The sequence below is a fragment of the Glycine soja genome, chromosome 18 (genome assembly GCF_004193775.1).
Source record: "Glycine soja cultivar W05 chromosome 18, ASM419377v2, whole genome shotgun sequence".
Taxonomy (NCBI): Eukaryota; Viridiplantae; Streptophyta; class Magnoliopsida; order Fabales; family Fabaceae; genus Glycine; species Glycine soja.
The window spans coordinates 13959274-14031362 of record NC_041019.1 but is presented as its reverse complement, the minus strand read 5'-3'; the positions used below and the strand labels follow the sequence as shown (position 1 = coordinate 14031362).

Here is a 72089-nt window from a genome sequence, read left to right as displayed (position 1 = left end):
TCCATAAATGAGAAAATGGCGAACTTAGCTGTATTATCTACTAGTATATCAATGTGTGGTAAGGGAAAATTGTCTTTAGGACTGGCTCGGTTTAAATCCCGATAGTCTATGCACATTTGCACTTTGCCATCCTTTTTTGGGACAGGGACAATGTTGGCTACCCACTCTGGGTATCAAGCCACAGCCAAGAAACCTGCATCGAACTGCTTTCTCACTTCTTCTTTAATTTTCAAGGACATTTCGGGTCTCATCCTTCGTAATTTTTGCTTAACCGGGGAAGACCCAGGATTCAATGGCAACCTATGTTGCACAATGTCGAGGTCCAGACCTGGCATGTCTTGGTACGACCATGCAAATATGTCTTGATATTCTTCAAGAAAGGTTACCAAACCTTGGCGGATTATGTTTATCAGTTCGGTTTCCTCTTGGTGAGGCTTCATTTTGCATTCTTCCTGAGCGATCAATCTCTCCAACTCTGGTGAAAGGACGTCCTCTTCCTCTTCTTCGTTTATTGTTTGACTTACTTCTCGATCAAAATCGATTATCAAACCCTCGTTGTTAGGATCCTCAAAGGATCGATCCTCACATCTATACCATTCAAGACAAAAAATAAAAACATGCAAAATGATATGAGAAAAGATGGAATCGCAAGAACAGATGAAACAAGATCTCTTTGTTATTTAATAAGGTAGGTTTTACAAAACAAAAGAGAAAGGAATCTATAGCCTCCAATTACATTGAATCAGCGGTATAGACTTCCGACTGGCTCGTCACGTGCCAGTTCCCCAGTTGGAAATTGGGATGGCCCGGTCGCACGAAACCTGGCGGATCTTGTGGAGCCTCTTCTCCTATTGCCGCCACCTCTTCCTCGAACATCATCCCGACACTTGTGAAACACTGGCTAACATGACCGAGCCTCTTCTCTTATTCCCGTTTGCTCATGCTCTGAAGTTGGTTCCGATCGGGAGCCATATCTGTGTTGTATTGGTATTGCCTAATGAAAGCAGTTGCCAAGTCTTTCCACGACCGAACCTGAGAGGCTTCCAGATTTGTGTACCACACCACTGCTGCTCCGGCTAAGCTGTCTTGAAAGAAGTGCATTAACAACTTTTCATCCATGGAATATGCCCTCATCCTTCGGCAATACATCCGAAGATGACTCTTTGGACACGTCGTCCCTTTATACTTGTCGAAGTCTGGTACCTTAAACTTGGGAGGAATGATGATGTCAAGTACCAGACACAGATCGGCTAAATCCGAGAAAGGATAGTTGTCAAGGCCTTCCACCGCTCTCAACCTCTCTTCAAGCAGATCGATCTTTCCCTTGTCTTTTGAAAAGGGAATAAGTTCCTTAACGGGTGCGGATTGAGACGAGGCATGGCGGATTATGTTTGGTTGGGGCAACTCATGGGGGGCTGGTTCCCTTGGGGGAAGTAGAGGGCCTAAATGGGCATCTTCTTCATCATCTTCCTACAGAGGATAGTCGACATGAGGAGGGAGTTGCCCCTCGAAGGTAGGGGCTTGACACAAATCATCTGGAGCGGTACGGGGAGTGAAGTCTAGAGGCAAACCATATGGGTAGGCTTGAGGACTATACCTCCGATTGAAACCCGTCGCGTTTTTGTCCCGGCCCAAGTTCATTGCGGGCTGTAGCACCGGTTCCGCTTCCCTAGTTGTATTGGAAGCGGCCGCCGTAGCATTGTCTTCTATTGATTTTTGAATTATTAGCATGGCTTCCGGGATAGAAGCCATCTGATCTTTTAAAGCCGACATGTCGGCCTTCATCTATTCTTGCACTCCCTCTTCGTTATCCATCTTGTTTTTTGGATCGGGTGTTATAGGGGTGTCTTTGCACTTTTTTAGTTATGGTGAGTTTCCTAAAGAAACAAACAGTGGTGAGCATGCCACCAAATCATGAATATGCTAATGAATGATCAGAGCACTTAGATCCACCTCAAGGCCTTTTTAGACAACGTGATGAGTTTTAGAACTTCTCTTTTTATAAAAAGGAACAAAAGCTTTCATCTAGCCAAGATTTTACAAAAGTGTTACAACAAAACCTAACGGTTGCTAATTATATGGGTCATTAAATCTATAATGTGTTGACAGTAATTGATTATCCCGTGAATTTCCTCTGGGGCTGAACACACTTCGGCCATGGCCCTTGCTTTGGCTAGTAGTTGCGGGAGGTCTTGACTTCCATTTAAGGTCAAGGCTAACTTATCCATCCACATGGTCGCTTCTTGATGCAATGCATCAATCACCCTCCCTCTTGCTTCCTTCTCGGCATATGCTTGTGCGAAGTCCTCTACTAGCTTTTGCTCATGGGTCAAAGACTGGTTTAACTCCTCTTTGTACTGCCCTATTATAGCTAGCATGCTTTGCTTCGTGGCTTCTAAGTGTTGGGCCAAACTCTTCTTGGATCTTGAGCAAGCAGCTAACTCCTCCTTTAAGACCATGCTATGTACTCGTGATTGGTCTCTCTCTTCCCTTCGAAGCTTGAGCTCATTGTTGCTACCCCACAAAGCTCCTCGGAATTTATCTCGGCCATACTCTTCCTTGCGAGCCCTCTTGGTTTCTGGTTCAAGGGTTCTTGCGGTAGCTATATTTATATCTCTTAGTTCGGCATTCTCCTTTCAGATTTTAAGAGCTGTTGATTTGAACCTTTCTTTGACTGTTTGGGCTTGCTCGAGTTCTGCCCTAAGGGCCTGCACCTCTTCATCTTCCTCCGGTGCCTCAACTTCCTTCCATTTAGCGGTCCTCAAACTCGGGAGCCAATCCAAACCTTGCACGTGGACTTTCAACCACCTTCGGTAGCCACCGATGGGCCCATTGTTACTGCCCCTGAGTTCTTTATCCTTCTTTTGCACCACCTCCCATGCCTTGCAGACCTTCTGAAGTGTCTCCATGTTGGTCTTATTGAAACCTCGTGATATGACAGGCGCGAGCTCTTCCTCTAGCGGTGCCCCTCTCATAGGGTAGCCAAGTTGCCTTATAGCAAGAACGGGATTGTAACTGATGCAACCCCTTGTCCCCATCAAGGGAACATTCGGAAATCCTCTGCACGAAATAAGAACCCCGATTCTTCCTTCTTTCCATCGAGCGAACCACTTGACAGACGCTCCTTCTTTGTTTGCTAAGAGTAGGTCCCAATTTGCCCCTCTTTTCTCTGTGCATGAACGGTGGCTTTCTAGCGGGTAAGCATGCCTCACCTCTTGGCGAAAAAAATGTGAAACCAACCATACATAAAGAGCTGGAGTATAGCAAACAATCCTCGTACTGCTTTTCTCACATCTTCGGTCGAAGGTGTCATATAGGTCGGCTAGCATAGCGACAACCGGGCTTTCCTTGTGGTCATGATAGGCAAGAAAAGCGTCGATCGCTGCTAGATCCACCAACCCATCCACATTTGGAAAGAGGACTCCTCCGAAGATCAACAGGGCGAGAATGTCTATGAACGGGGCCCATTCGCCTCTACCTGCCAAGGTTCTTGCTTTTGCCTCCACACATTTTCTTGGTATTCCAACCACTCCATTTCTGACTTGCTTTCCATGGTCTACTTCCTGCGTCGAGATTTGGACTATCTTTGAAATTCTAGCTAATGAGGGATAGAACCCTGAGAAGAGGTATGGTCTCCTTCCCCCTAGAGGACATCCTAGGATCTCTTCAAATTCTTCCACCATGGGTGACAGCTGGAAGTCCCCAAAGGTAAAGCATCTCAACGGCTGATCATAATACTGGGCGAGGGAGGTAATGTCCTCTGTGGAGACTTCTACCATGGCTAGGTCCCAGATTTTACCGTAAGCTTTACGAAAAGCTTGCCGCTGGAGCTGACCCATCAACTGCCCTAACTCCTTAAGGCTGGTGACATCAAGGCCCTTAACCTTGACTTGATAGAATCTTTTTCCGATTTGATTTGTCCCCATCATTTACCTAAAAAGGGGTGAATCAAGGCTATGATATGAATGATGCAATGCACATGCGTGAAACGAAAAGAAGAAAAACAAGTGGTAATTTACATATACGAGACCGAAAAAGATCCATCTTTTTAATACTACGCTCTAGGCATTGCGGCGCCCCAACGTATGCATTAAAAAGTGACGCGTTACTCTAAAGAGACAAGACATCACTAGATATACAACAAAACTATAATTTATGTGCTATTCGCAGAAGAATGCATGAGAACAAATGGTACAGAGCGTGCTTGCTCCATGCCCCTATTTGGGGACCTATAGGATAATATCTAGGGGTCTCTAATAACTACTCCCAACGATCCATATCTCACATGGCTGTTTTCTAGAGGTATCATCATTCAAGATAATAATATTGCGGCGGTATGGAATACCAGCGACAACACATTATAAAGAGAGAAAGCTCTAGACGAGGTTTCACTATTATCAAGCAAGTCGGAGACCTAGCATGACCATAGATCCACCTTCACTCCTTAGATTTCCATGAACCCGGGTATAGGGCCCCTTTTTACTCAAACCCGTGGGTGCTTAGAATGTGGTGTAAAAATGTGGAAAAGACAGCATTTATTATTTTTACACAGTTCAAGAAAAAATGCACACACAAAGTTTCATAATTCCACACTTTCCTAAAATAGGCCTAACTCACAAAAACAATCCCCAGTGGAGTCGCCAACTGTCGCAACCTACCATTTTGGGGGGCAAGCAAGGCGAGGCTCACGGGTGCGTCTTCCATAGGAGGAAAACGTTAGAAAAACCAAAGGAAACCGGTCATGAAGAATATTCCAGATTCGGGAGTTATCTTTACGTTTGAGGAAGGTATTAGCACCTCTCACGTTTGTCCCAAAGAACAACAGCCTTAGATTAGAATTGTGTGAAATTATGTATCTAAACTTTTATTTCTTTTTTTTTATTTTTGAGGTCGACAAAAGCGGGGTTCTTGCTCCTATGTACCCTCCATCGAAGAAGAAATCAGACCTACGTAGTTCTTTCAAAAGGCAGTGATGTGTTGATTTTACACTTTCGAACGGTCCATGTTAACCGATAAAAAAGCAAAGAGGACCGTTTAAGGCGTTGGACCTTAAAACGTTTTTTCAGTGATTTTTGTGACACCCTCTACCCCGACATATAAATAAATAAAATATATAAAAAAATATCGGTAACCAAATTCACACGGGTAAAAGGTTCGCATTCACTTCACTATTATCAATTAAAACTTATTAAAAATATATTCGGCTCGAAACAAGGCCGTCAGAATTTACAAAAATATTTTGTTAAATTAGTGAGATAAAATAAAATATACTAACATTATGCAATTAATATAAAACTTATGCCCCACTGTCACATCCTATCAGAGCATTGTGTCTCGATGTCCTTCAGCACAAGGTTCCTTTAAGCACTTCACCTAGCCATCTGCTCCCCCGAACACAAGGTTCAAGATCATCACAGGATCCAAACACAAATAGAAAACCAAGAGTGAGTTATCACATTCCTAACTACTAGAGAGAAACAAAACAACATATAGTAACCAAATACAATTTACTTAGCATATCTCACATTATTTCATCACTTTGTCATTCAAAATTCACTTTTCATCTATCAATCACACTTTTCAATCATCAATCACATTACACAAGAATCACACGTTCTGATCAAGACATAATAACACCTCAATTTCATAATAAACAATTAGCAAGCGCATGAGACAATTTATGCTAAGACTCAAGCCTATATGCAATGTGGTACCATGTCAGTGAAAAACCTCGTCGGGGGCCTAGGAGTACATGACAAGACAAACCACACAATAGTAAGTCAAGTCACTCTCACTAGGTAATATCATAGGGAGACCAGTCAGGGTCACAGTGTTTTGCGAGAATGCTCCAACCATATGGGATCAACATAGGCTTAAAGGAGCACTCAAACCGTGTGACCCCCAAGGCCTACACTCCGAAGAGTCCGTCAGGGCCTCTCCCTCCTTATTCAGGTCCAACCCAGAAAACATTTTAGCACACAAACTCTATCTATGAACTGTACAAAACACACGACTCCTCAATTGTTCTCAAAATAATTTTAACTCGTCGCCCTTTCAGGGTCTTATCATTAACTCGTTGCCCTTAAAGGGACTTAACATTAACTCGTCGCCCAAAAAGGGACTTAGCATTAACTCGTCGCCCTAAAAGGGACTTAACATCAACTCGTCGCCCTAAAAGGGACTTAGCATTAACTCGTCACCCTTGAAGGGACTTATGATCGTGTGATTGTACAATTCATAGTTCACAACTCAATGCACATATATATCTCAATCATATGCATACTCAATTTATCACATACACTTAATCCCAATCACAATGGTATAATCTTAATTTAACATGTTATCACACCTCATGAATCATATACACTTTACCTATGAACTATGCAATACACGCATCTACTCAATTGTTTTCAAAATCATTTTAACTCGTCGGGTTCCCACAGTGGATCCCATCACAATACTCGTCGCCCTTAAAGGGTCTTACAAGTGTGTGATTGCATAGTTCATAGTTCACAACTCAATACACACATCTCATCTCAATACACATGTATTTCATCATCTGTCACATGTTCAATTTATCACATACTCACAGTTTGAATCATCATTTCATAACCTCAACATAACAATTTATACAAAAGATTTTATCACAACATGGAATGTAAAACCTCTGAAATAGTTCCTCACAATTGTATCAAAATCAATTAATCAAAATCATGGGTTAACACAAAAACATCAAGAGCACTCAAGTTTATCAATCAATTCTCATCAGGACATCAATTGGTACATAGAACACGATAATATTGTATTCATAATCATAAAGAAAAATTATAATTCAATAAACATCCTAAAATAAACCCAAATTTAGTTCTCTAAGGATCCCTACACATGTTCATTCTAACCCCCAATTGCGATAAACTCATCCCTTACCTCTGAGCGGACTCACGTGTCTTCAGCTAGCGATAGTAACATCTCTAGCGGTTCCCTGAGATTCCTTCAGTTATTCCTCCGACTGCTCCGATAGAATTCCCAAACGTCAGAGAGACGGAGAAGAGATTGAAACCTCCACTTGTACCGTCTTCATGCGATTCCTTTTTCTCCCTCCACGAATATTTTTTTAAAATTCCAAACGGTGGAAGTGTGCGAAATTGAATTTCAAACAACATATCCAAATTTCATGAAAATCCAACGGTGAACGAAAATGGGATCGTAGTTTTACCGAGACAGTATTGGGTTTCTGCGGGAAAATAAAAGGCTACAATGCGAAGGGTATTTCTCTTAGCTCAGAGATAATATCGAAATTCCAAACGGTGAGAATTCTCGGAATTGGGTGGCGAACGTGGTGCTCAAATTTCACGAAGATCCAACGGCGAATGAGTCTGAGATCGTCATTTTTCTGAGACAAGTTAGGTGGCCTGCGGGAAAAAGAGAAGGTTTTGGCAGAAAAGAGAAAAAACGAAATTGTGAGGCAAAGGAAGCTAAGGAATCAGTATGAAAGCTGACCTATCATGTTGCTATTTATAGCTAGGGGCATTTTCGACCTATTACTTACTCTATTTATTTATTTATTATTTTATAAAAACAAACTTTATTTTATTCTCTATCAAATAAATAAATAAAATACCCTTTTTATTTTCTCTCAAATCATTATTTTAATTAATAATTATATCTCCTTATTTATTTATTTATAAAATCTCATCATTATTTTTAAAATTCTATTTATTTGTAAATAACAATTATTTTTAATCTAGTTTACAAAAATTGAGATGTTACAATTTTTGCGGACAAAGCTTGATTTTGTGAGTTGATTTTAGCCTTAGTTTCACTTTAGTTATTAGTCAATTAAATTAAAAAAGAAAAATTCCAAAGAGAAACGTTCGATTGATTTTTTTGTTTTATTTTATTAAAAGATATTTTTTTATTATTATATTATTATTTTACCTCTTTTTTGGTTTTCAACGTGGTTACGACATGACCGAATGATCGGATTTCATTTTAACAGAAATTAATGTTAGACCTTGTGGCCTCAATAATCTTAAGAGGGATAGACTTAGAATACAGAAGAAGCAACAACAATCAATTTAACAATGTTCTTTAAACATACAAGACACAATTGATTGCAACAAAATAAATAAGATAAGGGAAGAGAGAATGCAAACACAGTTTTATACTGGTTCGGCCACAACCCGTGCCTACGTCCAATACTCAAGCAACCCACTTGAGATTTCCACTATCTTTGTAAAATCCTTTACAAAGTCTGAACCACACAGGGACAACCCATCCCTTGTGTTCAGATGCTTTACAACAAGAGACTCACAGTCTCTTAACCAATCTCATTGAATAAGAAGAATGGAAGAAGAATTCTCTGTTCAAGAGAAGAATATTACAATGAAGATCATGTAAGAATCCTTATAGATTTTGTAAGTGTTTGGTCAAGGATTTCTTTTGAGAGAGCATTTGACAATGAAGTTCTTTTGGAATCTCTCTCATTGTCTTTTGAGAGGATAAGACATTTTGGACCAAAGTCACCTATTTATAGGCCTTTGATGGCCATTCACAAATCTAATGAAAAGATGTGACTGTTGGCGATATTCCTTGAAAATCCTCTCTGGTAATCGATTACAGAATTAGTGTAATCGATTACACAGTTGTTTTTCTTGAACAGTTGTGACCCTTCATTTAAAATTTGAATTCTCAACGTTCAGAGTCTCTGGTAATCGATTACATATGATGTGTAATCGATTACACACTTTCAAACCATTGGTAATCGATTACATGTATTGGTAATCGATTACATGTGCCTTGAATGACTTGAAACCTTTCATTGTGAGGCAAGGCTTGATCTTGAAGAAATCTTGAATCAAGGCTTTGTTTGTATTAATCTTGAAACAAAATGAGCTTTGTTAGATTCTTCTTTGACATCATCAAAATCATGTATACATACATTCACAATTAACAGATGTTACAATTCAAATGATCGGTGGAAATTTATTTTATTTTTTTATTAGGTGAGAAAATGACTTAAATAAATGACTAAAGCATGTCAAAAGGGGGTACGGAAAGTAAATGAAATGAAAATAAAAGTACGCAAAACAAGTGGGGACCACCAAGGATACATAGAATGAATTGAAAAGTTCGATTTTGGGAACTTACCGGTTGAAGACCGAAGAACTACGAAGAACGAATGAAAGACGGCAGAAAATCTTCACGAAATCACCCACGGAAACGTTTCGGACGCGTTAGTAAAGCGCCTCGGCTTGGATTTTCTTCACGGAAAGGATTTTTTTCACTAATTTCAAGTGATCCTCAGATACCAAGAGGGTTGAACCTTTTTGTTCTTCCCTCCTCCTCCTATTTATAGGGAAAAGAGGGAGAAGCTTGTCACCCAACTCGCCCAGACGAGCTAGGTTGCTTCCTCCAAAAGGCACCTCCTAGAAGGCCCAAATGGGCCTGGTTTCTATTTGCACCCCCCTATGTACTAAATACACCCCCTTCCTTTTTTTGCTGATTCTTTTTCCGTAACGTTACAGAACTTTACGAATTCCGTAACGATACTTGTTTTCCTTTCGTAATGTCATGGAACCTTACGGATTACGTAATCATCCCTTTTTTGACTTTCGGAATGTTACAGAACCTCACGGATTGTGTAACAATGCTTCCTTTTGATTTCCAACATGTTACAGAACTTCACGGATCGTGCAACAATGCTCTTTTTTGACTTCTGGCACGTTATGGAACTTCACGTATTGTGCAACAATGGGTGCCAAGTACCTCGAAGCGGTCAAGCAAAGGTTGCATGCCATCAAACAATGGTCCCCGGACGAAATTAGGGTATGACAGACAACATAATGTATTTTTGCTTCATGCACAACCAAGGAGGAAGGTTGAAAATCATTAGAAAAACAGACCATGAATTGTAGCTAGTGCTCAAGTTACCAAATGGATTCATGTCGACAGAAGCAAGACCAAGCCGTAGGTTTCTTGGTTCCTCTCCAAATTCTGGATACAAGTGATCAATTGTCTTCCATTGTGTAGAATCAGCGGGATGTTGGAGCAACCCATCATTTATTCTGCCATCTACATGCCATCAAAGGTTATTTGCATTGTCTGCACTATCAAACAATCGCTTAAACCTTGGTATAATTGGAAGATACCAACAAACCTTTGCTAGACGATTTTTGTTTGTTGCTACATCATCATTGCATTCGCCATCATTCACTTTGTAGCGTGATACCCCACATGTCGAGCACTTGCGCATTTCCACAAACTAATTTCTGTATAGAATACAATCATTAGGGCATGCATGAATGTTTTTGGTACTCCACACCTACAAGAGATAATATCTTTTTTGCCTCGTAGTGACTCTTGGGTAACATGTTATCGTTAGGAAGCATATTCTTCACTAACATAAGCAACTCAGTGAAACTTTTGTCACTCCTCCCAAATCTGGCATTCAAGTTCACCAAAGCTAGTACTGCGGATAACCGAGTGAAGGTTGTGCACCCCAAGTACAATGGCTGCTTGGAATCTATTTGTAATGTGTCATAATAAGGTGCATGAGCTTGCAAAAAAACCCTCTTGCCCAAGATCGCGTATCATGTCTTCCATACGATCTCCGGTTTGTACATGTACCGCCTCAGTGTGAGCGACTGTTGACATGTGTGGCAATTCACCATGCCATATCCAATTTGTATAAGTCGGACTGAACTCATCACATATAAGATGTGATCTGATGTTATTCAATGACTGACGTCTTCCATTCACACAGTTAACACATGGACAAAAATAATTTCCACTTAACACCGGTGCATGTTGTTGCACAAATTGCAAGAAATCTTCAGCCCCTTTCTGATAGTCATCACTTATGCGTGGTGCTTGAATCCAACTACGATTCATGTTTTCTGTTCTATGAAATCGGCTATGTTATCTTGTATGCATGAAAATCTCACTTTTTCCATATAAAGGTGAGGTCTTATCCCATTCAGGAACACCCTTTTTTACTTCATTCATAAGTACAAGTTAAGTATGTTAGCATAAATTTGATGAAATTTCGGCAGCATTTCGCATTGGTCTCCAAGTACACGAAATGAAAGTGGTCACATAAATTGACCACGATCAAGTATGCACCTGGAGAACAAAACAATATGCACTAAACTAAAATTTCATAAAATATAACACAACATACTTAACCTATAACCATGAATGAAGTAAAAAAAGAGTTCCCAAACTGTCCAAACGAACAATTCAAGATTTCATACCACGATTAATCCAAACTATCCGTATTAATCAGGGTATGGAATCTCAAACCGGAAACTAAGGTTCACTCAAAAATGCACATAATTTTAATAGTAAATAATAGTCATATATGAACAACAAACCAAATATCCAATTAAGTGTTAGTTTGAGTTACATACCTAGAAAGATGCTTGTAACAATAAGTACGAGTGTGGTAATGGCAGCTTCAAATTGTATGACTTTATCTTCGGTCAAGCAACAACAACATATAAGCAGCTTAACTTCCTATGCTAGTGAAATTGTAGTACCTACAACCAATAAGTATAGGTAATTGAAATTAAGTTGCACATTTTGAATAGAGTTTCAATGTAGATGTTCAACTTATAATGTGTATTGTAATCCTTCTTTGCATTATCCACCTTCTTTAATCAATTCATAGAATTTAATGCATATGTATTCTGCAATACAAATATACATAACAACTGATGCAAGGTATGAATCAAAAACCACACACAAAGTTATCTGAGTAGCCAATGTCCCTAACTCTTGTGTCAACTGCTAAAATATTGTTTCGGCCTATATTACATTGTTTCCAAACTGAGGAAGTTGAAAGTTGTATAAGTTGAATCAACCATACTATTAACCTTTTCATGGTTCGTTGAATTTTTAAAGCGTTGGTTGATCAAATCTGGTTTTACTGTTTCCATTTCATAATCTCTAGTTTTGAGAAAACCAAACACAATCTTAATCAATTCAATAATTGGTGTCACATGCCGTCTACCCTGCTAAAGTGTAAAAACAACAGAATTGACAGTAACTAAATTTACCACATGGTGTACAACTATGATTATAATACTATCACTAACACTAACAAGTTGTGGTGGTCGTTGTGGTTGTTGTTGTCTGATCGCTAGTCATTATACTTAAAGGGTGTGGTTGACATTAGTTGTCTTGAATTCATTGGGCAAGGTTTTAAATTACAATTGTGGTTGCAATTTTGTCACAATTGTTGATATTGTGCAAAATTGCATACAACTACGGATAAAGGGTCACAAGTGTCATTGTGAAGACTATAAAAAGCTACGAATTTTGCATGAAATTATGGTTATGGAGTTTTATTTCAAACCTTGTTATTGGCTTTGTAATTTGGCTGATAAATAATTTTAGTAAACCTAGACTATGATGTTTGTTGGCTGATGTTCATTGGGCTTTAGATTGATGGCACTGTCCTTTAGTTACTCTTTTGGCTTATGAAAAGGTTTAGAGGTTTGGTTCTATGATTATGGATACCCTAGTAATAAAGTAGTTGTAATTTTGAGGTTAATGGTGAAGTTTAATTCTAGAGACAGGCATCCATCAGGTTGTAGAGTAACCATGGAATAAACTGTTTAGTACTTAGAGCCCTTTATTTTAAGAGAATCATTGTGCATAATGATATGGTAAAGTATAAAGATGGAATGAGAGAAGAGGATTAATGTCTACTTTATTCTTAGAATTTGACATATTTTATATACTATATATTATATATTTTCTTTGGACTACAATTCTGTTTGTCAGAGACAATCCATTTATCTGTAGGGTGATATGTACTTCACTTTTTTTATTGAATCAATGACCATTTTGCTTCATCTCTTTTAACTTTTTCCATATTCTTCTATTCTTGGTTGCTTAAAGTTAAGTTGTTGATGTTGGTGTGATTACTTTAATTTGACTGTACTACTTTGGCTTTTAACTTCTTATTTTTGAATTCCCCCTTTCCTTAATGGTAACTTAATTTCTATTATTATATATCTATTCCAATTTCTTGCAAGAGACTCATGTACACATAATAGATTGCAGGTGGCACTAGTGCTCTGGCTTATAGATAAAGACAATAATTTATCCATTCAGCATTGCTTCTTGTGATTCAAGTAGTATGGATTGAAGGAAGACCTAGTTCAAACCATAAGTTGAATATTGTGGAAAAGAAATTTGGTTGCTATCAGTTAGCTTTGAATGGTTTGCGAGATGGAGAGTGACTGTATTGAGGACATGGACATTGAAGTCCTTTCTTCAATGTGGCCTGAAGATGTTGGCACTGATGTTGGAAAACCATTCAATATAGAAAAGTCTGGAACAGACCATGATATTTTGGAGGAAGTCACAATGATAGAGGAGCCAACTAACACCAATTTGCAGCGTCTCATGGAGCTTACAAATTACACAGATAAAGGGTCTTCTCAGCTGACATACAAGCATGATATGCTTTCATGGTAAAGTTTAAATTCTGAGGATAATTAGTTCATGATATGGTATTACACACATTTCACACAAATGTAACAAAAATGACTAAGTTGTTTTTACCTACACAAGTTAGGGTGTGAATCAACTCAGATCGGATTCATTGAACATGAATGCTTTGTGCAGGTAGGATTTCTATGGAAACGCCATAAAACAAACACACTAATAAGCTTTAGGAGTAATTGATTCAAGAAATGGTATTAAAGACTTGTTCTATTCGAAGTATTGATAACGGTGGTCCAAACTCTGTAGGACTAATAGGCCTAGACTGAGAAATGAATTTGCCTTCAAGTGTGAGGGTTAGATACATAGCCTGAACTCCTTGAACCTAGTCTTCATGAGTGGAGGTTAGTGTATATGCAAAGGCACACTGCGATGCCAAGTTAGTCAAAAAGTTTACCCAAAGACTAATTATAATAAATGCGCGTAATGTGAGACACAGGTGACAATAGTACTATTTAACGGAGTAAGGATGGACTGCATTTCTACGCTAGAGGTTCATGATTCAAAGAGAGAAATTATTATACGTTGTTCGTATTAGTTTGCACTCTAAACATTTTAGAGGAGTGGGACTTGGATTCGGGTGGGTCCTAGGCTTCATCCATAACAAAACTCATTAAAGATGAACTACAAGCAAAATTATTGTATTTTATATATTTCCTTATTTGGAATTTATCCGGTTTATCATCTCAGTCGATGTGAATATTTTAAATTTTGAATTCCTTATTTTAGTGACTTTCTAAATTCTGATTGTATGGGATTTGACAGGTCAATCCTCGGTGTGGCCAGCACCTTTTTATGGTACTGTTCTTCCTCAATAATATGATATATCAGAGTCACCATTATACTGGAATACTTTACAAGTTAGAATGTTTCACGCAACCCATTTTGCTTCAAGCAGCAATTGATCCGTGGGTTGCCACTGTTGTTCATATTAATATCTAGGCTTCTCATGGGCCAAGCTTTGCTAATTCCCTGCTCTTTAGGACACTTGGCTGGAGCATCTCCATTGAAGTAAAAGCATTTTTTAAGATATAAAATGAGCATAACTCACAGGAGAGGCAGAACAAAAACATGTAAGAGGCACTTCTACTATCCATCATCATTCATCCCATTTTGACATTTAAGGCACACTTTTTAACTCCTTTAACTACACTCACCTAAATATAAAGCCTACTAGTTGAGAGTTTCAATTTTTAAAAAGATAATCATACAAATAACTTGATGAAAAAGCATATGTACAAATGAAGCATGGGTACTCTATTGTGGCGAATAGGCACGTAGATATCAATTCAAACTTCTTAACATGTTTCCAAGATACAACTCTTTATCTGGTTAGATACAGCTCTGTTAGCATACTTCCACCAAGACCCGGAAGCAACTTTTACTGGCACCAGTGAACGTTGATTAAATGCAGCAAAGTTGTCTGCTAATATGATGATATCCTCATATCCATCCTACAAAAACATGCAAAATTTTTCCCTAAAATTAACGACAAAGTCTGGAAAAAAAAAAACAAAAATAAACAAGCATGAAATGAAACCTTAGATATGATAATTGTAACATCATCCAAATTCACTATAGCCTTCTGTAAAGGTTGTTTGCTATCAGCAACTTCAATTGGCAGCAGCTTGGAGTACTTTGCCTTCCTAGTCACTAGAGTACTTTAGTGCCAAATTTAAATATCTGAATTTTTTAGAAGAAAATTACTAACAAAAACTAAAAGAAAAAGAGGTAAAGTAATAAAATCACGATGAAAACAAAAGAAAATTGCATGCCACCTCCAAAGGAGCTAAGTGAATAATTGTCAGAGAGGCAAAATATCTATAGTGGGAAAAGGCTACTGTTGTTGTAGTAATTTTATCAGACAAAGAAAGAAATGAATCACCATTCAATACCTCCCACCCCCCATTTTTTAAAGGATTGGGATAAAAAAGAACACTGTGACACCTAGCCAATAAGTACAATCCGCAAGCAAAAGCAAAGTTCCACCGAACAGCCTAGACAGGCCATGCACACAACCCCACCATTTCCCCTACCATTCAAGAGAACCAATTAGAAACAACCCCTCTCCTCCAGCACAACAAGACTAGCTATCATCTTTTTTTACCACAAACATAGTATCATGATAACCAAACTAACTAGGATACCCAAACATGGGTACTTTATTATGGAAAATTTGAGGAACATGCTCGCAGATATTAATTCTAACTTATTAACATTGTGATTTGCTTCCTAAACAAGCCCTGCATTTTTTGTCAAAGCCTAGGCATACCCATTGCCTCATCGAACTTCTACAAATTACCACAACATATGGACCCACCATTGTAACAAAGAGCAAAAATCAATTGCTCAAATAACAAATTAGTTGTCCAACACAATAGCATTGCACGATTTGGAGCATGGCTGCTTACCTGGTTGACGATGGCCACACGCAATGCCGGCACGATACACAGGACACAGGTATGACGACCAGTGAGTGGATGAATGGACTGAGGACACAAAGCGAGCAGCGAAGGCAAAATCGATGATGACTCTGGGTGAGGTTTAGCGAGGTGCGCGCTAAATAGCTATAGGGTTAATATTTAGAAGTTTTTGGTAGAAAATCGACGACGGTCCTTTAGATAAAACCGTTGTCGTCTACGTTTCACGTAATTACACAAATGCCACCATCCTACATTCTAAGTCGATTCAACAAACTCGTCTTAGAATGTAAGTGGTGAAAAGAAAAAAAATTCTCCCTAATTACAAAATGGCTAACACGTCACATTCTAAGACAATTTCGCATAATCGTTTTAGAATGTGCGTCGTAAAAAGACATATTTTTAGTAATGATTTGTTTACATTTGGTGTAAGACTTATATCAAATCTCATTTGATAATTTTATCATATCTAATAATTTAGATTATTTTACTCCAAATTTTTTTAAAAAGATAACTAAGTATATCACTTGATCTCTCTTCTCAATCGATATGTTTTTCAAGTAAGATTAGTTGCAATTGAAAGCCCTTCTCCCATGCACACTTTCATATCCTCGTTCAATAATGATAAAAAAATATTCTCGTTCAATTTCCTGTTAACCTTTTTCAGTTTTTTGTTCTTTGTTATATTTTTCCTGTAAAACCTATTGCCCATCTGGAAAAACAATTCCAATTGAAAAAAAAAAAACCATGGCATTGCTATTTGTTAAATAAAATCAATTCTAATTGTGCTATTCGTTGAACAAAAGAAAACTATGCGAGAAATCCAATTGAATAAAACCAATCAAGAGTAAAATTGATACAATTCAACAATAAGTAATGGAAGAAAAAAAATGTGGGATATCAAACTTACAAAATTTTAATTGGCTGAATCGAAAAATATTAATAAATCAATCTTGAATTGCACCGAGAATTTCAATTGGCTGGAAAGAAAAGTATGGAACAAAAACTCGTTCAATCAATGGGTGTGAACATCATCATGGAGAAAGGTTTCTATAACCGGCTAGAAGGACGTACTTAAACGCATAGGAAAAAAAAAAGATTGTTGGTGAGTCAGTGGTGTGTGCATGGTAGAAGGATTTTCAATTGCAATTGATCTTACGTGGAAAACAAAAATATTATTTTAGAGTAAACTAATATAAAAAATTTCATAAAGATAAAATTAATATTTTTTAAATTTTACATAAATCTTCAACATATTTGACCGATATTATGTTTTTCTTATCTTTCTTCCCATTTGTTAATCTTAATCCTTCGATTAATTAATTACATATAATGTCAAGTAAAGTCTGCCACATTTTAGGCTCATTTGAAATTGTTCTGGGCGTATCACATTGTTAATGAATCATCAAGTTATTTATCCATTCATGAGAGAGTAATATATAATTTATTAATTAATTCATTTTTTTTTCTAAAAGCAAGACATCGTAGTAAAAAATTATGAAAGTAACTCTCGAGACGCAGAGATCACGTGAGTTTTATCTCTCCTAATAAAATATTTTCCGTACTACAATCATAAAATTAAACTTTTGTTAGTATGCTTAAAAATTCAATTATCTAACCACTATATTAGACCTTATTGATATAATTTATTAATTTATGAACCATGGTAGTTAAAAATTGTTAATAAAAATATCCATAGAAAATCAACGTAAAGATTCGATGATAGTGATGAATTAGGTGATGATATTGTTTGACTTTATGCCATCCCCAGGAAACAAGTATGGCATCCTATGGCTTAATTCTCCCATGTAAGGTCTTTGACATATCATTTTTTATTATATTTGGGCAGCTAGTTGTATCCTTTGGGATTTTGACTTATATGCTATGAAAACATTAAATGATGAATTTGGAAGTGAGAAGAAAGAAAGAAATAAGCCCAGTGGATCCTAACCTAGTCCCGTCTCTGAATATAGACGATAATAGAGATTTCAGGATATTTGGTTTAAAATAAATAATAAGAAAAGAAAATAATATAAAAAATACAAGACAATTGGTTTTTTTTATAACAACACTATTTACCATACTTTTTCAACACACATTTTACTATTAATTAAAAAATATTCAAAACTATAAAATCATGTATTAGATTCATCAATAAAAAGTGAAAGTCACAAAAAAATTATAATATTCACAAAAATTCAACTGATAGTAAATAATATATTTAAAAAATATGTAAGAAATATATGTTATGAATAATCCTTGGATGTTCATGTCTTTTTATCTTTTATTAATTATTTTTATTTGTATTTATCCTTTTGTAATTACATATTTTCTTGAAATTAATACATACAATTATCACTCTCCTCAATCTCTCTAAACTCTCTTCTTCTCTAATTAATTTCTCTTTATTATTCTTCTTCGAGTCATATTATATTTAACATGTTGTCAGCATAATCATTTTTCCTCCATTGAACATATTTTCTATTCTATTGGCATGTCAACTCGCAAGAAAAACCTTCTAGAGAATTTTATCAAATAAAATCATACTTTTTGAATTCACATTTCTTCAATTTAATTTGGTATTGCTATATTCTTTATGTATATGTGAAAAATTATCCTGAAAACACTATCAAATAAATAAATTCTAAAAAAAATGTAAATGTCTCAAAGATTTTATTAAAGAAAGAAATTTGAAGAATTTATATATTTTACTAGAAGTAAAAAAATAATACAAAACGTAAAAATAAAATATTTTTTCTTTTTCTCACTAGAAGTGAAAAAATAATATAAAATTAAAAATAGAAGAATAATATTTTTCACGGGAAGTGAAAAAATAATACAAAAGTGAAAAAGAATTTTCTTCTTAAGTTTCTTGATTATTTGTTCTCCATGTTACACCTCCTTAAATTAAGGTGTACTGCATGACATTTGATAAAAATATTCTATCTATTTGTTATCATTGTTGATATTCGGTGTCTCTTTGGAAATTCGTATGCACAGTGCATTTTTAACCTTCGATCAAATAAAATTATAACTTATATAGTAAATGGTTGGTTGATTCCTTTTAGGCTTTTGGATGCATATATTATATATGATCATTATTATAATTTGATTTCACATATATATGTCCTTGACCTTGAGATTTACGTACGTTGAATTCTTTTACCACCAGAAGTAATAAGTAATATTGTCTTTCATATTATTTTAAGAAGCAAACTGATATTTGGATTTGAATATCGCGCTGATTCAATATATATAAATTTTACGTTGAATATTCATGAATGCTAGATTATAATTGTTGAATAGTTGAGTTACTCCGTTAAATATTATATTTGGTGGCAATATTTTTTGTTTGAAATTTCTTGAGTGGTGTTCGCAATCCCGTGCGCACGAAATAATTACACTGGAGGTGACCTAAATGGATTTCAGATTCCTTTGAAATTGGCAAACAGATTTATAATTGTAGCATGTATTGAAGTTTTGTATTTTAATCATGATGAGGTATAAATATAGGTAGATTGATACGTGGTTGATGTGCACGTTCAGGTATTGGAGTTTCCTAAATTGCATGGTTATACCTTACATAATTATATTATATATTTATTTTTATATTAACCATATGTGTGTGTATATAGAAGCTTATTTTCTAGTGTTAATTGATGTTCCAATGTTACGGTGTTGTTATGGTATGAAAAAATTATTATTGTGCCAGAGTTTTAGAATAAAAGGAAGATAACTGGAATATTAATATTATTATTGTTGATGTTGTTAATCAGTCATTATTTTTTATATGTAATAATATATATTTTATTTTGAAAATACGATGAGAGATATTATCATTTCTGATGTAAAATCAAATTGCTGAAAGTATTTACATATAAAATAGGATATTAGATACCTCCATCTATGAAGGAAAAGGTAGTAAAACATGTAACAACCCGCCTTGTCGTTATTGTTATTTTAAGATGCATAATTTTAATTTTAAATGAAATCTTTATGAATTTGATTATGAAAATGGGGATAAATTTTTTGCGATATACACTCACCAAAAATGCAAAAATACATGTGTGTGTGTGTATATATATATATATTAAATCATTATACATCATTCACATGGTAGAACAGAATTTAGTTTTTAGATATATCTAAACCTGGGATTTACATGCCCAATAAAAAAATAATCAAGGAACCAACTAAGGGAAAATTGATATAAAAAAATACAACTCTCGCTCAAAATAAATTTCAACGTTATCATGTCGATTTGGCGGCTCCAACATTGCCTATTGTTGCTCATCTGCTCCCACAAACGAAGGTTTGTGGTCATCATAGGTACCAATCACACGATACAAAATTGCAAGGATGATCGAGTTTATTATAAAAGATTAACAAGCATCACATGACAATGATTAGCAAGAAAACAATAACAACAACCAAAGTCATTCTCAAAAATCCATCAGTTCAACATACCCTTGACAAACTAGTCACCAACTTTTTCCACAATTCAAATCAATTATGCTCAAAATGATACATGCACCTAACTCAACTCTCAAATGCAATGTGGTACCATTCGTCTGAAAATAGCCTAATCGTATCCACATGACACTCTCACTTAGGAAAGCTAGGCATCAGGTCACCCTTTCCTGCACAAGCCACTCCCCCCATGGTGATCAGCATGAGTCTCAAGGAAGTTTTAAACTGAGTGATATTCCCCCAAGTACTTGCATTTTTCCTCATGAAAAACCACATGTACTTAGTGAAAAATTTACATTATTTCCATGCAATTATGTAATATGAAACATGGGCACTATCAATGCACTAACCTTGGATAGTTAAAAATTATAAGCAATCCCCTTCCCTCTTCAGGGATGCTTATAATTCTTAAACCCTCCTTCCCTCTCCAGAGATATCCAATATGGTCATTGCACCCCCCATGTATATACACAACATACATCCATCACAATGACATTATCAACATCAACATCATTTCATCTCAATATCATCATCAACATCAATATCATTTCATTTCAATGTCATCATTAACAACAATATCATCTCATCTCAATGTCATCATCAACATCGACAATCAATTGCATTCCACATATATGCATATAGATTCATTTTGATACTCACATTCCCCAAGTCTTTAGACAACACAAATCTCATACAGTAGTAATCCATAATACTACGAGACTAATATTTTAGGGAAAATTTTAAATTAAAGAGGAGAACTATGGTATACAAAACAAACTCTTATGTATGTTTAAAATTTAATAAAGTAAATAGAAGAACATATATAAAATTTTGGGCAGATTCACCTCTATAATTAAGATTTTTCCCGAAAATTCCAATCATTACAACAACAACATCATTCTCAATTTCATTCATCAAACACAAATATATTGTGTTCCATTAGTCAAAAACACAGTTTTTCTTGAAAACCAACATGCATAGGGACAAACATGCAACCCCATAATTGGGTTCCTTGATCCCAACTATGGTATCAAAACCATAAACAAACAATAAACTCCCCTCATCTATCTATATCAAGGTTATCAAACTCGAGAGTTTACGCAGACTCGTGAGAGTTCTATAAACTCGACTCGTAAACTCAACTCGTAGACTCGTAAGAGCCTACTTCATATAAAAATAATAACAAAATATCTATAAATAATATACTAATTAAATATTTCAACAATATAATAAAGCAAAATAATAAATCATAAAGTTCAAAATATTTAAATAACCAAGTCTAGTAATAATACATTACTACTAGACCATAACTTGTAGGGGTTATAGTAGTGGTAGATCATTTTCATCAAGGGTTTGATGTTACTAGAGAACAGGGGTTTGATATTATTAAAGGTGAGAACTTTGTATTTGAGAATAACACACTAAATGAAGGTATGTTGAATGCTAAATAGAAAACAATAAAAAATGACTTACATTTTGGTCTAATTTTTTTAACTTACTAACTCGTTGACTCGGTAGTAAACTCGAGAGTTTACCGAGTTTACTTAGAGTTTATAGAGTTTACCTAGAGTCTACTAAAAAAGAGTTTACTCAAGAGTTAACTCGCAGAGGACAACTGGACTCGTAAGAGTTAACGAGTTAACTAGAGAGTTTGATAACCATGATCTATATTCTCCCATTAACTCCTCGCGACGTTGTTTTGAGATATCTTAGGTTCACGTCCGTTAGTCCGAACACAGAGCTCTATATACCAAATCGAAGAAAATTTAGTGTAGATTTCAAAGACAAGGTCAATATTAACATTCGAGGTCAAATACCCACTCAAATTTAAAAGGGAATAAAATGGTGTGTCTTTTGGAATCCACATAAAAAGACGTCATTTTGAAATTCCGATCACGCCAATGTGATCAGGGTTCAACAATGGTCACAAAAACAAAGTCTATTGTATAAAAAGGCAACTTTTACAATGCCTCATTTTAAAAGGGTTTTTCAAAGGAAGTGTAAAAAATCCAATAATAGTACCCAAATCACAAAAGATACTAAGAGAGGTTCAAACTAACTAGGAGAAGACATAGAAAACACGATTACCTCGAAGAAATAGCAAAGGGAGGGTCGAAGGATTCATTTTCTATCAAATCCTCGAGTTGAGTTTTGGAGATTTCACTTCAATTAAAGTGTTCCTCTCTGTGTGGTGGTTCGGTGGTAAGCAGCAGCGGCTTGTGGCGGTTACCCCTGGTCGTGGGTGGTGGAGAAAGAGGTTCTAGGGTTTAGGTGAGAGTTTTAGAGAGAGAGAGAGAGTGAGTGAGTGAAAAATGCGTTCTTTCTCATTGTTGGTCGTATTTGTAACCTACAAGCATCGCCAGAGTGAAATTTTGCTCACCTAGGTGAGCTAGCCCTACTCAAACACGCCTAGGCGAGTTCTGGGTGAATCCCTGCTCTAACATATTTCACCGCTTCTGTGCAAAGGTCATATCTAACTCTCTAGATGTTATTTCACAAATCCCAACGGTCAAAACGTGAAGATGTGGGCTGCAAGCTGACAAACAAAATTTGAAGGTGATCCAACGATTGAAAAATCCGAGATCACTATTTTACCAAAATAGTTTTTGGGTCAAACTTTAAGTCACACATTTCCAACATAAACTCCACATAACCTAACATCCACACCAAGCAGTTACACAAGGATAATTCACACAACACTTTAACTAATCCAAATTAATCAAGTAATTAAATAATAAAAGAAATGCATCAAACATTTATTTTCAGTTATTAAAATTTCATAGCGTTACAAAACAAATTGCATGAATTTGAATTATAGGTGAATATGAGATCCATAGTGGATTTGGGATCGATCTATACTATTTTTGGAAACCAAAGAGTCGAGTCAAGTGGTTAAGAAATTCATCGTTAATGACTAAAATCATAAGGCTTATCTAGTTGGTTCTACTCCATTCTTAGAAGTGAGTGCAATAATATCTAATTATTATGCTTATAGATAATCATGTGGTCATGATCATGGTTGTGGCCGTGATCATAAAATAATATTTAAGAATACTTTTTTCCATCCAAAGTGGAAAAGTAATGTGAAACATGGATCATCACATTAGTGAAAAGAATTTCAAGAAATAAATTATCTCATACTATCTTCTTGAATTTATAATTTGCAGAATGTTGTTACTTAATGTTTTGATGGTACTGGATCTTATGTAAGTTTTTCTAAGACAATAAATATTTTAATTGTAAGATTGGTACATTTCAAATATATTTTTCAAAAAACAATTCACATTGAATAATAAAATTTTGTCAAATATATTTATAGTCCATGTTACTTAGAAGAATAATAAAAAAATTCCTTTTTTGTAATGCGAGTAGTCAATGCTAGTATTGTTTTTGGTACTAGAAGTATAATTGAAGGTTCCAAGCAAGCTAATGTATTGTGCCTAGAGGAACAAAGTTGGACATCAAAAATACAAATGTGTATTTAAAAAATTATGAACTTTTTCTTATGGTTTGCACTATGTTGGACAAGTGGCCTTAATAACTTAAGAGGGGGGTGAATTAAATCTTACAAAATTTTCCACTAACTAATTTTGACCCCCTTTTAAATGATATATGATAGGCTCAGAATGCAGAAAAAAAAAAGAAGCAATCAATTTAACAATGTTGTACAAGACAAAGTAAAATGTAGTAAAATAATTGAGATAAGGGAAGAGAGAAAAGCAAACTCACTTTATACTGGTTCAGTTACTTCCCGTGCCTACGTCCAGTCATCAAGCAACCCACTTGAGATTTTCTACTATCTCTGTAAATCCTTTACAGACTTTGAACACACCTTGGGATCCCTCACCCTTGTATTCAAGATTCTCACAATCCAAGAGACACACCGTCTCTTGATTACAACTGAGTTCAAGAGATGAACAGAAAGATTTCTCTCCTTTAGAGTAGATGATACAAATTGAAGATCCTAGAAGAATTCTCAATAGATTTGCAAGTGTTTGGCCAATAGTTATTGAGAGAGCATTTGACAATTAAGTTCTCTTAGAATATCTCTCTCTTACTTTTTGAAGTCAGACACACATATATATAGGCCCATCGTGTCTTTTCAAAAATGGTTTGAAGAGATGTGTCTTTTCAAGAAGTTTTTCTTAAGTTTTCTCACTGGTAATCGATTACACAGTTAATCTTGTTTGCTTGACCTTGAATTAATCTTGAAGAAATCTCTGTTTGCTTAACCTTGAATGGTTCTTGAAAAAATCTTGTTTGATTATACTTTTCGCATCATCAAAAACTTGTATTTATACATTTACATTCTCCCCTTTTTTTGATGATGACAATCATTATCAAGTGAATTCTTTTCGGCATCATCAAAACCTGCATGATTTACATTCTCCCCCTTTTTGATGATGACAACCATTATCAAGTAAATTCTTTTGGCATCATCAAAACCTGCATGATTCACACACTACACATATATTAGTACAATGGAAATGCATATTGTCATAAACCAGAAGTTTACGAATCAAAATAAATATGTTGTTTGACATGATTGGTTAGGTCATCCTTAGTCTATTATGATGCGAAAAATATTTAAAAATTCTTGTGGATACACATTGAAGAGACAGAATATTCTTCAATCCAATGATTTTTCATGTACTATTGTACTATTTGTTCCCAAGGAAAGTTGATAGTTAGGCTATCACTAGAAAAAATTGGGAATTAGTCCATTTTATTTTTAAAATGAATACAGGGTGATATTTGTGGACAAATAAACTTACCTTGTGGATCATTTATATATTTCATGATTTTAAATTATGCATCAACTAAATGGTCACATGTTTATTGTTAGCTCAATTAATTTGACTAGGAACACATTTCCCAAATTACACATGCAAGTTTACTTCTTATGTTTATAACAAGTATTGATTTGCATCACAACAACAAATTATAATTAGCTCTCCCCTTTGAAATTGTTTTTTGGTGAGCTGTCTAATATTTCCCATTTGAGAATTTGTAGATGTGTTGTATCACACAAAGATGAGTCCTAAAAGAATGTTGGGAATGAATATCCATTTATAAAGATTTATACATGACTTAGTTTGTCAGTTGTTATTTTGAATCAGTTGTCCCAACATTATGGGGAGAGAATAAGCAATTGGAAAAGAGATATTAGTTGAAAAGAATTATCATCCTGATCCTCAGATGAAACAATGTGAACCAAAAATTCAAAAGATAATTCATCTAAAAGATTTACCAAAAAAATGGTTAAATCATATGTACCAACCGCTAAAGCTCCAATGAAATTTGATGTCCATGTTGGACACTATAATATTGCAAAACGAGTCTCTAACATGCCTAAAGCGTAGTAAACCCCTTGGTTCCAAAGATAAAAAAACCTCAATTAAGAAAATGAGCTAAAAAGTTAGATGGTCAAATTATGGTTACGAGAATGTTGAAAGATTCCTTTAACATAATTATAAATTTTAGTTCCAAAAGAACTCAAGTACCTGAAATTAGTGAAAATAAAGATATTTCAAATTTTTTCATGAATAGAATATGATGGAACCAAGGTTGGCCCTGGCTCTGTGCAGAGGTGCAACGACACAAGGCCCATGGCTAAAAAGGACTTAATTTTTTTAAAAAGATATATAGTTTTGTAATAATTTATTTTATATTATTTAGGTTATTTTAATAACTAAATTAAAATTATTTTTATTTTCGTCAAATTAAGATGTGATGTGTGATTAAAAAGTATTATTATATCGGTTGTTAGTTTATTTTTTATGCATTACCTTCATAAGTCCATACTGAATGCATTTTTAGCTCACTATGATATATCAACATGTAATTGATCTATGATAATAGACTTAAAATATTTCTGTTTTTAACAAAATAAGAAACTAACGATAACTCAAATTATAAATGAAAAAACTAAGTATTAGTGTATTAATGAAAAACAAAAATATGAAACGATATTTTGTTGATGATAAACAATAACGATCAAACTGAAACGTTTTCTTTGAGAGACAAAATATAAAATTAAATTAATTATAAATATATATTTAAATTAAAGTTATAAAGAATGTGATGGGTTCCTCACAGTTTTACCCAAATTTGTAAAACTCAACCGGGATGAAGATGGATTTAAAAATTAAATCATCTTTTTAAATGTGAACCTATCCTCTCTATTACAAGGATTGGAGAGTCAAACTTATCACCGACTTATCCCATTGTCATGCTTATCTTATCTATAGATATTTATGTTATGTAATTATTTTATGAATAAATTGAATGATATAGATGATAACATAAGAATAATTTGAATAAAAAAATGTGATATATCATTTTGAGATTTATTAATGTTATGTTATTTTTTTAATGTAAGAAAGCATATAATTTTTAATGAAATAATGTGCCTACTTTTTTATATAATGTATATTTATATTTTCTAATACTTAAAAGTAAAAGGGCCCAAATTGTTTTTCACCATGAGCCAATTAAATCTCAAGATCGACCTGGGATGGAACCGAAAAAAAGCCAATGTTGACAATGTATTTGCATATAATGTAGCGCTTAATGAAATAAATGATAATGATAATGAGGTTCAAGAGTAAGTCTATAAAGGATGGGAGACAAAGAAATTATTGACAAGAATAAAAAGATTCAATTAAGTCAAAATAAGACACGCTTCCAAAACCGAATGATTTGTAGACTTTTAGTCTATACACTTGAAGATGTAACACATAGTTACATTTTTGGATATGTAGTTCATACACCTGAAAATGAAAATTTGGTTAGATTATTGGGCATGTAGCCCATATACTTGAAGACGTAAAACTAGTTAGGTTTTTGAACCTACAGTCCATATACTTGAATATGTAAAATCAATTACGTTTTTGGACTCATAAGTTATACACTTGAAGATGTAAAACTAGTTAGATACAAATGGGTTTTTGAGCAAAAGAAAAAATGAAAATGGTGAAATTGTTAGATACAAAGTATGACTACTTGCTCATGGATTTCAAAAGGACCCAATATTGATTTTAAAGAGGCATACTTACCTATAGTGGATGCAAGTACTTTTTGATACTTAATTAGTCTAAATGTAGATGAAAGACTAAGTTTACATTTAATGGATGTTGTCACAACTTACTTATATGGGTCTCTTGATAATGACATTTATATGAAACTCCATGAAGGATTTAGTTTGCCCAATAAAGCATGTTCTAGAGAAGAATACTCTATCAAATTGAATAAGTCTCTCTATGGACTAAAGCAATTAGGACGAATGGGGTACAAACATCTTAGTGAGTATTTGCTAAAGGAAGGATATAAGAATGATCTCATTTGTCCATGTATTTTCAAGAAGAAGAAAAAATCTAAAAATGGATTTGCCATAATTGTTCTTTATGTAGATGACATAAATATCATTAGAACTATAGAAGAACTTCCAAAAGCCATAAATTGCTTGAAGAAAGTGTTTGAGATGAAGAACCTAAGAAGGACAAAATTCTACTTGGGATTACAAATAGAATATTTAAAAGGCAGAATTTTTGTGCATCAAGAAGCTTATATAACGAAAGTGCTTAAAAGGTTCTATATGGACAAATCACATCCATTGTGTACTCCAATTGTTGTAAGGTCTTTAGATGTGAACAATATTCCTTTCAAACCTAAATAAAAAGATGAAGAACTATTTGGTCATGACGTACCATATCTTAGTGCTATAGGAGAATTAATATAGCCTGTATACATGACTTGATATATTAGTTGCAGTTAGTTTATTAGTAAGATATAGTTTTTGACCTACACGCACTACTACAAAAGTGCCTTTCCACATCGCGGTATCTACGCCAGTTATCAAAAAACTGATGTAGTATATGATGCGGTGACAATTTTGCAATTAATGCCAACTATATTACGTTGTTAATGATGGTTTTTATAAAGCCGCCTTTGATGTTAACGTTACTAAACCAGTTTTATAAAAATCGTCTTTGATCCAAGTCATTTTTAATTATTTTATTCACTGAAAAATGATTTTTGGATGTGAAATCACACTTGTGTTGTTGTTCCCATCTTCTCATTTTGTAAACCCTAAACCCCGTTTTCAATGACATCGAGATCGATCGAACATGGATGAGGAGTACGATGTGATTGTGTTGGGCATGGGTCTCAAGGAGTGCATTCTTAGCAGTCTTCTCTCCGTCGATGGCCTCAAGGTACTCATCACTTTCCTATTTCTTTCATTTTCTTTTCAATAGATTCGATTCTCGCATGTTAATTCCTATTTCTTGTTCGATTCAGGTTCTGGACATGGACATGAATGACTATTACGGAGGAGAATCCACTTCGCTCAATCTTATTCAGGTCTTTTTTTCATAATTTCTTTCTTATCTTTCATTTCTGCAGAAGAAATAAAATAAAATAAATATTTGTTATTATTGAAGTTTGAACTGCGAAATGATGATTTCTTTGTCCTCTTCTTCAGCTTTGGAAGAGATTCAAGGGAGATGACCAGCCTCCTCCACATTTGGGTGCTAGCAAGGACTATAACATCGATATGAACCCTAAGGTCTTATAATTTATTTCACTATTTTTATTTTAGTATGCTAAATCGTGATGGATATTAGGTATATATACTTACTTGATGTAGCGTATGATATGATTCTTCTCAATTAGTGTGACATTATTTGTTCATTTGTTTTCTTCTAGTTTATTATGGCTAATGGCAATTTGGTGCGGGTTCTCATACATACCGATGTTACTAAGTATCTCTCTTTCAAAGTTATGGATGGGAGCTTTGTGTTTAATAAAGGAAAGGTATGTTTATGTGTTGGTGTTACTCATTTATCTTAACAAGAGGTTTCTTTTGGTTTAGATGTTAGATGTCTTAATTAATTGTTTTGCTTGTGGGTTGGTGCAGGTTCATAAGGTATATATAATATGCCCTAACCGCTCTGCAGAGATACTATTTGAACAAATACTATTTGAAGAAAATTTATAATATGCCCCAATTGCACAGTGTACACTTCTACTATGATCATAATAATGTATTATGGTATATTATGCCTTTGCAGAGATAAGTTCAAGTTTGAGAAAAACGAAGTCCCAGAGTTTTACAAACAACTCTGTAAGTTAGAAGTTAGTATGTTTGATGTACACAGCTGCAGATAACTTTAAATTGCACTTATATTACCTTTATGGTACTTTACTATTATATTCATTTAAATTTTGTTGCCAATCTTCATTATTAACTAAAATTTTCTATTTCCCACCTGATTGTTTGTGTTGTGTCATTATTTCAAGGCTTCTAAATTGAAATTAAGGGATGTTAAAGGAGCATTACTGGATACAGAATTTGCAATGTGTGAGGGAGATGACAATGCTAAAGCTTTGTTCTGCCAAGGACAGGTTGGTATTGGAATTGAAGACCTTTATGTCAAATGTTTGGAGCTTTTGTTATCCTTTATTGTGTTTGTCTATATGTTATTATGGTATTTAATGCTTCCTGCTTTCAACTCTAGTAAGTAAGTTATTTCTAATTTACTAGGCATACATGGCACTCCATGACATTCATGTTGCAGTTGAAAGCTTTAAGAAGGCACTGACCATGGAGCCAAATGATGGTCAGTTACGAACATACAATTTTGGGTCAAGCCTTTGTCATGTACAATTTTCCTTTAACTTATAGCTTAAACCTATAATCTTTTTACACATGTGTCAACATATAGAAGCCAAAACAGTTTATGAAACAATTTATCCTTTTTCAAAATTAACCTCTGAAAGTTTAAAGCGAATAACTTTTAGAACGTCAATAAAAAATTAAAGAGCTACCAACTTTGTACCATTTACCCAGACTTTTTATATTAGTCTAATTTTGAGAAGACTTTCACCCCAAATGTAATGCTTTTGTAGGTTTTCAAACTCTTGCATGTTTGATTCCTTGAAGGATGAAATATTTACTAGCATCATTTCCATCTTCTACTTGTTAGTATTTCAAATCCAAGTTTTGATGCTCCATGCATATATTGTCCAAAATTTCTATTCTATATCTAAATGTTGGTTAGCAGTTACCTGTTTTTTAGATGGATAGTTTTTTTTTTCTTTTTTAAAACAAATTGGAAGACCACATTTAGTTTTTATGTTTGAGTTCAATAATTATTATTTGCTTTGTTTTTTCAAGTGATTGATGCATTAGTGAGCCAGTTGCTTCCTTACGATTAGACAGAATTCAACCGCCATCACCTTGAGAACATACGAGGCTTTTCTAGCAACACCCTTCAGAACTTGATACATTCTCTTATGATTATGTAGGGTGTGTTTGGTAAAGATGATGAAAATAGAGAGGATTAAAATAAATGAAAAATATTTGAATCAAAGCAGAATGTAAGAAGTAAGCAAGGCTCACATTATTTTTCTCTATTTTTCTCATACCAAACATAACACAGTGTTTACAAAAATATCAAAGTGCACATATTTGAAATGATTTTGTTAATGGCAACTAGAGAATGCAATTCTCCTACTAGAGCCGAAGGCTCCTCTAAGATGTTATTATAGTCCTCAAAATTCCCATGACAGAAAATTTCATTATTGTACCTTTGTGGTGTGTGACTCAAAATCACAATTGGCACAAGTGAGAAGGCTTCAAAGTGGTGTTGTCATAACTGTTTTCAGTTATTATAACTAAATTGGTTTTGGCACCAATGTATAGCCCTTGTTCCTAGGACTAGCTTTTAGAAGTGTATATATACTCTTGATCATGTAATGTAGAGAGAGTTTTTTTGAGGCTGCAAAATAGAGGAGTTGTAGAAAATTCAGAGAGTTCAAAAAGGAGGTAGTGAGCTAGGTGACTGAGAGAGGTTTTGAAAAGAGAAACCAAGAGAGATCAAAGCTAGTTGTTGCTTGTATTGAACTTGTAATTTCATGATCAATGTGATGATGATGAGTTGCACTTTCCCGTGGATGTAGGCACATTGCTGAACCACATAAATCTTTGGATCTTGCTCTGTTGTGCTTGCTTTGATGTGTTTTCTTGTTTGTTTTTTTATCTTGTGCATGTTTAAGAGTAGCAAAAACTATACATAGAACCAACAAGTGGCGCCGTCTGTGGGGAGTCAAGATCAAGAAAGATGGGAACATCAAAGTACGATATTGAGAAGTTTTCAGGAAAAAATGACTTCGGGTTATGAAGAATCAAGATGGAAGCAATCTTGATTCAACATGGTTGTGCAGAAGCTCTTAAAGGAGAAGAAAGGATGTCTGAATCTCTAAGCTCAAAGGAGAGATCAGAGATGATTGATAGAGCAAGAAGTGCAATCATTCTATGCCTTGGAGATAAAGCTTTAAGATAAGTTGCAAGAGAAAAGACAGCAGCCTCAATGTGGTTGAAATTGGAGTCATTGTACATGACAAAGTCCCTTGCAAATCGGTTATGCTTGAAGCAACAGCTGTACACTTTCAAGATGACAGAGTCAAGAACAACCACTGAATAATTGGCTTATTTCAACAAGATTCTTGATGATTTGGAAAATATTGAAGTAAAGCTTGAAGAGGAGGATAAAGCTCTCTTGCTTTTGAATTCCTTACCAAAATCCTTTGAACATTTCAAGGATGCAATTCTTTATGGCAAAGATCAAGACATTACCCTAGAAGAAGTCCAGACCTCAATAAGGACCAAGGAGATGCAAAAACAGCAAGACTCTAAATCTGAGGATAATGGTGAAAGCCTGAATATTTCAAGGGGAAGGAATGAAAAGAAGGGAACAAAAGGAAAGAAGTCCAGATCAAGGTCAAGGGATTCAAAGAATGGCTAGAAAGCAAAGTTCAAATGCTTTAATTGTCACAAAACTGGTCATTTCAAGAAAGACTGCCCAGACAAGAACAAGAAAGGATCTTTGGACTCTGTTGACATAGTTGAAGCCTCTGAAGGTTATGAGAGTGCAGGTGTTTTAGTAGCTTCTAATACCAAAACACAAACAAAATGGATTATGGATTCTAGATGCTCATATCACTGTAGCCCGAGAAAGGACTATTTTGAGACCCTGGAATTGAAACCAACAGGAGTTGTACTGCTAGGAGACAACTACCCCTGCAAGGTACAAGGCATTGGAACTGTGAGATTGAAGATGTTTGATAATAGAGAGTATCTACTGAAAAATGTAAGGTACATTCCTGAACTCAAAAGAAATCTTATCTCCATAAACATGTTTGATGATCTAGGATATGCAACTAGAATTTCAAATGGTGTTCTTAAGATTTCAAATGGATCTTTAATCATAGCTAAGGGTAACAAGAATAAAAGTAATGGCTTGTTTATTCTTGAAGGTTCCACTATTATTGGACATGCATTAGTAGCTAGTAATACATTGATTGATAAAACAAAACTTTGGCATTTGAGATTAAGTCATGTTAGTGAAAGAGGATTACATGAACTTGAGAAACAAAATCTGTTAGGTGGTGATAAACTAGATAAACTTGAATTTTGTGATCATTGTGTGCTTGGTAAATCACATAGAATAAGCTTTGGCACGGGTATTCATGTTTCATCTAGGCCTTTTGAGTATGTGCATTCAGATTTATGGGGACCATCTAGAGTGAAAACTCATGGTGGAAGCTCATACTTTCTCACCATCATAGATGATTTCTCAAGAAGAGTATGGTTGTATGTTTTGAAAAATAAGTCAAAAGCTTTTCAAAAATTCAGAGAATGGCATACTCTTGTTGGAAATCAACTTGGTACAAAATTAAAAGTTTTAAGAACTAATAATGGCCTGGAGTTTGTTTCAGAGCAGTTTAATGAGTTTTGCAGGGAAATAGGCATCAAAAGGCATAAAACAGTCCCTCACACTCCACAGCAGAATGGTTTGGCAGAAAGAATGAATAGGACCATTTTGGAAAGAGTAAGGTGCATGCTTCTAAGTGCAGGACTGCCAAAGACCTTTTGGGGAGAAGCTGCAAACACAACAACATATTTGATTAATAAATGTCCTTCATCAGCCTTAGATTTCAAGACACCAATGGAAGCTTGGAGTGGTGAACCACCTAATTACTCAGGATTAAAGGTGTTTGGATCACTGGCCTTTGCTCATGTTAAACAAGGAAAGCTGGATGTAAGGGCTGTAAAGTGTGTGTTCATTGGCTATCCTGAAGGAGTTAAAGGGTACAAGCTGTGGAAATTGGAACCGGGTGAGACAAGATGCATCATCAGCAAGGATGTAACCTTTGATGAGAGCAGAATGACAATGCTAAGTAAGGAGTAGAAGGATAACAGCTCAAGTAGTGAGAATACCAATTTTGAGGTGGAGCATTCTGAGATTTTTGATCATGACAGTGGAAATGTTATTGATCACTCTGATCAAGCAGAAGCTGGAGAAAATGAAGAGTTGGTTACTCAGCATGACTTGTCCAATTATCAATTGACTAGAGATAGAGAAAAAATGGTGATAAAGCCTCCAAAGAGATATGGTCATGCTGATATTATCTGCTATGCCTTGAGTGTTGTTAAGGAGATTCAAAATTCAGAACCAAAGACCTGGAGGGAAGCAATTGAAAGTGAAGACAACTAGTTGTGGCTTCAGGCAATGAGTGATGAAATGGAATCTTTGAGAAAGAACAAGACCTGGATACTTGTGGACCAACCCAAGAAGCAGAAGGTTGTTGGATGTAAGTGGATTTTCAAGAAGAAAGAAGGCATTCCAGGAGTAGAAAGGCCTAGATTCAAGGCAAGATTGGTAGCAAAAGGCTTTACACAGGTTGAAGGAATTGATTGCAATGAGATTTTTTCACCAGTTGTGAAGCATTGCTTAATTAGAATCATACTTGGTCTGGTAAATCAGTATGATTTGGAACTTGAACAGCTGGATGTTAAAACAGCTTTTCTCCATGGAAATCTGAAGGAAACCATTTACATGAACCAGCCTGAAGGTTTTGAAGAAGGGGAGAACAAGGTGTGTTTGCAAGAAAAATATTTGTATGGACTGAAGCAAAGCCCTCGAATATGGTATCTGAAATTTGATGAGTTCTTGATCAGATATGGCTTCATTAGAAACAGATATGATAGCTGTGTATATATCCTGAAAAAGGGGAAAGTGTGTGTTCTTTACCTTCTCTTGTATGTGGATGACATCCTCATAGTGAGTGCTAATAAGGAAGAGATTAGGAAACTCAAAGAAAGTTTGAACACAGAATTTGAGATGAAAGATCTAGGGTCAGCTAGAAGGATACTCGGGATTGATATTCATAGGGACAGGGCAAAGGGTGAACTATTCTTGTCCCAAAGCAACTACCTCAAGAAAGTGGTGGAAAGGTTTAGGATGCATCAAAGCAAACCTGTTAGCACACCACTTGGCCATCATACAAAGCTATCTATCATTCAAGCACCAGAAACAACTGAAGAAAGGTCTAAAATGAATCAAACACCCTATGCCAGTGGTGTTGGAAGCATAATGTATGGAATGGTTTGCAGTAGACCTGACTTGGCTCATGTTGTAAGTATTATAAGCAGATTCATGGGAGATCCTGGCAGTGCACATTAGGAAGCTGTGAAGTGGACACTAAGGTATCTAAATGGATCTTTGAAAGCTAGATTAAGGTACAAGAAGACAGCACATGAGACAGCAATCACAGGCTATGTAGATGCAGATTTTGCAGGAAATGTAGACACAAGGAAGTCCTTAATAGGATATGTGTTTACTTTGTTTGGTACAGCAGTCAGTTGGAAAGCAAATCAACAATCAGTTGTTGCTCTTTCAACAACTAAAGCAGAATACATGGCCCTAGCTGAAGGAGTGAAGGAAGCAATCTGGCTTAAAGGTATGATTAATGAACCTGGAATAGCACAAGCTTGTGTCACGATTCACTGTGACAGTCAAAGTGCCATTCACTTAGCAAATCATCAAATGTACCATGAGAGGACAAAGCACATAGATGTAAAACTACACTTCATCAGAGATGTGATTGAATCTAAGAAGGTGAAGGTGGAAAAGGTTTCAACAGAAGAAAACCCAGCTAATATGTTCACAAAGTCCCTCTCTAGTGTCAAGTTCAAGCACTGTCTGAACTTGATCAATTTCGAAGATGCCTAAAGCTGATTGGTAGAAGTGCAGCCCTGAATCACAAGATAGACACTTGCTAATTTGGAGTCAAGGTGGAGATTTGTGGTGTGTGACTCAAAATCACAATTGGCACAAGTGAGAAGGCTTCAAAGTGGTGTTGTCGTAACTTTTTTCAGTTATTATAACTAAATTGGTTTTGACACCAATGTATAGCCCTTGTTCCTAGGACTAGCTTTTAGAAGTGTATATATACTCTTGATCATGTAATGCAAAGAGAGTTTTTTTGAGGCTGCAAAACAGAGGAGTTGCAGAAAATGCAGAGAGTTCAAAAAGGAGGTAGTGAGCTAAGTGATTGAGAGAAACCAAGAGAGATCAAAGCTAGCTGCTGCTTGTATTGAACTTGTAATTTCATGATCAATGTGATGATGATGAGATGCAATTTCCCATGGATGTAGGCACATTGCCGAACCACGTAAATCTTTGGGTCTTGCTCTGCTGTGTTTTCATGTTTGTTTTTATCTTGTGCAGGTTTAAGAGTAGCAGAAATTATACATAGAACCAACAACCTTCCTTCAAGAGTATACTTTTCGTATGGTCATTTTTTAGTTCAATAATAAATAATAAGTAAAATACATTAATATTTTAGATTCTTTAAGAATTTAATTTTATATATCTTGTATAAAAAAATCTTAGACCTTTATTTTGACGATTCATACACATAGTAAATAAAAATTAAAGCAATAAATATATTAATGATAAAATCATAAAAGAGGATAAAAGAACTAAAATTAATAAAAATTTGTTTTATTACTATTAAGAATAATTTTAGAAAAAAATATAAATTTAAAATAAATTTACTGTTACCAATTAAATTAATATTAATTTCTTAATTCTTAATTGGGTCTTGTAAAAAAAAAATCAGAGTTAATATTATTTTTAAAACTAAGCATCAATTGTTACTTAGATTTAGTTGCTGTTTTAATTTGTGGTAGTACTATTTTCAAAAATCGTAACGGCTGCATTAGCATTATACTTTAATTAATTTTGATTTGTGTTAGTATTATTTCCAAAAGTGGTAACGACTACGTTAATAATACTACTGGTACTTTAATTAGCTTTAATTTGTGTTATATTATTTCCAAGGTCAAAATTGTAACAGTCACATTAATATCATTAAATTTTTTATGGGAAAAAGCTCATATTATTTCCTTCAAAACTTGTTCATCAATCATCAGTACAACTAGTAGTAGCTCATATATACTTTATTTAGTAGTAGCTTTTATTGCTTTTATGTCATGTACTTTTCTGTGTTTTAATTGCCGATAAATATTTAAATTTCTCCATTATTTTAGTTAAGGGCTATTTGGCAAAGAACTGATAATAATGTGTTTGTATATGGGCATTTTCACTAAATTTTATAGTGCAGTTCTGCTACTTCTGTAATCAAAAGTTTCCTGCGGCTTAATTGATATCTCGCTATTTTCAGCTGGAATAAAAAAGGAACTTGCTGCAGCTAGGAAGATGGTGAGTAGGATCTAATTATTACAGTTTTTTTTTTTTAAGAATCACTTCTCATTGAAATGTAATATTTTTTGTTCAATTTTCATACGTTTGTTTCAAGTTTTCAAAATAATCAGAAGCCAAAAAGACTATGAAATCTAATAAAATCAGAAGTTGTTTTAAATAGCTTCTTGTAAAATCAGCTACATCTTTTGAAAAAGTGATTTTTATGATCATAAACAAACAAAAATTTATCCTTTTTTTAAAAAAAAATCTTAAAATTAGTCACTAAGTTGTTTTACATCAAAATCACTTTTTTTTTAATCTGTAACAAACTGCCATATATCTATGTAAATTGAACAAGCATTGAAGCATTATATACTTGTTGGGAATCTAAATATGTTTGTTGCAGATAGCTGATAGGCGTGATCAAGAGAAAAAAGCATATCAAGAGAAAAAAGCATATAGCAAGATGTTCCAATAACACTCTGGTGGGTGTGTCTCCATCTCTCAGCTAAACAGATAAAGTAATGAATGTATAGGCATATTAATCACCGTGAAAGTTGACTTGTAGTTTTGAAAGTCAACGTGCACCATTCATGTTCAGTTTATAGTACATAGTCAACTTCCTGAATACAAAAGCTGATCAACTAACACAACACAAAACTTCTAGTGTTTCAAAAACGCAAAAATGTACACGGTTCAGTTTTGTGCTTTGAAAGGTCCAATTGGGTTAAGTCAAGACATGACTCCTACACCTAAATGTATGTTGATACTTTGTTGAATGAGGTCTTTTGCACATTTAGTAAAGAATGAGCAGGTTCTATGACCCATACACATTATGGACTCCGAAACCAAAAGGTAGGCATATAGAGGAGTGCTACCAATACATTTTTCAATTCATTTTCTCCCTTTGTTAAATTTGTTTGTCTCTATAACAATAGACCATTTTTTAAAAAATATTTCATACTACAAACTATATGGTAGAGAGGATTGTTGGGCATGGATCATTTGGGGTTGTCTTCCAGGTATGAAAACCCAGGAGTTGCAAATAATGCGCCTTCTTGACCACCCAAATGTTGTATGTTTGAAGCATTGTTTCTTTTCAACCACTGAAAAGGATGAACTATACCTTAATTTGATACTTGAGTATGTTCCTAAAACAGTTAATCGTGTGATCAAACATTACAAAAAGTTGAACCAACAGATGCCTCTGATATATGTAAAACTCTATATCAAGCCTCAAACTCTATTAGTACATATTCAATTTTACTTATCTGGTCAAAAATTGCTTAGTTCAAACTCTGGAGATTCATGACTATTAATCAGCAAATACTAATTGAAAGTTTTTCTATGTAGGTTAATCCGCATACTCACCAGGTGCGACTTTGGAAGTGCAAAAGTCTTGGTATGTTTTATGTATGTATGTGTGTGTGTGTGTGTGTATGTGTGTGTGTGTTTCTGTCTTTTCTACCTTCACCCATTCCTCTTGATACTTCATTTGTCTGGGTGGTTTCACCTTGTTTGCTCTAACCTTTGACAGGTGAAAGGCGAACCAAATATATCATAGATATGTTCTAGATATTATAGAGCACCTGAGCTTATATTTGGAGCAACTGAATATACTACAGCTAGGTGTATTGGTTGAGCTTATGCTTGGACAGGTAGGTGATTGTTGAGGGGAGCTCCTTTGATTCTGTGGTTTAGTATATGTAAAAATAAATTTGTTTTTATTTTTATTTTTCCAACCCTTGTTCCCTGGTGAGAGTGGAGTTGATCAACTTGCTGAGATCATCAAGGTAATCTTTATGATTATTTTCTTTGTTGTTACTGTTATGTCTGCCATAGAAATATATCAAATCTGTCCAGCTCCAATGCCTAGTGTTATAGTTCTGTCAGTTTTTCTTTCTTGTTCAGTGGCATTTCAGTCGGTTCAGTTATTTTCTTGAAACAGAGACATTTGTCAATTTTCACAATTGTGAATTTTTTTTATTTCTTAAAAAAGGGATCATTTGAAACAAATTTCATGTTTTCCCACGCGTTAGCACAGATTAGTGTTCTAGTTTCCATTGAATCTATCTATGCTTCAACTTTTTTAATCTTTTAGGCTGAATTAGCTTACTTGGGTGATTCCTTGTTTGAATCACTGATTCTCTAATCAATTTGATGTCACATCTAGTTTTCAAATTATTTTTATAGGAACAAAAAATAGTGTTATGTGCCTTTCTTTTTCAGCCATTGATGGATAGAATTTGCAAATGTTAATTTATAGTTGTCCAATCTTTATCTGTTTTCAGAAAATTTGACAATTCTTTAATCTTCCCTTATGCTTTTTTTGTAGCAAATTCATTAATGATATTGTCATGATTGTATCATCTTCAATGGCTACGAGACAACGAAGTTCTGAAAGTGCTCATTTTGAGATGTTGAATGATCAACATAGGTAATATTGGTTAGTTACTGTATACTCAATTTAAAATAGAATGAAAAGTAGAAGAGTAAAGGCATGAATTGTGCTTGAATTTATTTTCTTAAGATTTATTCATGTATAGATTATCAAATTAAGTTTTAACTGTATAATTATATATAGATTGTTGAATTAGGTTTATTCACATTTGTAACTTGTAAATTTTCAAAAGGTGCAAAAAATTTGGTATAGCCAAGACGGTTTAAGTAAGAAATGTCTTAGAAAGTGTCATTTCTAAGACGTTTCTTAGCTAAAACCGTCTTAGAAAAGATACTTTCTAAGACGGTTGTAAAAAGAGAACCGTCTTAGAATGTTCATTTTCTAAGATAGGTCTTAGTTAAGAAACATCTTAGAAAGGATACTTTCTAAGACAATTATTATCTATGACCGTCCTAAAAAATACTTTTTCTAAGGCGGTTGTTATCGAGGACCGTATTAAAAAGTCTTAGGAAATATACTTGCTAAGACGGTTGTTACCAAACAACCGTCTTAGAAAGTTAGAAATGGTACTTTCTAAGATGGTTGTTAACTAAGAACCGTCTTAGAAAGTATCATTTCTAAGACTTTCTAAGACGGTCTTAGATAATAACCGTCCTAGAAAATTTAATGATGGTTAAAAAACAACTGTTATAGAATAGTCAAATTTTCTAAGACGGTTGTTTGGTAGCAACCATCTTAGAAAGTTTGACTATTCTATGACAGTTGTTTTTTAATCGTCGTTAAATGTCTTAACTTTCAACGATGTTGAATATAAAGGCAGGTTATAACTATCGTTGAATGCCTCTATTAATCGTCGTTAAAGGCCTTTTTTGCAGTAGTGATGGAGACACTGGAATGGAGTAACCACATACTTTGTTGTCTTATAGGCACTATTGACATGGGGTTGTTTTATTCAAATGTTTCAAAATCATATCTAACTGATTATGCAGATGCAAGTTATTTGTCAGATCATCATAATGGTAGATCATAGACAAGATATTTGTTTACATGTGATGACACAACCATTTCATGGTGATCTGTGAAGCAAACCATAACTGCAACATCATCTAATCATGCATATATTTTAGCATTACAAGAGGCAAGTCGCAAATGTGTTTGGTTGAGATTTGTAATTCAACATGTGTGAGAAACTTGTGGTTTATCTTCAATAAAAATGACATTAACGATCATATGTGAAGACAATGATGCATGTATCACTCAATGTGATTAGAACAAAGCATATGCTACCAAAATTATTCTTCATTTATAATCTAAAAAATAATGATGACATAAATGTTCAACGACTTTGTTCGTGTAAAAATCTAGTAGATCTCTTTACAAAGTCATTGCCAAGGAAGATGTTTGAGCAACTAGATCACAAGTTGTTGGACTTCATCGTCTAAAAGATTATTTTCTGCATGAGAGGGAGAAATAAATACGTTTTGCACTCTTTTTTCATTTGTCATGGTTTTGTCCCATTAGGTTTTTCAGGCAAGGTTTTTAATGAGGCAAGTGATAATGTACTCTTTTTTCTTCACTAGACTTTTAACCCACTAGGTTATTCCAAGTAAGATTTTTACAAGGCAATCCTAGAATAATGGACATCCAAGGGGGGGTGTAATAAATAATCTTTGTGGATGTCCATATCTTCCTTTATTTGTTATTATCTATATTTATTTGTATTTATCTTTTATAACTCCTGAGTTACCTTTTGTATCTATAAATAGACTACTCCTTTTGGAATGATACACACACATATCATTCTCTCTAAACTTTTTTCTCCTATACTTTCTCTCTATTATTCTCCTTTGAATCATATTATATTTAACAGTTTGTACTTAGTATCATTTCTCCTAGACATTGATTACATCGTGCACACTTGAACACAACATGGTCCTATGCATACAGGAACACATATTTTAACCATAGTTCTAAAATTTGGACTGACTCGGTTCGTTCAACTGTGAATTAGAGGTTTGATCGGGTTGGGTTGCTCATCATATCAGGCATGCAACTAATCTAGTCTAGCCCAGTGTGACCTAGTCAGTTCTATGGTTAAATCGATGACATGTAAACATGGCAATAGGACCTGCACCTGTGGACACCTGCTTGAACCCACCTCGATTTTGACAGGAAAAAACCGAGTTGACCGAGTTTGGGTTTGGAATCGGGTTTTCCCCGATTCTTAAATTCGAGGGAGGGGGCATTTTTGGTATTGCAGATAACCGCCCCGCCCCCGCCTCTATATATATATATATATATTATAAGAAACCCTAATTTATTTCTCTGATTTCCTCAGATCAGTCGCACTCACTCACGATTAGGAAAGCCTTCTTGCCGCAACATCTTTCATCTCGCTTCCCGCTGCTACGCCACGCCGCCTCTTGTACCGTCTTCTTGCTCGCGTGCCACACATATACTCATCATGCTGCCCCTGCTTGTGCACTACATAGGTACAATTAGTGTTTTGTGAAATGGTTTTCTTATGGAAGCCACAAAATGGAAAAAGTAAGTCTAGTGTGTGATTTTTACTATTTAATCTTTGTTTTTTTTCTTGAAAAGGCCATTTTAATATTTGTTAATAACGTCAGTGTGTGGTTTAATTTAATGGTTCTGTAACTTAATTTAGGAAAAAGTAAGATCAGGTGCCTTTATCCTAACAAGAGTACGCTTCTAAAATCAGTTGAAAATGTGACTGGTCGACCTATAAATTTTTTTAGTTTTTTAACATTTTATTTAGTGTAATATACTTTCATACGGTTTGAGTGTTTGATTTATTCAATGTAATATACTTTGATGAAAATTAGAAAACATGAACTCTATTTTTGAGGTATAAATGTTAATCCACTCGTAGCATCCTAGTTGCAATATTTCTGAAGTATTTATGCAAAGATGTTAACTACTAGTATTAGATTAGAAAACAATATGATTTGAAATGTATTGCTTTTGGATTTACCATTTGAACACTGACTGGGAAAACTAAATTACTGAATGTATAGTTATTCATAGTGAAATTGTTAGGATTTCAAATTAGAATTCAAATTATGAATAGTAATATTATTAACAAACTTTTAAAATATAGGATTGGTCCCTTGGAAGTTGAGAAATAGATGGATTAATTGCATAAAAATTACAAAGAAAATATAGTTTTTAGTTGAACATATTTTTTGAGAAGGCCACACTTGTACATATATGCTTGTTATGCCTTATATCTTAATGGGTTTGTTGGTGGTATTCAATCCCTTCTTTTGTTTCACTAGAATTTAACATAAATAGAATATGCATCTCAAACTATATAGGTTTAAATAATTGTAGTTCTCATGGGTTTGGTTTAAGTCCCATGATTTTTTATATATCTCTTTTTTGGCATGCTGCAAATGATGCTTCGGGTGCCAACCTGACTGGGATCACTCTGCTATTGTGATGCCTCTTCATGTCATCCATTTTCTTAAAAAAACATTAACAAGTGGTAGAAAATCAAAGAAGTCGTGAATATAATGAATGATTTATCAGGGATATCACCGAACTGAACTTGGTATATTTGAAGGTTCAAGCCTATGATGCTTGAAGATTTAAACGACTAAGTGATGGTTTAGTAGCACTCTTTAAGTTAGGGTGTATTTTTGCTTCTTGAATGTGTTGCCATTAGATCTTAACAAAGTAGCGTGTAATTGCTATAGTTGTGTTAAACTAGTTAATTAATTTAACTAGTTAATTAATCAGTTAGTAAATTCTTAGAAAGCCTATGATGCTTGATTTGTTTATAGATAATTCTTAGAAAGTATGTTTGAATTTAACTAGTTAATTAATCATTTAGTAAATTAATTAATTAATTAATTTGTTTGTTGTAGTTGTGTTAAACTAGTTAATTAATTTGTTTATAGATAATTCTTAGAAAGTATGTTTGAATTTAACTAGTTAATTAATCAGTTAGTAAATTAATTAATTATTTAATATGTTTGTTGCAGTTGTGTTAATCTAGTTAATTAATTTGTCTTCTTTTTTTACTGCTTCTAAAGAAATGGCAGATCAAGCAAGTGGACATCAAGATTGGTCCTGACTATACTCCTTCACCTTTTCTTGGTCCTAGCTATACTTCTTTACCTTTTCCTGGTCCTAGTTATACTCCTTCACCTTTTGTTGGTCATGCCCCTTCAACAACACCAAATGAATCCATTCCATCACCCAAAGCAGAAAAAACAATTGATAATTTGGAGGGAACAACACAAACAGGAACAAGTAGGCTTAAAAGTGAGATTTGGAAGCATTTTCAAAAGGTCAAAGTAAATGGACAAGACAAGAACGAATGCAATTATTGCTCAAAACTATTGGGAGGAAAATCAAAGAATGGAATAACACACCTATGGGGGCATAAACAAATTTGTATTCAATACAAGGTTGCCATGAGAGGGAGTACAGGGCACGCATTTCTTGTGCCTAAGGTCGTCCATGGAAAGCAAGAGTTGGGTACAAGAACTTATGGTGCAGATAACACAAGGATAGAGCTTGCAAATGCAATTATTATGCATGAGTATCCACTTTCCATTGTGGATCATGTTGGTTTTAGGAGATACTCAACAGCTTTACAACCTATCTTTCAAGATTCTTGTAGAAACACTATCAAAAGAGAAATATTCAGAATTTATCAAGAAGAGAGATCAATAACTTTGAAGTTATTAGATAGTCTTCAAGGAAGAATTGACATCACATCAGACATGTGGACTACGAGCAATCTGAAAAGGGGTTATATGACTATCACTGCTCATTATTGTGGAAGCAATGTCTTCCAAGATTATTTTGATGATGCCAAAGAATCAAGAGTCAAACAAGTTTCAAGAATCAAGATCAAGATTCAAGAATAATCAAGATCAAGATTCAAGATTCAAGAATAATCAAGATCAAGATTCAAGTAAAGAATCAAGACTCAAGATTCAAGAATCAAGAGAAGACTCAATCAAGATAAGTATTAAAAGAGTTTTTCAAAACATTGAATAGCACAAGAATTTTTCAAAAAGAAAAATATTTTACCAAAGAGTTTTACTCTCTGGTAATCGATTACCAGAAGGCAGTAATCGATTACCAATAGCCAACATTGTTTTCAAAACTGATTTACAAAGTTGTAATTGATTACCATAACCATGTAATCGATTACCAATGTTTTAAAACGTTAGATTTCAAATTTCAAGAGTCATAACTTGTGATAAAACTTTTTTAAATTATTTCAAACTTGTGTAATCAATTACACAATACTTGTAATCGATTACCAGTGTTTCTAAACGTTTTGATTTTCAAATTTAAACATGAAGAGTCACATCTATTGATGTGTAATCGATTACACTATGCTAGTAATCGATTACCAGTGACTGATTTCGAAAAATAAATTACCAAAAGTCACAATTCTTAAAGTGACTTGTTTCTGAAGAATTTTTCAAAAGTCACAACCTTTAAGTGACTAGTTTTCAAAAGAGTCACAACTTTTAAAGTGACTAGTTTTCAAAAGAGTCTTCTTCTTCCCTACACTTTTTAATTTCCGCTGTGTACTTTTATTTCCGCTTTACATTTGTCTAAGTTATTGTTTTTGTTCTTTACTTCCTCATAACTTAGTAGTAAAGCCTAATTGAATCTAGTAATATTAAGAAGGATAATTTTTTAATTAGTCAAGACACATTAATAATTAATTCAATCCCCCCCTTCTTAATTATTCCGAGGCCACTTGATCCAACAATTATATATAGATACCTTTTGGAACTTAAAAGTCAAATTTTGAGGTATATTAAAAATTTTGAATTATTTTTATATTATTGTTGAATTGTTGCATTATAAAATTGTTGTATTATTTATATATTATTTGCACTTTTTGTATGATTGAATTATTTTATATTATTTTAGGTTCATTTATGTTCCCGCTCCTCACTCAAGTAAAAAGCTTTGTAATGTGTTAGTTGGATTGGAACATTGATACAAAGTTGTCCACTATCACTCTGGATAATTATAGCACAAATGACAAAATAATTGACAAAATTAAAGATAAATTGCACTTAGGAAGTTTATTAAGGGATGAGACTTTACTTCATGTGTGTTGTTGTGCACACATATTGAACTTGATTGTAAAAGATAGGTTGGAAATTGTAAAAGATGGGATAGAGAAGATTAGGGATAGTGTAGCATTTTGGATAGCCACACCAAAAAGAAAGGAAAAATTTGAGGAGACAACAAAACAATTAAGGATCTCATGCACTAAGAGTTTGGTTTTAGATTGTCTAACTAGGTGGAACTCAACTTATAAAATGCTTCAAATTGCTATATAATATGAAGTTGTGTTCACTCGGTTGAAGCAGCGGGAGTCCCAATTGTTTACCAAGTTCTTCACAATGGCAATTTGCCAAGGATGTTTGTGGGAGGTTGCAAGTGTTTAATGTTGTAACGAAAATATTTTCTGCTACTAAACAACCAACAACTAACATGTACTTTTCAAAGATTTGTGAGATCAACTTGGCAATCAAACACTAGGTCATTTCTCCTAATTCATAAAATGGCAAAAAAGATGATGATCAAATTTGATAAATATTGGGTTGTGATTCATGATATAATGGGAGTTGCTACTGTTTTGGATCCAAGGTATAAAATGGATTTGTTGCAATATTATTATGAAAAATTGTACGAACATGATTGTTTTGCTCAAGTTAGTAAGATTAGACAGTTGTGTTATGACTTGGTTTCTGATTATCAATTCAAGATGAATGGTGACTCCTTCCATAGATCTCCAATACCTGAAGATGGTAATGTTGAAGGTGATGAGTTGTGTGAATTTGATAAGTAAATTTCGAGGGAAATAAGGGCCAAAAATTCTCATGCTAAGATAGATTTTGATCATTATTTATAAGAGGATGTTTTACCAAGATCCACTGGTTTTAATATTTTGTGGTGATGGAGGTCAAATGGTCTCAAGTATCCAACACTTCAAGCTATTGCAAAGGATGTCTTAGTTATTCCTGTATCAACAGTAGCTTATGAATATGCTTTTAGTATCGGTGGCTAGATTTTAAGTCCTCATTGTAGTCGACTTCATTGGACTACTTTAGAGGCATTGATATGCACTAGAAGTTGGTTATTGAGTATTGAAATTGATTGTAAAATGTCTTGAATACTTAGTTTAATTAACCTATTAAATAACTATTTATTTCTAATTTAATAACTAATTAATTACATTATGTTATATTTGATACAAGTATTTTGAAATCTAAAATTCTTGCACAAAGTGAAACTTTGGTTAATGAGATAGCTTCAGATGATGAAGGTATATGCCATATAAGAATGTAAATTTTTAAATGATTAATTTCTTCTTTATATTAAAATTTTGGTTTATGGTTTATACAGGTGATAATGCAAGTGATATGATGGGAAGTGTCCTTACTATCTAGTTGGAGGAATGAATACATGTACTTCCATTGATTGAAGAATTAGAAGTGTAGCTAGTTTTATTTTAGAGGAATGAACACTACATCTAATGTTGGAATTTTATTCTAGTTACATACATTTGAGACTTGTTTGAATCTTGTGTGGAATATTTGAAACTTATTTTGAATGTTTAAAACTTATGTTAATTTTTTGTTATTGATAATTATATCTTTTATGTTGTGATTGGTATCCACAATTATCACTTTGATTTATGTCATTGTTGTCCAAAATTGTATTTATGCTATGATTGTTGTTTACATATAAATTTTTAACAGGATATTTTAATTGTATTTCGAGGGTGGGACGAGACGAGGAAAAATCGACCCCCAATGGGTGCGAGGGGTAAATTTTTAACCCCGTCGGTTTTAGAAGGCGGGGGTGGTTATGAGATTTGAGGACAAGGACGGGATAAACAAAAACCTCCACTGAGTGTCCTTGTTGCCATGTTTAGTGACCCGATTTGTTGAACCAGTAAAGCGGTTTGGCTAAACTAGTTAAACCAAAATTAGTTATTTTTTAAAAAATGTAAAATTTAATGAAAATTAAAAAAATGTGATACATTCAAAAATTGAGTCAAAGATCTAAAATTTATTTAGGATCAATTTACTACCAAACTATCATGATTAATTATTAGACTTATAACACAATTAATATTTATATTTTATGTTTTTTTATATAGGTTAATGCAATTCAACTATTAAACTAGTGATTCCACTAGTGATCAATTCAACTAGTGACCCATCTCAGTATCAATGGTTAGTTGAATTTTTAAACTATGATTTTAACGGCTCTACAGGATTTAACATTTACATAATTTTTTACATAAAAGAAAAAATGTCCTTTGGACGAAAAAGAGAATACACAGCATGGAGCCACGTGGAGCCAATGAGAACCCCAACTCCCTTATCCCACATCACAAATCCAATCTAATTCTACCACCAATCATTCACCTCCAAATGCAATATCCACAGCCATCCACATTTTCATTGCCACATCACCCACCCCACATCTAAAGCCACTTCCAAGTCCACCACACACAACACTTTGCCTACTTACCTGCTACTTACTACTATAGTGTCTGATTCACAGGCCAGAGGGCAAAGATTTTGAGCACAATGGCCTCGACACAATGCTTTTTGCACCACCACGCCCTCACCACTCCAGCTAGAGCTTCAACACAGCGCCTAGTTGTGAGCACCAAACCAAACCACATTGTTTGCAAGGCAGCACAGAAGCAGGTTACTGTCCAAGAGGGTGAGGACACTACTACTGGCCTTGTCTCTCGCAGGTTGGCCCTCACTGTGCTCATTGGTGCTGCTGCTGTTGGCTCTAAGGTGGCACCTGCTGATGCAGCCTATGGAGAAGCTGGTATTTTACCCTTTTGCCCCTTCTTTAGATGACCAACTGATGATTGTCATGCATGACTCATATTCATTCAGAACCTCAATCGTGCAGAAAATTGAGGTCAAATATGGCTAATATGGCTGCAACTTTTGTTTTGGAATGCAAAATTTGAAAAACCTTGGTATTAACATTTAGAATTGAGATGAAATTTACAGATTTGTTGTAGAGAGAATGTCTTTTAACTGATCTGAATGGTGTTGAATGGTTCTTGTGGGATAAGGCTTTGTTGTTATTGTTGTTCGTTTAAAGAGAGAATGCACAACTTGATTCTGCAGATAAAATCAGAAAAAAATACTTGTTAAAACTTATGTGAATTCTATAAGTTTACGAATTGAAGCCACCTAATTGGAAATGCATATATTTAGTGGGACCCACATAAATTTCATCTGATGATGTTAGAAAGGGTGTTGCAAGTATTTCTCTTGAACTAAGTAGTCAGTGAAGCTAGTGTTTAGAATTCTTAAGGAAATCAGACTTTCTTGGGTGTCATGAAAGTTCTCGGAGAGCCCAAATAACTGCAATACATTGGTTTCTAATTGAAATGCTTCTAGTAGTGTCTGACTCTCTGCACAGTTTACTGCTAGTTTTGTGCATATTCTATTCTTGCATGTTAGAGTTGAAAGATGAAAAAAGTAGAGTGATCATTGTGCCAAACCGAGAAATTTGCATAGGTTTAGATAGCGTTTCAATAGTGGCTTTTATTGCCCTTAAGCTTTGAAGCACAAGGCCACTCAAACATATTGCAGAAATTATAATTGAAAGAATGAGGTTGGCGAGAATTAGATTTTTTTTTTATAACTTGATTATATAGAATCTCTGATACTATATCAATGAACCAACTTTCTCAAAAATTTATACAGTCAAGTGAAGGCGAAAGAATGGTTTTTTATCTCAAAACTTTTGGGTACTTCGAAAATTAGAACTTTTTTATTATTGTTTTTTTTTTTTTGCAGCCAATGTGTTTGGAAAACCAAAGACAAACACAGACTTCCTTTCATACAATGGGAATGGATTCAAACTCTCAATTCCCTCAAAGTGGAACCCAAGCAAAGAGGTTGAGTACCCAGGTCAGGTTCTTAGATATGAGGACAATTTTGATTCAACCAGCAATGTTGCTGTCATGGTCACTGCAACTGACAAGAAGTCCATCACTGACTATGGTTCACCTGAGGAATTCCTATCTCAGGTAAAGTTATTATAAATTTTATCTTGTTTTCTGATTGATAAGGAAGGTTCGTAATATAAACCAGCGTGTGTACAATACTTTCAAGAATATGGCTATGAAGTTTAAAGATAATGACAGCAGTTGCTGGCTGAAATTCAAGATTTGGTTTTTTTCCTTTTGTAGGTGGATTACTTGCTTGGAAAACAAGCCTTCTTTGGCCAAACTGATGCTGAGGTAATTAATTCAGAATTTATGAGTAGCATTATGAGATACATTTTCAAACTTACAATTGTCTGCTTTCTTTTTTCATTTTTGGCAAATGCAGTTAAGAGTAAAATGTATTTAAGGTTCCTCAAGAATTGGTCAAAATTAGTTTTTGTTACTACATTTTAAAAACTGAGGTTTTAGTCATTGAATTTCTGAAATGTGGTGGATTTTGTCCTTGACCCTATACTTCATTTTGACTTGACGAGGGACTAAATGTTGCTAAATGTCATGTGTAGTAGCGATTTTATCCCAAAAATTACGTTTTTCTGACAAATTCTATAACTTTTGAGTTTGACCGTCGAGAATGCACCAAATATTCCTGCATATCCTAACAGCTTCGGAACTTTAATTTCTCAGGGTGGTTTTGATTCCAATGCTGTGGCAACTGCAAATATCTTGGAGAGTTCAACGCCTGTCGTTGATGGGAAACAGTACTACAGTTTGACTGTGTTGACAAGGACAGCTGATGGAGATGAAGGTGGCAAGCACCAGCTGATTACAGCAACAGTGAAAGATGGCAAACTATACATTTGCAAGGCTCAAGCTGGAGACAAGAGGTGGTTTAAGGGAGCGAGAAGATTTGTGGAGAGCACAGCAAGTTCTTTCAGTGTTGCCTAAGAACTTAATTAGTGGAGTGCTATTCTGCATGTAAATCATCTTGAAGGGGTGTGTATGTCTTGAATTATGTGGCCCCTTTTTGTCCACAAGTTTCATTATTTGAGGCTGTTGGTTGGAGTAAGCACTTCGATTCTTAATTTTTCATGTCTTCTAAGGACTTACCCTCCTCTCTTGTCCCCCTTTTTCTCTCTTTGATTAAGCATTTTAAGTTCCTATAAGCCATTAAGAAGCATTATGTTTATAAAGGGCTCAAGGGTCCTTTTGCAAAGTGCTTGAATATTTTGTAATAAATTTTTTATTTTTAAAAATTTTATTTTATTAAGGGGCAAATGCTATCCTAAGGGATATAGCTATCTTCCATGAAAATTGAGCAGCAGTAATTAGGTTGCATAATCACATGGCAGCTAATAAGTACAAAGTAGGTGTTAACACGTCTCACATGGAATAAAATGGGTTAAAATACAATCTTAGTCCTATATGTTTTTATATTATATTCAATTTGGTTATTTATGTTTTAAAATGTTAAATCTAGTTTTTAATGTTTTCAAACTGAGTCAAAATAATTATTTTGAAATAATGATTATCTTTTATTTAAAATGTTTTCAAAGTTCAAAAATTCATTGTTAGAATTTGTGCAAGAGTATCAAATAATTTAACTAACACAATGATAAATAAGTTATCGTTCCCCATAGGAACTTGTGTAATAAATGGGTAATTTCTAGTAAATTAAATAGGCTAAGAGAATTGAGAAATTTAGTAACCAAAATAAAAGATAATTGCATAAAAATTAATGAGTTTAAGGAAAGAAACTTGGTTTCGGAATTTAATCAAATACTTGGTGTGTGTAGTGAATTGGAGTATGATCAATGAGAGAAATCACTATTGTTTAACTTTATTGGACTTCATAACATGAAACCATTACGAATTCCTATTCAATTTAAATTAAACTTATATTATCATCAACACTCAATTTTATCTTAACTTTAATTCCTTAAGTGAAAAGACCTAAATCTTTTAATTATGTTAGCATAACCAAACAATCTGCATTAAGAAAAAAAGTTTATTGATGCCCAAACTTTTTTACCTTATCTCTAGGCATAAAATTATTGGGTGTTCTCTCCGGTTTGCAATTCAAAAGAATTTTCCAATTGCAATTGAATAAATATAATCATGCAAAAGAGTAAGACAAAAGCAAACATTAGGTATAGAAGAACAATAATAATGTTTTTTTTATATAGAAACAAGGTAACAATTACATGAAAGTATGACCAATTATATTAAACTCCAACGAAAGAGAAGAATTTAGTTGCTCATAGCCATGGGGGATAAGCTTTTGATGGAGGAATAATGGACAATGAATCCAAGCACATCCAAAGACATCACATCTATCTTAGAACTCTTGTCTCTCTTTCACGCACAAAATTTGTGACCCTAAGCTAGAGCCTAAAATCTCTATTTAAAGCTCTGGGCCAATAAGGGTTCAAGCCCTAAAGAACACAAAATGAGAAATTTGGACTTAATTCTTGCAAGAATCTGATGCATAGTGTTGCAACCTATCCTTCGGCGGGAGTGTGGGCAAAAAGCCAAAGGGCGTTCGTCTCCAAGGGAGAAAAATGAGTGGAGTCACCACCAATGTTTATTCGAGGAAAGTGTTAGAAAAACCAAAAAAGACGAAGGTCTGCAAATTTTGAAAATAAGGGTTCGGGAGTTGTTTACACATGGGGAAGGTATTAGCATCCCACGCGCCCGTCACAAGGAACAACAGCCTTTAATCGAGTGTGCAAAACATGACTTCAAAATTGTGTATTTCCCCTTTTTATATTTTTTTATATTTTTTTTGGGGTCGACAAGGGTGTTGCCCTTACTCCTACGTATCCTCAGGTGCGATGAGGAATTTAGACCTACGTAGTTCTTTAAGTCTGAAAGTTTGTGTGTTAAATTGATTTTATGTTTTTGAAAGATTGACTTTAGTTGTGAAGAAAAAAAGAGGCGTTGAACCTTGAAACGATCTCAAGTGATATTTTGAACAAAAATTCAGTTATATGTTGATTTCATCTTAATTTTATTCATTAATTTTCAATCTCTTTAAAAAGATGATTTACGACATTAATGATCGATTGAAACTTACTTTACAAGAGAAAAGTGATTACTGATGGTAGAAGAACAAGATGAAGATGCGCAAAGCAACAAAGAGGACCCCTAAGGGTGCATAAACCATATCCAAATCCTTAAAACAAATACTAACCGGATGACAAACGAAGAACATCGAACGAAAAATAATGTAGAAGTCAATTACGGTCGCAATTCAGTAGCGCCTCGACCTTGTTTTTCTATTCTTTCTTCTTCTTTTTCTCTCTAATTTCTCTCCAATTTCTCTTAACACTGAAGGTCCAACCCCTTTCCTCAGCCTCCCTCACGCCTATTTATAGGAAATGAGGAGGCTTGGTGGTCTTGCAGCTTGCCCAGGCGAGCTAGAGCTCTTCACCCCTAAGCTATTTGGGGGCCCAGGCGAGCCAAAGGCTAGCCTGGGCCTAGAAAAATGTCTGAAAGGACCTTTTTGCCCCTCCCCTTGGGTATTTTTCACATCCTTAACCAAAACATCGAATGATCTTTCGTTTTGCGTGGTAACTGGTGTCGAACAACTCAATTCGACTAGCGAGAATCAAGATATCCATGAATGATAGTCCCCAGACGAAATTAAGGTATGACACATAAGGTGTAGATTTTTGCACAAGGTGCAAATTTTCGTAGTTCAAATTTTTTAGTAAAGTTGAACTTGCATAGGGTGTGTGAAGTTCCCAAGACTTCCAACAAGCTTTTTTACCTCTGTAAGATCTCCCAAGTTACGAACTTTAACTCAAATTATGCTTAACACATCAAATCACTCTCAGAACATCTTCATTGCTCGCTCCAAGCTTCAATAGAGTTCCTACAGTCACGAGAAAATAACCCAAAGATCAAGCGTAAAAGAGTATAAACTAAAAACCTTAATTAAAGACCAACAATAGTTAGCACAAGTAGTAGAGACTTGTGTCCCTTAATTAAGTGGTTCAGGGTTCAAATCATGGTTGACTCTTAGATATGGAATAAATCATGTTAGTAGGAGGATACCCACCTTAGGTGTGCTAACAATCTCCAATGAAGATTAGTCATGGCTTCTGGTGATGGCTACTTCATACCAATACCATGATCAGAAAAAAAAATCATAACTCAACAAAGCTTTTATTAAAAACTCAACTAAAATGAACATAGACAAAGCTCAAAAGCATGAAAGATATCACATAATTGCCACTAAACTACTGCAAAATGTAGGGATATAAGATAATTATCATTCATCTTTTAGAACTTTCTTTGTTGAGCAAGGTATCTCATATAACTTCTCATGTCCTAGGACTCCACAACAGAATGGTATAATAGAAAGAAAAAATAGAACCTTACAAGAAATGGGTAGAACACTTTTGAATGACTTTGGCATTGAAAAATATTTTTGGGCAAAAGCTACAAACATTTCTTGATACATTTTGTACAAAGTATCAATCAAAAGTATTTTGAACAAGACTCTATATGATTTGTGAAAGGGGAGAAAACCAAACATTTGTTATTTTCTTGTCTTTGGATGGGAATGCTTTACTTTGAATAATAAAGAAAATCTTGGAAAATTTGATTCAAAATCAGATAAAGCATTTTTTGTTGGTTAATCGCTTACTTCTAAAGGTTACAAAGTTTATAATCTTAGAACTCAAGTTATGGAGGAAAGCATGCATGTTGTGTTTAATGATAAACATTCTCTCAAGTTCAAACAAGTTGTAGATATAGATGATGAACGGGAGAAAATGGATGTTAATAATAAGTGAATTAGAGAAGGAAGACTACAAAGAGAAGTCGTATAATCAACTCAAAATTGGTAAATACAAGATCAAGAAGAATGCAAACAACACCTTCATATGCCTTTTTTGTGAAAGAAAGAAAAAGTAGGCATTTCAATTCATAGTCCTTCTTAAACATGCCTCTGGAATTGCCACATGCTCATCCAAAAGAAGGATTAAGGTAAAGGCAAAGCACCTTGCATTGGCAAAGTATTTGAAAAGGGACCTCGTCAATGAATTGGATAATAGTAACTCACAAGCCAAGCCTAATGAATTAGAGAAAGCCATTGCAAGCTATGATGAAATGTTTGTTTGGCCTTGGATTGTGATTATAGAAAACATATTCGAGAAGCTAAAGCATGAACCTGAAGACTGTGATAGCAAGCATTGGTTGAGAAATTTTGAACTATAAAATCCCAAAAAGGCTCATATTTTGCATAGTGTAAAGGATCCTATAGGGTACGTTGTTCTGGAATTGGTTACATTATGTGGCAAATTTCAACCAAGCATACCTTCTACTATTCTCTCCACTATGCAAAATAGGAACATCTTTAGGTTTATATAGTTCAAACTTTCTCAACCAATGCTTTCTATCATAATCTTTTGGTTCATTCTTTTTATTCCCAAATATGTTTGCTACAATCATAGTCCAAGGCCAAACAAACCTTTCATATGGGTTGGGATTGTTCAATGGCTATTTCAACCTCATGAAACTTGGCTAGTGATGAGTTACTAATATCCAATTTGTTGCTAAGGTCCTTTGTCATATACCTTGCCAATGCAAGGTGTTTTGCTTTTACTTTAATCCTTCTTTTCGATGAACCTATACCTATTCCAGAGGCATGTTCAAGAAGGACTTTGAACTGAAATGCCTACTTTTTCTTGTCTTCACTAAAAAAAGGCATTTGAAGGTATTGTTTGTGTTCTTTATGATCTTGTATTTCCCAACTTTTAGTTGATTATATAACTTCTTTGTGTAGTCTCCCTTCTCTGATTCGCTCATGTCTAATTCTTCATTTGAATTGCTACCCATTAAAGCTAAGTGCACATAAATGTTGAAAAAATATCAATATATGAAAGCAAGTCTATAATTGTTTGATTGCTGAACACTATATATATATATATATATATATATATATATATATATATATATATATATATATATATATATATGAACGTTGTAATAATCTTTGTATTAACCACCATTTACGAAAACATGATAGGTGGGGTTAACCTTTAAGGATAACAATGACAAAAATTCTCATAAACCATGATTTTTTAACACCTTACTTTTTTTTTCCAAACACTTAATTAATAATCACCATTTTTTTAATCTCTTTCTTTTATCATCTATTATAATTATACTTATATTTTTTTCTCTTTTATCCCTCTTTGAGATCAAATAGGTTTTCGGGTGTAAAAAAAATTATTTTTGAATTCTTAGTCACAAAAATTGGTCTATCATGTATTATTCTAATTAATAGATATGATGATAAGAATAGCATTTCTATGGCTTTCGATTAATTTTTATTTCCTAGATTAAATATGCATTGTGTATTATTACAAGTCTTCATCTAGATACCTAATTATTAATATTATATTATATTTTATATATATATATATATATATATATATATATAATTGTTGTTGTTGTAAGAAATATATGTTGAGATTGAAAAGGAAACGCTTTACGATGCGAGTGAGATACAATAGATTCAAAAGGGTTAGTGCATGTATGTACTATTTTCGAGCACAACAACATTTGTGTATGAATAATATTTTGTGACAATTTATATATGAATATTCAATTTGTGTTGATTGATGGAAATATATAAAATGCATCTAACAAGAATGTTATAAAGGAAAAACAAAAATGCAATAGTTGAATTAAGTAGGAAGGAAGCTAGGTACATACCAAACCACAAAGCCCAAATAATTGGAAAAAAAGAACCACAAAGACAATAGCAAACAAAGGGTAATGTAATGCGGCGAGGTGAGAGGAAGAGCAGAAGAAGCAAATAGATTAGATTAGAGAATTAGAAAGAAAGAAAAAAGAGAAAATAGAAAAATAGAGAAATTCAGGAATAAGCGATGAAAAATTTCTCTATATAAAGAGATATCCACATACAACACAATCTCTTTCTTCGTCTGTGCTTCGGTAACTGCAGAGAGAAAGAAAGAACAAACGAAGAAAAGGGAAGAAGGAGAAGAAGCGGTGAAGCGTAGAACGAAGAAACACGCGGAAGGAGGAATCGGCGGTGCTCCACCGGCGATCGCTCATCGTCGCCGGCGAACTTCAGATCGCTGCTCTTGCTTCTCCGGTAAGTCGGTGGATCATCATCGCCGCGTTCTTCCGTTGCTTCAGTTCGTGGATCTGCGGTTTTTGTTGTCGATTGTTGCGTTTCTCTATGTTCGGTTCATTTTCTGATTCTTGTTTGTAAAAGTAGATTTTCGTGTTCCTGATTTCTTAGTTCATTAGCGTTTACGGTGTGAGCGTTCGCGGTTTAGCGTCGGTTTTGTGTTTGGGGATTAGAATCTGGTGTAACTGTTGTGTTGTTTAGGGAAATATAGGTATGTTATTGTTTTTGTTGCGGATTATGGTTAATTGTTGATTCAGTTCGAGGAATTTGGTTTTGCTGTTTTGATTTGTGGTTCTTGTGACGAGTTTTATGGTGTTTCGTTATTTATTGGTGCTTTTCTGTGCGCAGAAGTTTGTGCCTTGCGGTTTTTTTCAGAGGCATTTGTTGTTGGAATCTTGTAGTACGGGTTTTTTTGGCTCACTGGTGGAAAATTGTTATAGATGGGCTGAGGTGTGCTTTTCATGGGAGGTGTGGAGGATGAAGCACCAGCTCTGAAACGCATGAAATTATCCTCTAAAGGATTAGTTGGTCTCTCGAACGGTTCGTCCGGGGAGCCTGTTGGAGGCTCTTCTAGTGACTTGATGGCTCGGCCCCTGTCATCTGAAGGGGACGGCGAAGTTATTGGTTCCAAAGGGGTTATAAAACGGGAGGAATTTGTTAGGATAATCACGAAGGCATTGTATTCGCTTGGTTACAAGAAGAGTGGGGTACGCCTAGAGGAGGAGTCTGGCATACCTTTGCACTCGTCCGTGGTGAATCTGTTTATGCAGCAAATACTTGATGGGCATTGGGATGAGAGCATAGTCACATTGAATAAAATTGGTCTAGCAGATGAAAATGTTGTCCAGGCAGCTTCGTTTTTGATATTGGAGCAGAAGTTTTTTGAGCTTCTGGATGGGGAAAAGGTCATGGATGCATTGAAGACATTGAGGACTGAGATTACACCACTTTGTTCTGATAGTAGTAGAATTCGTGAACTTTCTTCCCGGATGCTTTCTCCATGTGGCCAGGTTGGTTCTTCTAAGCGAGATATTGTACTGGTGAGGTCTCGGTCAAAACTACTTGAGGAATTGCAAAAACTGCTTCCCCCAACAGTATTGATACCTGAAAAGAGATTGGAACATCTAGTTGAACAGGCCCTTGTCTTGCAACGTGAGGCTTGCCTGTTTCACAACTCATTGGATAAAGAGATGTCATTATATTCAGATCATCACTGTGGAAAAACTCAGATACCTTCTAGGACATCACAGGTTAGAAAACGTTATGTCTCTTTGGTGTGAGGTTTATATGGTAACCTTTATATTTGACCTTTATACTTTTAAACTGACCGTAATTTTCTTCATAATCTCTATTGGTTTCTTGTTACTCGTTAGTCAGTAGTGGCAACATCATCCTTTTTGCTAGGTGGAACACTATGGTGGTTTACTTATTCTTGTTCCTTCACTTTTTTTTTTCATTCTTTTTCTTTTGGGGATGTGAAGCCACTATATGGATATTTAACAGTTTGTTTTTTCTTGTTGTACTCAATAGTTGTACTTAATCATGGAGTGATGTTTTGAAGTACTAAATTCTGTGAATATTAGTTTTGCATCTGGCAAATGGCTATGATTATTGTATATACTCAATGTGGATTATTTTTTTCTTTTGCCCCTGCATAGATGATGAAGCATATTGATGAGAAAATTTTTGTAGAGGGACCACCAAATAACATTTGTTGATAGTAGTTTCATGCTAATTGTCAAAGATGCTGATCTTTTATCATAAAAGATATAAAGCCATTTTGTACTAGAAATGCAGCATGAGCTTTACTTGGAAATGTGAAGCTTCTCTATCGTTCGGCTTTTGGGTGCTGTGCTAGAGCTTACTTTAGTTCTAGAATTTCTGTTTCTCTCATTGATATTGAATTACTTGAACAACATTCATATTGGGTTCTGGTTACCCTGGTTTGCTTATAGATTCAACTATATTTCCAGAATATTCTATTGTATTGTATTATGTCCAATATTTTCTCATTCTTATTACTCTTATATCCTTCTAATTTAAAGACTCTTCTAGTCACGTGTGCATCTGTTGTTTAAGCTCTCAGCCTTAACCTCAACTTTTCTGTACCTTGTTTTCATTTTGTGTATGTTGACTTATATATCTGTAAATGTAGGTAATTGTTCCCTAATTGAAATAATTCCTATATTGCTACGAACAATCACACATTCTTACCATAACTTAAGGCCTGCTTGCATAAACGACTTAAGGACTTATTGAATAAATACTTATTTTGTATGTACTTATGTATAAATTGTTTTTATAATCAAAGAGGAAATAGGATTAAGCTGTTTTCATAGAAGCTGTAAGCTGTTTTCATGAGTTGTCCGGTAAAGTTTATTGAAAGAAGTTGGAAACAGTTTATGGCTTTATGAACATATCATAAACTCTCCAAAGACTAGCACCAGTGCTCATGTCATAAGATAAATCCAAATAAGTCATAAATAAGGATGAGATAGATTTTCCGATAACTATAGGACTGCACCAGGGTTTAACCTTGGCCCCTATCTTTTTACCTTGATTTTGTTTAAGTAAAAGTTGGAGTATATGAAATATAAATTTAGCGAAGAGTGAACTAATCCTAACTTAGAATTGATTGGAGGCTATTACATATGATAAGGTAGTAAGTCACAATTTAAGTATCTTGGGTCCATCATAGAAAATAATGGAGAAAGAGGGAGATGTAATTTTGTAAATCATAGGATTCAAGCAGGGTGGGAAAATGGAAGTGTTTCGGATGTTATCTATGATAAAAAAGGTACTACTCAAACTTGAGGAAAATTTTACTTTATAGCAATAATACTTGCAATGTTGTATGGAATTGAATGTTGGGTGATAAAAAGCTAACAAAAGAATAAACTTAATGTAGCCAATATGACAATGAAGAATGAATATCATTAGAAGTGAAGCCCGGGGTAGCACTTATGGTAGAAAAGAAGGAAGAAGATCATCATTGGTGGTTTGGGCATGTGTGAAGACTGGTAGAAGCCCCAATTATCAAAGAGTAGCCTAATTGCTAGAGTACGAAGGAAACTCAGAAGAACTATAGGTCATTAAGAAGGATTTAGAAGTCAATCGTTTGTTAATAGAAATGATTTGATAAACATTATGGTGTTGTTTGATCCACATAGCCAACCGCACCAAGTGGGAAAGGGCTTGGTTGTTGTTTCTGTTGTAGCTACATGATGGTATGCAATGTTGTTAAATAGCAGTCATGGCGTCGATGGATTTTTTCCAACCGCCATAGGCAATTTGTGAAGGGAGGACTGCTATGGTGACGCTATATGGTGGAATTTTGGCCTTCTGCCATTGTTCCACCATCTTCCATTAATAACACTGATGGTATGTAAGGTCTTGAAGTTTTATGCTTGTTTAAATAAATAACTTTGTGGAGTGTATTTCCAAAATGAAGCTGGTATGATTTTCAAAGTGCATCAAGCATCCAGCAGTCCATAAGTTCTTATTAAATAGTATTGGTTACAATTATTGAATATAAGGCATCAAGCATCCAGCACTCCATAAGTTCTTATTAAATAGAAGCTAAAGAGTGTACACGTGTTGTTGATCTATGAGATGTTGGACAGATGATGGGCATTATTCTGTTATCTTATGTACGTTCATGACTTTGTTGATTGATTGACTGATTGGTGATATGGGGGACTCCTTGAGAATTTTTTAGTGAAGAGTCACGTCACTAATGAGGTTTACTGAGAGTTTGCTTTTTGATCTTCATCAACAATGGTTGGAGACAAATTTATGTCCTTAGGCTTGAGGAGTATGGAGCTTTGGACGTACTTCTCTGGGGATATATACCATTTGATGTACTGCTCTGTGTCCATTTGCTTAAGATGGGAATGGACACCAACATCTTTTTATGCACTTCCAAAGACCAATTGTTGAAAGGAAAATGACTCTTCCTTCTATCTAACAAGTGTTTTCTAAAATAAATTGGCTACTCTATAGTAAGTGTTTTCCCAAGGGTAGTCAGCAGATAGGATTTGTGTGCTTTAGAAATTTAGGACTGTTGATGGAGTAAAGGGAAAGAGAAGGATCCCTCCTCCCCCTGGTTGCCACATGCATGAAAGATTTGCAATGTTTTCATTAATATTGTGTTGTTGTGTGATAAGAAATTCAGAACTGTAAAAAAATATATTTTTTAATATATCCTATTAAAAAGGATGTGATTTATATGAACATTGATACCATGCTTTTGGAACTTTTTGAGAGTATCACTGGAGTAAGCAGAGCACTTATTACAAATGTTATGTGATAGAATTTTGTTTATGGCTTCATAGTGGTTTAAACACTGGAGGAATATCTGTTACTGATTTGTAGAGATTGAAAAGCTTTGTTTTCCTGTTGGCTTCCTTTACTCTCTGATTAGGAGGGTATCTTATCCTCTCTCTTTCTTTGCTTTTACTATAATATGATTTCTTCGTGAAGAAAAAAAGTCTGACCATAGCTGTTGTGGCAGCATACGACAATAGGTAATTTCCATTAAGCGGTGCCTAGATACTCTCATTCCTGCATTAAATATTGGAGAGGACATATTGTATTAGGGTGGAAAGATTGTGCATTAACATCATACTTTTTGGGGTGGAACAAATTGAGAGGGGAATGAGAATGGAAGCAATGAAAGTAGGAAAATAGAATGGATCGAATTCTCCACCTATGGTTCAGATATGTATAAATTGGGTGGGATGAAAAAGAGAAGAATCTGAATTTTTTTTATTGTCTAGGGACAAAACCAATTGGAAGTTGGAAACATATCAATAGTAAAATAACACTGATGACAAGTCTAGGACATGAGCTTTTGCATTGTCAAAGCCTGCTGCACTAATGAATTACTTTTCGAAGTTAATCCTCACACTTTCTGAGTCAGAAGTCAGAACTAGTGTTGTTAAATAGTGACCATGGCACTGCCATGGTGGAATGGCGTGGCGGATTTTTTGTCAACCGCCATAGGCAATTTGTGAAGAGGTTTGCCTTGGTGGCACCATAAGGTGCAATCTACAATGTTATATGGCGGAATTTCGGCCTTCTGCCATGTTCCGCCATCTGCCATTGATAACATTGATCACAATTCACAAACAAGCTACCACTGGATTCCTCAAACTTTTGTCCACAGAATTTTTTGTTTATACAATGAACATCCTGCATTTACTTTCTATGGCATACAAGACATCTATGTTCTGATTTTATTTTCTTTTCCTATAAATATTCTGACAGATATTAGAAGCACACGATGATGAAGTTTGGTATGTACAATTTTCGCATAATGGGAAATATTTAGCTTCAGCATCAAATGATCGATCTGCAATCATTTGGGAGGTAATATCTGATGGTGAAACATATGCTTCTGTTCTATTTTTATCATCAGATCCTCAATGCACAGATCATTTGTGATATTTTATTCATGTCACACACAAATAGAATATGATGATGTGGACTGTTCCTTTTATAACTGGGAAAGATATCTGCATCCATCAGCATTATCCCAAGTTCAACAATGTTCAATTCTATCATACCTTGTTCTTTACTTTTGCAACATGTAGGTCATGTTTCATTGAAAAATAGTGAAAGAGCATAACCCTAACACTGTATGATGTGTTTAAAGACAGTAAATCATGTCAAAGATACAACTTCTGGTGGTTAAGATTGAGTGTAGTCTACAGGTATAGTGAAAACCAGAGCACAGAGAAGGTAGACCAAATTAATTTCTATCTAAAAGGGAAAAAAGACAAATGGAAAAACATTGGATTTTTTAATGTATAGATGGTGATCACTGTGTGTCCTACTTTTTTCATCCAGTCAAAGGGAAATAAAATCTTGTGACAATGTACTGTTTATGGGGTTTTGTCATTTGTGGTTGGAAAGGAATGCCCGTGGGTCTTTGCCACCTCTGAATTTTTATTAAATGGAACCATTTTAGTAAGAGACTAACAATTTGAAATGGTAATGGTATATGTATTATTTACCCATATGAAATATGTACTACCCCCTTATAATATAATCCCAGAGACTAGCTCCTTTAGAGAATGCAAAGCACAACTGCCCAGTTTGCAGCCATAAGAAAATAACAGAATGCAAAACTGACTCTTCCTCCAATCTCTACAGGTTTACACTTGACAGTCCCCTTTCCCATAGCTAGCTGTGACAGCTCAGCCTACTAGAATTTCCCTTCCTACCCCTTTTAGTATATACTTGCAAAATCTCATGAATGAGTTTTACCACCTCATGTCCTGTTTTGCTTTGATTGGGTTTCTAAATTCCCTGCCCTAGCGTTTCCCTTTTGTTTAAAGCCTTGTTCTCAAGGCTGACATGGTAAAGGCCTCTTCCCATGTAGCTTCTTCAACAGGTTTGCTGCTCCATTGAATGAGCCATTCAATTTTCACTTTTCAAATCATTCTGTAGCCCTCCCTTAGCTCTAGACAATGCTTCCAACAGGTGTGACTTTATCTGTTGCAATTCCTACACCATTCACTGTTTCGATTCATGTCTCTGCCTGGTCTTCTCCCTCTACTCGTTTGCCGCAGCTTCCAAAGAAGTTACATGAACATCTATGGCGGTTACATTGACAACCTATGATGCATAGATATTATGTGTGTATTAGATACAATACATATTCAATATGAGAATACAAATATTCTTAAAATATCTAGGATACAATACAAGATACATTTCTACATATAAATAGGATTTGAAACATTTCTTCCCAGATGATTCCACAAAAAGTTACCTCCACTTTGTGTTCTGTTCTATCTTCCTGTAACCATCGTAGTTCACATTCTGCTAAATTTTACCTAATTTTTTATGCTCCTTTTCCTTTTAATATCACCATCATCTCTCATTCTTTGACTTCATTACTATGTTCTTATAGCTCCATGATGGTGATTGTCTGTGAAAACTGTGACTTAATAGTTTGCACGAATTTAGTTATTTTTGGTTGAGTATGTGTGGTATAAATAATTAGTTTATAAAATAATATTTAGAATAATGGCTATCCTGCTATAGCGTTTTCACAGTTGGCCACTACGCACAGCTACCTGACATTGATAAATTTGTTATTTCAAATTATTTGAGTAATATACCACTGTAAAGCACTCCTTTGTCCTTACTAAGGCCAAACCCTGTTGAAAGTTAAGTAATTGTTTTGAGTCTTTTGACACATTCTATTAATGATGATGCCATTACTTGACTATGTGATTTGTTGGTAGGAATTATCTATTTAGGTGCTTCATGTGTACATCATGCTTCTGTAAACATTGGTCAATGCCCCCCCACACATAAACAAACTAAATGTACTTAAAACTTGCACATTAGGTTTCACATTTTGTGCTTTTTGCCTTTTCTTTTAATAGGTTGACATGAATGGTGAACTGTCTATCAAGCATAAATTGTCTGGTCACCAGAAATCTGTTTCTTCTGTTTCATGGAGTCCTAATGACCAAGAGCTCCTCACATGTGGTGTGGAGGAGGCTGTTAGGCGTTGGGATGTCTCCACCGGTACGTGCCTGCAAGTTTATGAAAAAAATGGTCCTGGCCTCATCTCCTGTGCATGGTTTCCAAGTGGGAAATATATACTTTCTGGCCTTAGTGACAAGAGCATTTGCATGTGGGATTTAGATGGGAAAGAAGTGGAATCTTGGAAAGGACAAAGAACCCTAAAGATTTCTGATTTGGAAATAACAGGTGATGGGGAACACATGCTGAGTATTTGTAAAGACAATGCAATACTGTACTTCAACAAAGAAACGGGGGATGAGAGATATATTGATGAGGACCAGACAATAACTTCCTTCTCTTTGTCAAAGGATAGCAGACTCTTGTTGGTTAATCTTTTGAACCAAGAAATACATCTTTGGAATATAGAAGGTGATCCTAAACTTGTCGGAAAGTACAGAAGTCACAAACGCACCCGGTTCGTTATCAGATCTTGCCTTGGTGGTCTTAAGCAATCTTTTATTGCTAGTGGTAGTGAGGATTCTCAGGTATTAATTTTAAATCCCTATGTACAAATACATCATTTTTATCAATTTATTTTTCATTTTGATGTTATCTTGTAGGTGGTTGATTTTCGGATTAGTTTCTCTGCAGTTGTTTTTCTATGCAGTCAGAAATTCAGATTTAAAACATGAATTCTAGATCTGAGTCTTCTGATCTTCATCCAACACTTACGAATGTGCTGACTGCATCAAAAACCGATTGCACTGAATCCATTGTCATGTTTTTCCTTTTCTCGTACTGTGGACAAAAGTCGGACAAAAGCCAAATTTTGTTTTTAATGGGTTTGTCTTTTTTTGTTAGGTTTACATATGGCACAGAAGCTCAGGGGATTTAGTAGAGGCATTGCCTGGTCATTCTGGAGCAGTTAACTGTGTGAGCTGGAATCCAGCTAACCCACACATGTTAGCTTCCGCCAGTGATGACCGGACAATTCGGATATGGGGCCTAAAGCGCCTGAATGTAAAGTACCCTAATGTACGCACCAATGGCGTCCATTACTGCAATGGGGGAGAACTTAGATGAACCTACGCAAACTGTTTCCAATTCCATTTCTTTTTTTTAACATTGCAATTGTACGTGTAAATACCTTCAATATCACAAGTAGACGACATTCATACCAAAACATGCATGTGACTTTTCATCAATTTCAAAATAAATTCTTGTTTCATTTTAAGCGTGTTTGACTTATCTTTCTTTTCCCTTAGTTTGATTAATTGATTCAAGTATGGGGTTTACTGTTTACATCCTGCAGATTCAATGACTAGGCTAGTAGCAGTTGTTTTATTTTTGCAAGATTGCTTTTGCGGGATCCGCATGCATGTGTTAATAGTTTCTTATAGATTTTTAGGTCAATTGCATTTTTACCCCCTTATGATTAATATTCAATTTTGCTCCTCCAATAATTTGAGAAATGATATTTGTACAATTTATACAATAGTTTGAATAACATATGTTATGTCTCGCACACTATACATTATGTAAAAAAAAAACACTATTATGTCATTATGATGGAGAGTGATGGACACAAAATGTTACTCGTTTCATTATAATTATCATATAAGAAAAAAAATTATTCTAAAGAAAATAATTGTTATTACAGCTTTTTAATGACATTAATCATTTATTTTTATTTATATCTTTTATAATATTAATGGTGAAAAAAAAATCTATAAATAAAATAATGATGATTTAAGATTAATTTTGTAAAATTATTATTTTCTTTTGTCTATTCTTTTATGTGTAAAATAGTCTAGGGTAATTATTATTTTAAAACCAAGGGAGTATAAATTAATTGTTTTACAATTGTTGTATCATATCTTATTTTTATTTAAATTTAATCGTTGTTACAATCAAGTTTTTTAATTGATTTCTTTTGTTGAATTCTTTTATATATATATATATATATATATATGATTGTAATCAAAGATTGTAATTCTTCTTCTAATATTAATAACATCAATTAATTAACATGATATTCTGAACTCTTTGATCCTTTTTCATGGGTTTCGTAAACAATGGTGAGACTCTGTTCAACACCGATGAGACTCTGGCTAATGGTGGTTTAATGACAAACGGTGATTCGCCGATAAACGCTAGTCCAATTTTGGTTACTACTGTTTTGATGAATTAAGATATTCTTCTTCAATGCTTCCTATAACAAATTTTTCGCAACAAATCATGGAAAAACTCAATCATAAGAACTTTTTGTTGTGACGACAACAAACTGAGCCAGCGATCACTACACTTGACCTCGGTAGTTTTGTAGCTAGTCCTTAAAACCCTTTGCGATATCTCTTTGATGTCGATTGTGATCGCGCTAATCCTCAGCTCTCTCTCGTTGTCGTAGAAGCAAGACAAATTTCTTCTTGTTTAGCTTCAGGCCACTCTTTCAAGCTCGATGCTTGCTTGAGTTCTTGGATCATCGCATACGTATCAGGTTTAGGGTAAAATCCATGCTTACTTTCATCATTAGATTTGAATGAAGGCACAACAACTTCGATCGAAAGTCAAAACTTCGTCACACCTATCTCAATTTCTGGTTAAGATCAAAACGACTATTGATGATCTTGCTTTAGTTGCAACCTATTGCGAGCACATGGATTCAATCCTTGAAAGACTTCCTAAGGATTTTGATTCTATTATTGCTCTCATCGAGAGTCGTCTTACATATACTTGCATTGAAGAGGTTTAAGGTTTAATCCTTGGAAAAACCACAATTTCAAAAGTATATCAAACTCAGCTCGTTGAGCAATTCCTTTGCGGCAATAGTGAATCTCACTTATGGAAACTTTTCACAATTAATGTTAGAAGTTAATTCATCTTCTAATACCAATATGACATACACAGATTAGTATTCTTCTGATTCTTGGGCTTCTAGTGGTCGTAGCAATTGAGGTGGAGGAGGCTTCAGCCGTAGTAGTGGAGGCTCTAAGTAGTCTCAAAACCAGAATCATAATTTAGAACAATTTTTCTGGTTCCAATTGGAACTCATAATAGCAAAATCAAAATTGGAACAACTTCTCTAGTTCCAATTGGAACTCACAGTAGCAAAATGATGTGAACTCTAGCCAATCTTAAAACTCTAAATCTTGTCCTCCACGAGTTATGGTAGCTAATTCTAATGCTAATTCTTCATCCTCCTTGTTTTTGGATTCTGGAGCTTTGTTTCATGTGACCAACAATTCTCAGAATATTTAGCAGAATTCACCTTTTGAGGGTCCAAACCAAATCTTTATTGGTAAATGACAAGGTCTGAAAATTTTAGCTTCCAGACACTCTAATTTTATTTCTCTTTATAATCCTAATATCAATCTCGCTCTTAGAAATATGCCTCATGTTCCTCAAATAACTAAGGAGCTCATAAGTGTAAGCAAATTTGCTCGTGACAATCGTGTTTTCTTTGAGTTTCATACTAATCGTTGCTTTGTCAAATCTCAGGATTCCAATGATATCCTTCTTAATGGGTGATGTTGGATCTGATGGCTTGTATCAGTTTTGCAGTCTCAAATTCTACCCAACTGCTTTTTCTTCAGCTATTGTTGTTTCTCCTTGTATAAAGTAGGGTTGTAAGCGAATTGGACCCAATTCGCAAATCCGCCCAATCCAATTAGATTTGTGTAGGTTGGATTTGGTTGTTAGATTGGATTGGTAGAGTTTAATATACCTTATTAAAATTGGATTGCATGACGAGTTTGGAGTTTTGGACTCGACCAAGACCCAATGTTGTTTTATTGAATGATATCTGTGATTATATTTTTATGTATGTTTTTTTATCATATGAATAGTACAATGTTTTATGAATATTGATTTTTAAAATATCTTTACTATTTTTGAGTTTGAAGATTTTTTAAATTTTTTTCTTCCAAATGTGACATTTTTTTAATGACTTAACCCAATAACCAACCTAATTCAGTCCAATTAAAGTTGGATTAGGTTGAAAAAATAAAAAGATAAATCCAATACAACCCAATTAAGTTTAATTTGATTGGGTTGATAAATAGATAAAACTCAATCCAATCCAGGTCACTTACACCCCTAGTATAAACATTGTTTCTACATCTGAATGTAATAATATAGTGCTCAAATCTGTGTATACTTGGAACCTTAGACTAGAACACACAAATTCTTAATCATTGTAATGAAATTTTTTGTTAAGGAAGATTTTCCCTTTTGTTCATCTTCATGCATAAGAATACTAGATTATCTAGTGTCAAAATTGAAAACCATCGATGGGATATGTAATTTGAGTAATGCCTTAGAAAAAATCAGAATTTATCAAAAAACTAAAATGGGCACGATACATTGTTTACCTTCTCAATCTTCTCAAATTGTGCATAAATCTCCTTATGAATTAATATACAATGATTTGTGGGTTCCATCTCTTATCCTTTCCAATTTTGGTTTCAATTATTACATGTCCTTTGTTGATGCTAATACACGTTTTACTTGGTTTCATTTGCTTAGAAAAATAAATCTGACGCCTTAAATGTTTTTAAACAGTTCAAATTCATGGTTGAATTGCAATTTGATAATCACATTCAAGCACTTCAAACAGATTTGGGGGGGGGGGGGAGGAGGAAGAGTTATGTACTTTTTCCTCTTACCTTAATGAAGTAGGCATTTTTCATAGGCTTTCTTGTCCTCATACCCATCACCAAAATGGTGTGGTTGAACGCAAACACAAACACTTAGTTGAACTTGGATTGTATTTTCTTAGTCACACTTCCTTTCCTTTAAGTTTTTGGGATCATTCCTTTGTTACTCTAGTTTATCTAATAAATCATTTACCTTCACCTCCTCTTAACTTTAACACACCTTACCATGTCTTGTTTCACACTTTTCTTGATTATACTTTTCTTAAGGTCTTTGGCAGTGCTCGTTTTCCTTTTTTGCATCTCGATAATTCTCACAAACTTGAATTTCATTTTACTGAGTGTGTTTTTCTAGGGTATTCAACTAGTCATAAAGGGTACACGTGTATGTCTCCCTCTGGTTGTATTTTTATCTCTAAAGATGTTCTTTTTAATGAACATAGGTTTCCCTTCAATTGTAACCTTCCATTACTTCTTCTCAGTCCTCACCTATCTCCACTTCTTTACATATTGTTTTTCCTATCCAAATCCTCCAAACACCAATTTTGTTTCCTCCACTGAGTCTATTCCATCTTCTGTTCCTACCGAGTCTGTTCATTCTACACTCACTGAGTCAGTTTCCTCACCACTTAATGAGTTTCTCAATTTTGAATTTGAGTTTCATTAGAATCAGAATTCTACTTCTCCTTTGGCTCACACTACTTTACCTGAACAATCTCATTTGATTGATCAAAATTCTGATTTGGTTGACCAAAATTAATTGTCCTTGTTTGGGTCTAGTTAGACCTACCAAATGTTCATCCTATGGTCACTAGAGCAAAGGATCCTATGTTTAGACCTACCAAATTTTCAACCAAGAATTAATCCCACTTTGCTTCTAGCATATGTTGAACCCAAATTTGTTGAACAAGCTTTACAAGATCCGAAGTGGATTGTTGCTATGAAAGATGAATTTGATGCTCTTGAGAGGAACAATACCTGGTCTCTAGTTCCTTTACCTCAAAACAGATCTACAATTGGTTGCAAATGGGTATTCAGAATTAAAGAAAATTCTTATGGAAGAAGTATCAACAAATATAAGGCTAGGCTAGTGGCAAAGGGCATCAACTAGAAATTTAGGTTTCATTTCCATAAAGACTGCCAATTCATGTCTTCTCTTGAGATTCATTGGACTGTTGTAAAATGAATTATGAGGTATCTTAATCACGGATTGGTTCTTCATAATTCTCCTCTTTATCAAGCTTTCTCTATTAGAGCATTCTGTGATGATGATTGAGTTGTTGACCCTGATGACAGAAGGTCTACTTCTGGGGTTGCAATTTTGTGATTTTGATAGGAAGAACAAACCACAAGCACAATCCAGTCTAAGGGAAAGGTCCATGAGGAAGGCTAACACTCCAGGGTACCTTAGGGACTACGTTTTTAACAGAATTTAGGTTGAGCTGGCAGTAATGCTTATCTTGTCTGCCATTATCATTTCTCCACTATTTCTTGTTAGGATTCTGTTATCACAAGGTTACAAATTTTGTTATTATAATATCACTATATATAGAACCCATGTAATAAGGCAAGACATAATGAAAATTACCTTTAGCTATCCTTCTTTCTTGCATGGGAGGTCATTGGCCCTTGAAGCCAAGCTTACTTTTTTTCCTTTTTATCTTTCTACTCAAACAATTTGGTGCTCTCATTGTCTTTCATGGCAGAATTTGCTCGATCCAAGGCCAATTCCGATAAACTCGAAGATGCTATAGCAAAACTCACCTCTCATTAGATTTCCCTTAGTGAAACCATTCACTCAATGACCCTCAAGATAGACATACTAATCCATAAATTCCTCACCCTAGACTCACCTGTCAATCTCCATCTTCCTCTTCCGTCATGCCACCTCCTGCTTCTCCTTCTTCGTTCCATCGTATGAAACTTGAAGTTCCACGTTTCGATGGCGCTGATCCTGTTGGTTGGATTTTTAAGATCAACCAATTCTTTGAATACCATTCGACTCCGGAGCATGAGTGTTTGACCATTGCTTCCTTCTATATGGAAGGTCGAGCCCTCACCTGGTTTCAGTGGATGACCAGTAATGGTCAACTCACCTCTTGGCCTATTTTTCTTCAGGCTCTCTAGACCAGTTTTGCCCCTTCGCAGTACGAGGACCCAACTAGAGCCTTGTTCAAATTAACTCAGCGCAACAAAGTCAATGCCTACCTTTCTGAGTTTGAAGACCTAGCAAACCGTATCATTGGTCTTCCACTTACATTTCTCTTGAGTTGTTTTATCTCTGGCTTGACCCCCGAGATTTGTCGCGAGGTTCAAGCCCTGCAACCTCTAACGTTGGTTCAGGCGGCTGGGTTAGCGCGTCTACAGGAGGAAACGTTCCTTGATAGTCGTTGTTTATGGTGCGGCCACACGACCTCCATCTCTTCCTCCTTCACTATATTGTCTTCTACGACCTTTGTGGTGTCATCATCTTCTCCTTTGTTGCTCGCACCCCAAAAAGCAACTTTGTCCCTCCCTATCAAGCGACTGCCTTTAGAGGAGCTGGCCTTGTGGTGGGAGCATGGCCTTTGCTTTAATTGCGATAGGAAGTTCCATCGCGACCACAAGTGCACCTCCAAGGTCTTCCTTCTAATTGCGGATGAAGATGAGGGTTTGCAAGAAGATAACCTTGAGTTGGGCCTTTTACCCGACCTGCCTAACACTTAGATTTCCCATCTGGCCCAAATTATCCTCCACACTCTCTCAGGTCACCTAGCTCCAGAGACCTTACGTCTGTTGGGCCACATTGCAGACCAACAAGTAGTGATATTGGTTGATGAGGGTAGCACCCACAACTTTGTCCAAGAGCATTTGGTGCACAGTTTGGGCCTACCGACCCGGGCCACACCTCCAGTTAGGGTCATGGTGGTTAATGGACATCAACTCCATTGCCATCTCCTATGTGAAGCTTTTTTGATATGCGTTCAAGGTGTCACCTTCTTCGTCGACCTCCATGTTCTTTCGTTGTGTAGTGCAAACTTGGTGTTGGGCATACAATGGCTCAAATCCCTCAGCCCTATTCTTACTAATGGATAAATCATTGAATTCAAGGTTGACACAGATTCTACACTTCACCTCATCACTCCAACTCAACTTCGTCACCTAGTTCGTAAGGATGGTGCCAATGCTTTCTTTCATATTCGCATTGTCCCCTTTGAATTCCCTTCAACCCAAACTGCCATAACACACCTTCACCCTGACATCCAGACCCTTATTACCAAATTCGCTTTCTTGTTTCAACCACCCCACTCGTTACCTTCCTCGAGACCTACCAATCACTATATCCACCTTCGTCCCAGCTCTAAGCTTGTCAAAGTTCGCCCTTATCGTTACCCTTATTTTTAGAAACACGAAATTGAAGCCCAGGTTGATGC

The 72089-nt window shown here is 34.8% G+C and overlaps 2 protein-coding genes, 1 long non-coding RNA gene and 1 pseudogene across 4 annotated transcripts; 3 read left to right on the top strand and 1 right to left on the bottom strand.

Moving 5' to 3' along the window:
• Positions 1 to 14580: 14580 nt before the first annotated feature.
• Positions 14581 to 16172, bottom strand: LOC114394776. The gene is made up of 3 exons (XR_003662838.1): positions 15927 to 16172; positions 15056 to 15198; positions 14581 to 14969 (listed from the first exon to the last, which is right to left on the bottom strand). It is a non-coding gene; the product is annotated as an uncharacterized LOC114394776 (long non-coding RNA).
• A 21474-nt stretch (positions 16173 to 37646) lies between these two features.
• LOC114396970 lies at positions 37647 to 39113 on the top strand (annotated as a pseudogene).
• An 8699-nt stretch (positions 39114 to 47812) lies between these two features.
• On the top strand, positions 47813 to 50635 carry LOC114396463 (oxygen-evolving enhancer protein 2, chloroplastic-like). Its single transcript, XM_028358444.1, has 4 exons — positions 47813 to 48227; positions 49217 to 49449; positions 49612 to 49662; positions 50053 to 50635. Exons 1-4 carry the CDS (start codon positions 47975 to 47977, stop codon positions 50311 to 50313), a joined length of 798 nt encoding a protein of 265 aa, XP_028214245.1. The 5' UTR covers positions 47813 to 47974; the 3' UTR covers positions 50314 to 50635.
• Positions 50636 to 56103: 5468 nt separating this feature from the next.
• On the top strand, positions 56104 to 65258 carry LOC114394911 (WD repeat-containing protein 26 homolog). Of its 2 annotated transcripts, XM_028356594.1 has the most exons (5): positions 56106 to 56500; positions 56888 to 57789; positions 61808 to 61909; positions 63940 to 64569; positions 64886 to 65258. In XM_028356594.1, exons 2-5 carry the CDS (start codon positions 57001 to 57003, stop codon positions 65105 to 65107), a joined length of 1743 nt encoding a protein of 580 aa, XP_028212395.1. In that variant the 5' UTR covers positions 56106 to 56500; positions 56888 to 57000; the 3' UTR covers positions 65108 to 65258. The 2 variants fall into 2 exon arrangements, with proteins under 2 accessions (XP_028212396.1, XP_028212395.1); XM_028356595.1 differs by lacking the exon at positions 61808 to 61909 and having other exon boundaries at positions 56104 to 56500.
• Positions 65259 to 72089: the final 6831 nt, after the last annotated feature.

Bases quoted from the DNA above. Each gene is read 5' to 3' on its own strand.
- LOC114396463 (XM_028358444.1), top strand. From the start codon at position 47,975: ATGGCCTCGACACAATGCTTTTTGCACCACCACGCCCTCACCACTCCA. The intron at 48,228-49,216 runs GTATTTTACCCT...TTTTTTTTGCAG, and splicing joins TGCAGCCTATGGAGAAGCTG to CCAATGTGTTTGGAAAACCA. The intron at 49,450-49,611 runs GTAAAGTTATTA...TTCCTTTTGTAG, and splicing joins CTGAGGAATTCCTATCTCAG to GTGGATTACTTGCTTGGAAA.
- LOC114394911 (XM_028356594.1), top strand. From the start codon at position 57,001: ATGGGAGGTGTGGAGGATGAAGCACCAGCTCTGAAACGCATGAAATTA. The intron at 57,790-61,807 runs GTTAGAAAACGT...ATATTCTGACAG, and splicing joins TACCTTCTAGGACATCACAG to ATATTAGAAGCACACGATGA. The intron at 64,570-64,885 runs GTATTAATTTTA...TTTTTTTGTTAG, and splicing joins GTGGTAGTGAGGATTCTCAG to GTTTACATATGGCACAGAAG.